This window comes from Passer domesticus, chromosome 6 (genome assembly GCF_036417665.1).
Source record: "Passer domesticus isolate bPasDom1 chromosome 6, bPasDom1.hap1, whole genome shotgun sequence".
Lineage (NCBI taxonomy): Eukaryota > Metazoa > Chordata > Aves > Passeriformes > Passeridae > Passer > Passer domesticus.
Genome location: NC_087479.1, coordinates 23920986 through 23993074, shown reverse-complemented (window position 1 = coordinate 23993074; position 72089 = coordinate 23920986). Strand labels below are relative to the sequence as shown.

Sequence of the window (72089 nt, the reverse complement as noted above, 5' to 3'; positions counted from 1 at the left end):
AACCTTACTTTATGGCAGCTGAGGGCTTAGTCTTTGAATTCAGGCTTTAGAAAATACACTTCCAAATGACTTCTATTTTCCAAGTATATTGTAATAGCTCAATTTTGCTTTCTCTGACATTCCATTAATTTTCATAGTCAAGCTTCCTTTTGTGACTCAGAGTAGTTAAAGGGAAGGATTGTCGCTGAACTCAGAGTAGCAGAAAATTGAGCCAGAAATGTCACACAGAGGCAGTACTGGAAGACAGGCTTCCATCAAAGCAACAAGCAACTCCTTTCTGCTTAAATGAACAACCTAACCTTTATATCAGTCTTTTAATGCCCGGTACAACAGTAGATCAGCCAGCATATCATCATTAACCTAAAAGCTGTGTCCCCTTAAAGAAGGAAGTGTTGTCAGAAAACACAAGAGAAAAAATTTCATAGCAAACCATATATGATCAATAAGTGTATTCTTTAGGCTAGCTCATGCACTCCCACTGATACACGCTTACCTAAACAGAAGGCAATGTACCAAAGACAGTACAATAGGAGTGTCAGTGAAGTTTGGGCAGACTTGCCAGTCTTTTATTGTCTCTTTTAAGAGGTAGTTAGACACCAGGTATAGAGCTATGACATGAGCAAATAATCATTCTTCCTTGAACCACAGAAATTCTAACATTGCTGGCCATCTCCAAGCAAGTATGAAACACTGAAAGACCAGCTGCAAAATAAATTGTTCTTGGAAGATGAATGTTTTCAGAGTTTATCAACTTTATTTCTCAGGTACTCTGTGAGCCTAATTTCTGCAAATTTATTATTTTTTAAAAGTGAGAGGGAAATGGTTAGCACTAGCAAATTCAACAGTACTTTAGCTGGTCTGTATATTCATGTCACAATGCAATGATGTTGACAGTTAATCTGCCAAAGTAGACCTCATTAACCATTTTCAGAAACCTGTCGACATAATTTCTAAACTGAAGTACTTAGTGCAGTTTTGCAATTACATGAAATGGAGAGATTGGATATTATCTACTTTGGTTTGTGTAAAGAAATAAAGAAAATTAATTGTTTTGTGCCACTTACTGTCGTAGCTTCAGCCAGGACCTTGGTGTCTATCAGCACCACCTCAGGGAGGTGGGAAAGGGACTGTCTCTGGCTTCTGATAAGAAGAGCCTGGCTTCTGGTTGAAAAAACTGAATGTCAAGATTGTCCACCTCTGCTCACCATCTTGGAGTCCTTAGTGAGCATTTCACATATAAATCACCTTCTCTTTTGTACACTTTTGTTATTAGTATTGTTGTGTATTTTCTTATCTCATTGCTGTTTCCAGTAAATTGTTCTTTTCTCAACCCTGAGGCCTTTTGTGTCTCCAATTCCTCTTTATAGCCACCCTCACAGGATGGGTAGAGGAGCAGAATGGAGGTGGAGAAAGGGGAGCAAGTAAGCAGAAGTGTGCTTTAGAGTCTTGGTGGGAGAACTAAATTGAGGCAGCAACATGTGAAATTTCACCTAGGTGAGCTTTTTATCTGCCTAAGTAAAATAAGGTCTCAGAGCCAATTGATCCTCAAGGATAAAGAATGAAGAAAGGCCACCATCCCCATCAGCAGAAGTTGCAGCCTTAGGGATAAAACAAGAAGCAGCCCATGTAGAGACAACAAAGAAAACCAGTGGAGATCAACACTCCATATGCTAATATTATAATTGGTCCAATTTCCCGTGAGGGGTGGGAAACTTAGTAAGGATATAGTTGCCCAGGGATCCCTCCTCAGAGTCATATGGCTCAAGCTGTTCCCAACATTGTATCACCCAAATAGATTATTTTATTGTACTTAAAGAGTGAGATTTTGCTACAGGATACTTAGGATAGAGAAGGATCATTAAGTGTTTGCTTTTTTTAAAGATGAGCAAGCCTAATGCAATCATAGCCTTGGCATATATGAAGAACAAAAGTGGCTTGAATTTAAACTGAAAAGTAATTTGGATAACACTAGTTATGTTTGTTCAAACAAATTCAGTCAATTCCTCTTCCATTTTGTTCTGTATCTCTTTTATAAGAGACATTAGAGACAGAAAATAATTTATGATGATGCCATATAAATACAAAGGGAGTATAAAAGCTGCTTGTTTAAGTTTTGAGTCAGTCTGGAAATCCTGAACAGTTAAATGCTATATATTTGAGCAAATTAAAAGTGTTGTCACAAGTCTACAGGATGACAGAGGAAAGAACAGAAAGCAATTGCACAGGAGAGTGTTGAGAAATAAAACTGCTAGTTCTTTTCATCTAGGTTATAGCTCTCTTCTTCTCTGCTTTTTCCTTCTTCCTTTACTCTTTCCATCCCTTCTCCTCCCTTTCTCACTCACTAGTGATTTCATGCTCTATTTGCAAGCTTATTCTGTTTCAGCCAACTACTTAGTATCCATCTGTGTCAAAAGGAGCAAATGAAAATGTGAACAGCCCGCTCCACATTCAGTGGCAGTACATCTTTGCTGCCAGTGGCCTGGAGAGTCTCAATCCAGTCTTGTATTGCCAGACCATCTATTAATTCACACTATTTAAGAGTTCCTTGTTTCTAGTACCACAACACAACAATCACTGCCTTCCCTATCCCCAGGCAGCAATTAGCCTCATGTTTTGACCACTAAAACAATCAAGGGAGCAAAACAAAGCTGTAGGGCTGGAGTGACCAATCTCACATATCTGTGAGAGCAGTGATACTGAACAGCAGATGCAGCCAATAAACACTGTTCACACTAACTGAAAATCATTCTTGTGATATAGCCAATCAATAATGAATAGCAAACAAATTAATGAGATCCAAGGTCTGTTTACAAAGCACAAACGAAAAGACTGAAACTGATCATATTAATTATTTGCAGCTAAGTGTTTCACTACATTCATGTAGTGAATGATTTAAAAAGAGCTTACTATAAATGCATAAATCTCTGTTGCCCAAGCCTGAAGGAAGTTCAACAAGTCCTGAACTACATCTTGAGCAGGTACCTGAACTGCTGACTCACCCAATATTCAGGGTTGTGTACCTCCAGTTAGTTTATGTTATGGGAGAAATGTCAGAAGTTTCAACTGAAAAAAAAGGAAAAATTAAATCACATAAAATAAGAACCTGTTTTCAATCAGGTAATCAAAGTAATTTTTAAATTACTTTTCATATTTTTTGTACAGTGCATTGAGATCTGTGGAAGAAATATCCTGAGTAAGAGTGAGGTATGATTATTGGTGCCTCCTGATGAAAGAAATGTCTTTTATTTGGATATTTTTATGGTGAGTGGAATGACTGGGCTCATATTCAGACATAAATAAAAAATAAAAATTCTGGGCATTTCAAGGTAAGAGTGCTAAATGAAAAAAAGTGTTAATATGAACATAGCATTCCTTCTCCAAGTCTTAATTTCCTACTACTTCCACATTCATTTACACCCAGGAATTTATTAAGAAAAGACTTAGTGATAACAAGAAGAGATTCCCAAGTAGAGGTGCAGTACCAGTGGCTCAGTTGTCATAAAACAAAAGGGTAGTGATTTTACTGGTATATGACGTGGTTAGAGTTACCTGTGGAGGACTAAATAAAGTACCCTTCCCTGTAGAAAACAGTGATTGCTGATACCAGGAACACCATTAAATAACATCTTGAGATAGCACTAATCATTTTTTTTCCTCCAAGGTACACATATAATACAAAGTGCTTACCTGTATCCTTCCTAATATTTTTCCATGCTAGCCCAGATGATGTAGACATAGCAGTAAATGTTGGATTTCTGAGCTGTTAGAAGTACTTTTTGCTGGTTCAGATCCAGAGATGATGTTTATTGACCAGAGATGAAACATCTTCACATGTCATATAATGTGCACATTCACCTCTCCCACCACTCTAACTCACTCTTAGCTCACTGAGGGAAAATAAGTAATACAGGTGCTTGAGTTGACTCATAGAAAAATCAGGGAGGGCATAACAAAACACCTTTAATTACAGGTGCGTTATGTCAATTTAGCACTCAAATTACTGGTAGCTGGGCTAGAAGAGATGAAACAATTATAGCATTGAAAAGTGAAAACAGAGCCTAAAAATCCACAGATCCTACAAGTTTTGTCATTGTTCCTTCACAATGCAGCTGTAGGACTCCTGGACCTAGATCAGCTCTCTCTAATGACTACTCAATGGACTCAGTACATGCTGGAAGAAGCTGTGTAGGGAGGTGGGATCTGCTTGAGCAATGGCAGCATTGTCCTCATGTGAAACCCAATGGCCCATCATACCAGGTCAGCACAATCTGAGGGATGGAAATTTCTAGACTAATGCCAACCCAAAACCAGCACTCAGGTGAAATAAATTATCTATCATCCCAATTCTATAGACATGAAGTACTATATAGCAAATTACACCTTGAGAAAACACCGTGTGCCTTTACTTGGAGCGGTAGAATATGGGGGAGATGGGAAATTCAGTATGAAAGTGAAGCTAAGCCTATACTTGAAACTATTAAGATGGTGACTGAAAAGTTGAGGCTTGTTGTAAGGTATCCAGAACTGGCTAACCTGTGGTCTGTCTGGCTCATTGGCCACGTCTTGTTTAATTGCATTACTGTACTTGAAGACTGGGAATTTTGCTGACTATGTGGGAAAGGTCCCAAGTGAATTTGTGAATCTAAATAAACTAAATAGAAGCTATGTTATTATTTCTTAGGAATAATAATAATAATAATAATAATAATAATAATAATAATAATAAATACAATATGTTCCATCAGCTATAGCTCCAGAAGTGTTCTTTGCTGCTTTCTTGATAAGCCTTAATATCCAAAATTTTATATTTACCAATAATTATTCTAGGGCTTATATTTAATATGGTACCTTTTCCCTGTCAGCTTAACATAAACCTATTAAAAGTATTTCAGAATAGCATCTGTCTGTGCAAGTGATAGACTGTCAACTTCTAGATTTAGGCGCACCATGAATCAAAAGCATACATAAAAGAAAAAAGATAAAGAAGAGCAAACACCATAGGCACAGTGGTAAATCTGCCTGGTTTTATGTGAGATAGAGATTAATTTCACTTCATGCACCAAGATGAATCAAATAGAGCTATAATTCATTACAGCATTGGGAAGCTTGGAATTTTTACACCAGCCAATTTCATGGAAGTGTGCTGCATGTTTTTTATGTATTTGCATTTAAGTTCCCTCAATCAATCAGACAAACTAAAGCGTTAAGTGAAACTCAGCCTCAAACAAGATCAAGTCTAGAGAAAATATTGCATTTTCAGTGAGCTTTGAATCCCAAATACAATTTAACTCAAATTCACCTGTCTTGACGCACTTTCTCTAGCTTGATCCACATGTTTATGCATCAAAACCACAATATATGACAGGAGGCTGGGAAATCTTGTCAGTGAGCTGGAAACCATTATAAAACAAATCCTGTGTGTGTAAGAGGACAATGAGGTTAAACTGGTTTGTTGTGCAAACAAAAATTGCTAACGATTTTGGCTGTCTTCACTATGGTTACATGATACCAATCGTTGGGTATCTCAATTACATACAGAGATCTAATCACGAGATTAGATGTGATACATAATCTAAACATGATTGTCTGAAAATCTGGCCTTTTCAAAGAATGTGAAGATAATATCTCAATTTTAAGATGCTTAAAGTCAACAGTCATCTTTGAAAACATTGCAATGTGTTTTATGTTACAGGGAAAACTTACTAAAATGAGAAGCTCATATTTAAATTATTTGCTTAGCAAGTGTATGATTCTAGATACCACAATAATCATTTATTTTCAGGTAGCATTAGCATGCTAACAAATCCTGTCCATCACTGTTTGTGAATCACTAATGCGTTCTTAAAATCTGATAAACCAGAACCTTAGGGTGCAAAGTTCTATTAACATGCTAATGCATCTTGTCCCTGCTCACTTTAGAATTAGAAAGAGTAGGGTTTAGCCAATGCAAGGCCATTTTTTATTTTGCTAAAGCCATTAGCACCGACAAAAGTGATAGAGATGCTGTCTACCAGTCAACATTTCTAACATTTCTCAACAACTAGGAGGTAAATATAACAAAAATACTGCCTGTAAAGCAGTATGGGGAAAAGTCAAACTACCATAGCACCAAACTCTCTTTAGAAGCCCCAAGAATTATTTGTATTCAGCATGTGCATCCGGAAATTTTGCAACTGGCTCTGTACTTTATGGCCCAAAAATCTCAATTATTCTGAGCATCTTAAAACTTCAGAATGATGAATTTAAAAAGGATTAATGATGTTTCTGTGTTCCAAACTCAGAACTTTCCTTAGCAAATGTTACTCCACCCACAGAATTTGCTTTGAATGCAATATCTTAGCTCTCCTCAAATTTTCTGGAAGATACAAAGGACTTTTTCTTTCCTCTCATTTGAAGGTGAGTTACTCCCTGAAATGAATGAAGCTGCATTTGTTTAAAAACAAGATCAGTTCTATTAAAATCAGACCAGTGATGAAGAATACAATTGCACAGACCGTATTTTCTAGTATTTTACAGAGGCAAAAAAGAGTGTCAACAACTTGCTCATAGCCATAAGTAGGAAGTCAAAGGAGGAGTAGAATAAAATGTCTGTACCAACTTAGGGATTCAGATTTGTGAAGGGAAATAGGACAACAGCAACACTTTTCATCAGCTGCCATGTTAATTAAGGGTCATGGCACCCTCTGAGTAGTCTTGATGAGCACAGAAAAGCTGTCTGATTGTAGCAGTGCATACAGCAAAGAGGTCAAAACTTATCAGGCTAGTGTGGCCCAATTTCTTCCTGACAAGAGAAAATTTCCTTTCATATACATTCCCTGGGCAAAGAGAGAGACTGGATACACAGCAAGGATTAGAGGAGGATCAGTCCCTTGTGCTGGAAATGCACAAAATAGCAAGGCTATTTACACAGCCTTGCTTATTCTATGAATCCATCCAAAGAACCAGCTGCAATCCTGTTTTGGAATTTGTAAGGAGTGCCTTGATGAAAATGTTTTGTATATTAAGTAATTATTATCATATTCTCTTCTCATGCAACATATTTCTCTTGTCCCAGTCTTTAACAGAAAACACTGGGGAATGTTTTGGTGGCTTGAGTTATGAATCAGCATAGAGCAAAAAGTAGAAAGACACTCTCAGTCAAACCTATATAAAAGAATTCCTTTTTATTTCTGTTTGTAGCCCTCCTGAGAACAGTTTCTCAAGAGCAGTTGAGTATTAACAATACTTTTCCCATTTGAATCTTCTTGGCTTCAAAACTAAAATCCAGAAATACTTGCCAAACAGATATTTTGCACTTTTTATTTGCAGAACTTTTTACCTTTCACAGAACTATTATGTTACCTAAGGCATCAGATAAACATACATACATTGTCTATCTTTGTTCACTTACAGTGTTCAAGAAATGACCAATAATTTTAAAATTCACAGATTGGATAAAATTAACAAACCAGTGAAAACTTTAATAGGCTAGAGGATAATTCATATACAGAAAAGGTGACATTGATATCAATTATTCATTGGAAATTATTTGCTTAACTGTACTGCAGTCAAATTTCTACTCAGCTTCAGAAAGAAACCATTATGCATTCATTCTTGTTTGCATCCTAATTAGTTTTTAAACCGAGCTTAGAGATGCAATATGCCACTACATCATTTAGCTTGGTGTACCTTAACAGGCACGTGAAAGACAATTGGATATGTTGGGATCATGACAGATATTGCAATATTATTATCTCAGTATATATTAAGATACCAGATAAAAAAAGAGAACTGGTAATTTACAGGATGTAAGAGGAAGAAATAACTGCCTCCTTTTAAACACAAAATAGATTCTAACATCTATGATCCAGTCACTGAACCTTATAAAATGTCTGGGCAGGGCAATATATATACTCAGTTCTGCACTTGCTTCCTTCACATATAAGCAAGGAGCACAGGCTCAAGCACACCTGAGCTGTGTTATTAGACTGACAATATCCTATTAAAGCTGGAGTGCAGGTGAAAATTTTCAAATTATTTTATCATAAGAAAACCTCAAAGCTTATAGATGCATGCTTTGCATATTCAAGTGACAGACACAAAATGGGAGAGTCAATAGCAACAAACACCGTGACCAAAATGAAACAGAGTCTATCTATTGTTTGTAAAGCAGCACATATTCCTAGCCATCTGTCATACTGCACACCTGATCTGCCATACACAGGTTTCCTACAGTTGCTCATTCTTACTGCCTTATCATAAGCTTCAGAGACCTGGTACTAGTTCAGAGAGTCTTAATCCCCAGAGACTTGTGATGATATGGGAGGCTCCAGTGAAAGAAAATACATATGTTTTGTAGTTGAAGAGCAAAGCTTGAAAACATACATGCTTTAAAAGCTCAAACAACAGTAAAATAATTTTTAAAAGCCCAGCATATTGTTTTTAAATATCTCATAAATATATTTTGAACCAAATGCTTGACTCACAATGGCTCAGATCCAGAAATGTCAGTAGGTTCTGAAGTGTAGCTCTGGGACTCTGAGACGAAGCTAGAGCCCTGTCTTCCACACATCCTACAGAGTTACACTTCCTAAGGGCTCCCAGACAGGAACAAGTTATGCATGGATACTGTGCCACATCATGTATATAAGTAAAATTATAGATAATTCTTTCAATGGATGACAGGAAAAACATAGTCCATTAGGCAATGCCAGAACAAGTCCTTCAGTCATCCAAATGAGGGACCCAGCCAAGGTGAGCAGGACCAGGCAAGGTCAGCAGTACATCTCCAGGCTCTGGCCTTGGATTTCTTTCCACAGAAACCAGGACAGAAGGAGGGAGTGATGCATACACATATCTCACCCCAGCTCAGAATCAAGGTGCAACAGAGGTATCTGCCTGGACAAGGGAAGTGGAGACTTATCCAGGAGCTCACAGTTTAGAAACATCTTACTGAACCAATAGAATCTTAAAGCTTAATGCAGTGTTGAAATCTGTGGTGAGGAATCTAAAGTTTGACCTTCCCTGTTTAATATCTGACTGCATTCATACATTGATTGCACATATCAATAGAGCGATACACGCATACAAAAATCTAAAACGAAGATAACTTTTTCTTGTGTTCTTCATATCCTACTCTATCTCTGTATTTCATATGAGTCCTACACCAAATAAGTATTCTTTCCAGTGAAATGATAGTACATTATCATTATCATAAATTATTGCTGATTTTCTATGCTTATTCCTTTTTAGTGTTAAACATCTCTCATTTAGATGGAATTTTGTAATTTTCTGGTTAGTCTGGTTCTTAGTATGCAAATTTTTTTCACTAACAATTAAGTTGCAGAACATTTTGTATTTGCAATGAAAATTTAAGCCATTACTCTATTTTTTATCAAAATAATAATTTCAAATAAATTAAGGTACTTTGTTCATTGATTCATTATGCAATTAATTTCTTTTCATATTCTGCACACATCCTGATGAAAGATTAACAAGCATGTACCATGCATACACTAGGGTGGAAGGAGAACATTTCTCCTTCAAATTAGTATACTGAAATATTAATATAAACAAAGCAGGAATGGTTGTAAGACATTTTCAGTAAGGTATTATAATGCCTGAGTGACAAGGGGTGATTTTACAATGCATGCAGAGTATAAGACATTCAAAGGCTAGAGAAATGGACTGGAAGTCTTTTTTACATCAATGATACAGTTACTTACCTTTTAACTCCAATTTTGTGACATAGTTTCATTCAATTATCCAGTATTATTACATTGTTTTTGAAAAAAGATTAAAATCTTTGCATTTTCAAATACTCTTTTTTCAAAATGCATTCAATCACTGCAGACAGTGTTTCTGTTTTATTCCTTCATTATTCTTTTTATTATTTTACTATTTTATTCTGATTTATTCTTTAATATTCCTTTAGTATTCACTACCATAAGATACGATAGCCTAAACTTGAATATTTCCTAACCTTTCAGTAACCACAGTAAGGAAGTTGTTTTGATACAGGACACATGAAGTAGAAGTTTTTTATCAATTCACTTGTTTCAGATCCAGTCTTTGAAAAGAAAACTCATAAAAGCTGGGGTGGAGAAGTCAAACCAGAAATTAAATGCCTTTTCATCTCCCAAGAATTGAAACAATAAGAAAACAGTGGTTGGGTTTTAGCAGTCATATTCAAAGAATACAACCTAGGCAAGCTTTGTAGATAAGATCTTTGTAGATAATTGGTCTTCTACCAGATCAATTGAATTTCTAAAGAGCTGATCCTGTCAAGTGTTAGGAATGTTAGGAAAAAAAAGAACTAAAATATAAGATTGCTGGAAATGTTTAATTTTTCTAATGGTTATAGATTTTGACAATTGTGTAGTTTATATATCATAAAATAATGTAACTGTGGATTCCTACTGAGACTTTGATCCAATTCCCAGATGCTTTTGAGGTTTTGATCTGCAATTCTATTCTATACTTTCAAAAAATGTCATTTTCAGGAAAGGATCTAATTTAAGCACCATGATTCAGGCTAAAACAATTCAGGTTTTGTAAAAGAAACCTAAACATCCTGTGTTTTAGACAGCTTAACTTTCATTATGGTATAACACATCCCCTCTGAAGTTTAGTTCTTTAAACTCAGGATTTTATAAAGAAACACTAGACACATTTTCACTTTCATCTGCTAAAGGCTTTCGTTTTCTCTCCTGTTCTAATACCCAGCTAGAGTGAAGTTCATTCCTAATTCAAGTACTGCAGTGTTTGTTTCCATCACTGTTAACAGCACCATAAGAACAAAGCTATGCAGCACAATGACTTTAGAGGGTGCAGGGGATATTCTTTCCATAACAGCCAAAAGGAGAGCATTTACAGCTATGAATGTCTCTGAAGCAGATCATAACTTTACAACAGAGAGGGAAGACATTTTCAACATGTCCAAAACGAAACTTTTCATGGGTTTCAGTGTATAATAAACTAGGGCAAGATATCTCACATACTCTCAGAACTAAATAATCCCTTTTATTCTTAGCTTCTCAGGCTCAAAATCCTTCCAATGAAAAGCCTAATAATTGTTTTCTCTTTTGGGTCTAGAAAGAAAGAGCGAGTCACACCCTGAACCTGTGTAAATTCCAGTGTAATTTCTTGTCAAACTTTATTTTCTACCATTTCTACCAGTGGTAGGCACCAGACTGATATGATCAGAGAGAAGAGAGAAGATATTTCATACAAACTACTGTAATAACTGAAAATTAAGATAACCAGGAATTGCACTGTTTCGAAGTCCTGAGCAATGTTCTTCATTCCTATGGCTGTGGCTAGCATGGAGGGACAAAATGCTTTCAGAGCCGAAGACAGGGAGCTAAGAAAAGCAAAAATTGACATGACTGACAAAAAAAATCAGGATAAAAATAGACAACTACTAAAGAGAAACATGTTCTTGCTTTTTCAGACTATTTTAAAACCTCAAGAAATGACACACCTGTTCACTGCAGGACCATAACAACAGTCTGTGTGTGAATTACAAATTTTTTATCATAAAAGTTACCTTTTATAACTAATTTTTACACTACCCAAAAAAAATTGTCTTCTTCTATAAACTACTACAAAAACAATGAGAGAATTCTTTATAATAAAGTACATCTTAATTTTTTTCCTGCTAAAGTGGAGTATTTTCCAAAAAAATATTTTAATGAACTGTAGTGCCTTTTCAATCTTATCAAACACAGTAACTCAGTAGAAGTAACCATGCAGCTCAACATAGATCATTCATGCATCAATTATGTTATTTGTTCCTTTAATAGGGAACGTTTTTACCTAAAAAAACAAACAAAAATGAGGAACTGATTTTTCAAAGTAATTTCTTTTCACTTATTTCTACAGTATTTTTCTCTATACAAAACAAGAAATGAGCCAATATTATCAGGTGAACAGATGTGGTAGCATGTGAAAGGACCAGCCAACTGCCAATTAAATTGGGGAAATAATGTTGAAGCAAGCAATATATGAAAATGTGTTTCTTTGTATTATATATCTCACTTTGAGGCACGGAGAGGAAGGAGAGAATAGGAAATTTCTTAGATTATTTCCTCTTTTTTAGCTCTCAATGCAATTTTCCCTTCTATAAAAGGACAACTGTACAAGGCTATAGATAACCTACACCCTGACTTTAAGGGGATTTTTGACATGGTTTTGCATGATATAAGGTAGCAAGGTATTAATGGAATTACTAGGAGACACATGCAAAGCAAAAGTTATCAACTCTCAAACCAGAAAGACTCAAGGGCATTTGTCTTTTCTGAGTTTAGAAAAAGTCAAGTAATTGTTGGATGAAGCTAAGTGTACATTTAAAAGCCGTTCTATGCATCTGGAAAAGTCAAGGGCTGCAGTTAAGAACAACTGTAAAAAACTGAAGAAATGTAGGGAAAAGCAACACACAATTCAGTATTCTGCAGAACAAGGTCTGGGTTATGACTTCATGTTGGGATGCACAAACAGTATTCTGTCACTATGCTGCAAAAAAATAAATTTTCCAGTCTTCAGGCTCCAGAAAGATAATTTTGTTTGCTACCACTGCCCCCAAGAAAGATGCAAAAGACTAGACAGATCCTGGAAGGGTTCAAGGAGACAATGATCAGATTAGGAGACTTAAACTGTTAGGAAAGAAATTAAAGTACAACTTTTTAGTTTAGAAAAGGAAAAGCTAAAAGACAGTGTAACATGTCCAGGTATGTAAAACAGATGCAGATAACTTTTCAAATTAAGGAAGAGAAACCTATTTGTATGCTCTAAATTAGCAATAAGGAAAAATGTTTCAGCAAATTTAATCATTAGGATAATCTTTATAGAGGTGAGAATAGAAAAAAATTGCTAGAATAGGTTGCATAGGGGAAACTGTGCAATCACTATTGTTAAAGCCTTTTTAGTCTTTAGACCACCTTTAGCTATATGCTTGTACAAAGTCTTACAAAAACCAGCCTCATTTGCAGAAAAAAATTGCAGCTGCTCCATCAGGAAAGGTAAATACTGATGGATGTCAAGGGGGAAAGAGAGCACAGGACCAGGAAGGGTGTGTGAGCTGAACAGCCATCTCCTGACAGGTCAGTTTAATGATAAGTGGTTTCACACCACTGGGAGATATAAAACCATGTATGGTTCTCTGATAGTTCATGGATTAAATGGATTGTGTGCTTTCCAACTACTAAGGATTACAAGAAGAAAAGGTCATTGTGAGGAATTCAGCAACAAACATTAGTGAGAGGAAGTAAGATTTCTGGTTTTTTCCTGAGGTGTCACTTATGTATAAGTTTAACAGGTTTGAATTCATAGTTTGATCTCAATAAGGAGATACTTCTAGAGAAGCAAGTTTTTTCTGAAGTCCATCCACGATAACCTTTTTAAGCCAGAAGTAAAATGGCAGGCAAATGGATAGTCCATTAATTGGCTTGCTAGATCTCAAAAATTTGAGCTGTTCTCTGTCCAACCTCTTCTTCCTTCTTCCTCAAAAACAAAACAAAACAAAACAAAACAAAAGGAAAAAAAAAAACCACCCTAACTTTGGGATCTCTGACATTCAATTCGTTCTCTATTTCCTCATTTGTTCCTCCAACTCCACAATGCATTGAATCACATAAATTATGGGAGGCTACCTGCACAGCATGAAATTCAGGTTGTAACTTGATTCACTGGGTTAAGCCACAAAAACCAAGGCAGGCTCCAGAAGTCAAGTGAGAGGACTGTGAATTGAATGCTGGAATTATTAGCAGAAATAATCTGCTTCACAGAAACAGTCAGATCAATTAATTGTAAAAGTCCCTCCTGGTTTATCCCTGCTAATTTTTTTGAGCAGCTGTTGCACTCACAACCCCAGCTGTTATATCCCAGAAGCAAAATCAGAACCAGTCAGAACTATTTTTCTGCTTTATTTTTTTTGCACAACACATTGTCTTCACTATCATTGATTTTTTTATGGAATATGCTTAATGGTTTTCTGGGCCATTGCCTTCCCATTGATAGGTCAGAGTGACATGGTGGTAGTTTAATACCTCATGCAAATCTCCTGTTCCATTTTTTCTTCTACTGACCATCACACTACAATGCTGTGAAACATCAAAAGGGTCCTCCTCTAGTTTGGAAAGCAGCATGGCAGAAGCAACATGGTAGAAAGCAGTAAAAATTGCAAACTACAAACCAAAAAGTAATCCAGCTCTACCTCTATATATACAGAAATAATTTACTTGATTCTTACATCTGTAGTGTAGAATCATAGAAAGGTTTGAGTTGCAAAGGACCTTTAAAGCCATCTAGTCCAAACCCCTGCCATTACCAGGGACATGTTCAGCTAGATCAGGCTCAGACCCCATCCAACCTCACCTTGATTGTTTCAGGGAATGGGACATCCACCACCTCTCTGGGCAACCTGTGCCAGTGTTTGATGATCTTCATTGTAAAAAATTTCTTTCTTCCATCTAGTCTGAATCTGTAAACCCTGATGAGTGAGTTTCATTGTAAAAAAAATGCAACTGTGAAAATTTGGCTAATTAAATGAAAATTGCATCTTTAATAGAAAAGATTGTGGTATCAATAAGGGGATTTGAGAAATCAAGGTCAATATTTAGTTGCTAGAAATGCAGCTCATCTATTTATTATGCAGTTTACTATGAATAAGCAATGGTAATAGACTTTCCATTTCCTGAAAAATTTTCTAGACTTTGAAAATCATTATTATAGCAGAAATTTTGTTTTGCAGGAACAAATCATAGACAGTGAAAGCTACAAGATGATAACAGTTTCATTGTAGATTATGTTTCACAACTACCTCTATTCCCCCAAAAGAGCATCTATCTGCAGGTATTTTAAAATCCTGAAAGAAATCTTCTAAGTGATCCTTGATTCTATAATCCTATGACTCTTATGCTGCCTTCTGAAAGTAAAGCATGTGAAATGCAGGAACTTCTGAGAAAAAAAAATAAGCATAAAAAAGGAGAGACGATATCCTCCAAATAGAACACCCAAAATCAATACAAGAGTAGTTCACAAGCCAAGAACATGTAGAAGCACCATCACTAAGAGATATTAATGCAAAAGGAATTTTAAAATGAGGAATTTAGATGTAGTCAAATATTACAGTAGAGGTAGGCAGGATTACAAACCTAGATTTCCAAACAGACTTAGAGCTTAAAGTTATCCATCAAAAGCAGTAGCAGACAAGGGTCATTTGAGAGTAACTTTCCTAAGGAGAATTTGAGATATGTTTCTCTGAGATAGGTGATAATTTAAAAAGCATTGTGGATTTTGTAACTATATACAAAAACTAATCTAATGGTCATCAGTCTTGGACTGTAGCAACGGAGCAAAAATAGAATATCTGTGACTCATTGTCAGGAATTGAAGTACATTTTTCTGGAGTAACAACTTGCAGAAACAAACATGAATAACTCATAAAACAGATAAAGTAGCAAGGCCAAAATAACAGCATGCACATCTCACTACAAACAGTAAACATGGATAGACAATACAACAATTGAGAAGGCTTAAATAGACACTCCAGTCTGAAAAGGCCAGAGCTTATCTTTAGGAATATTTCTAGAGGGCAGAATCTGAGCTCAGATCTTAAAATCCAAATGGACTCATCCTTAAGGGCACAGCTGAGGGAGGAGACATTTTCAAACCTGAGTTTTAACAGTTGTATGGTCTTCACTAGCTCTCTTTTCAACTATTAAGATGAAACAGAAACCAGCAAGTGAATGTGTCATAGCAGTTCTGCAACTGTTGATGGGTAAAGACAGAACACACCTTTCTTCCTCTGGCCTTATGCCTTTCTACAGGAGATTTTACTATTAAAGGCTAAAGACTTGGTCTAGCCAGAGTTTATTAAACAGCTGAAAGTCCAATTTAAAGAAAAGGAAACACGAACCTCCACAAAGTCACTAATCTTCCTGTAAAAACACCTTAGCATGGCAGGAAAAGGACATTTAAACAATGTAAATTATATTTCAGTGGTTGAATGAAGTAAATAGTATTGCTTGTTTTCCTTTCTTTAAACAAAATTGACTATGGGGCTATTGAAAGCATTTGTATTGTACATATGAATACAACAGGAGTTTCATGCTTAAAATATTTTTCCTTTTTTATGGTAACTGCTCTTAGACCAAGAACTAAGACAGTGATTTAGCACTAAATAGTAAAATTGATATTTAATATTATTTAATTGTTGATAAAGAGATTGTTGAGAGGAAAACAAATGGATCCTAGTACACACAGTTCTGATGACCTTTATAGTATACTTTTGAGATTCTGGAAAAATAGCATAAGATATTTTATATAATGTGACTGGTTTTCATTCATCTGATTGGCTTTAGTTATTGTTGTTTCAGGGCTCTTTACTAGAGGCAGTTTTTTTGTTAATGGTGGAAATATGTTCATAATTATTAGCAGTATCGATCCAGTAGGTCAAAGTGTTTCTGCTTCCATGTACTTGAAAGAATGATAAAGAGCTATATAAGCTCAGACAAGCTGTTACTCTCATGACTGCTCTTCAAAGTAAGTGTATCCCATAGAGGCTGCAGACTTTGCTACACACATAAATTTTAATGAACCCTCTCATACTCATACTTGTCAGTGTTTGGTAATAAAAATCCATATACAGCAGGGACTGTTCACAAGGGGAAAGTGAGGTTTAAGGAAGGAGTTATATACCCTTATGTTAACCCTGCACAGGCAAATCAAATTTCAGGAGAAAGCTGTTAGAAAAAAGGAGGCTTTCCTGCCTTTCATCAAAGGATAGACATCAGCCAAGCTAAAGACAGATCTACCAAGCCTCTTCCAGGTTCATGAAACAAAGGCATGCTAGTAAACGAGACCTACCATGGCAGCCCTGGTTGTGGCCCCATTCCAGGGTATTCACAAGTGGGATTACCTGAAGTATTATTTTTTATAGATAGAGAAGTTGTATTATATCGGAGAGGACAGGGAAAAACACATTTCCTGTAAGAAATTTTAAGAATTTGCTAATAAACACTTCAGAGTAGTCATAAAGGAAAATACCACCACATCTGACTTTATTTTTGTGCTGAGAGACATCTTGTTTGTAACAACTGAAACCAGCCTCTTCTGTTTAATTCATGAAATAGCTTTAACAGCATCTGCCATCTGGATCACAATTAGATCCCTATGGAAATGGCCTATTATAATCTTAAATCACTATTTCTGTCCTATTTAAGAATGTTGCCATACTACTTGCCTGTAGTAACTTTACTGAAATATTTAGAGTAGGTACAAAGACAATTTTAAAGTTTCTAAAGCATAATCCCTATATAAGCAAGGCAAAATATGACCAGAACACCGTCTTCTTTTATGTCAGCAAAGTTTTAAAGCATAGAATGTCATTTAGAGTCAAAGAAATCAAATTATGTTCTCACCAGCTGCAAAGTTTTAGCTGCAGAAATTTCCATTGTTATCTGAAGTCCCAAAATCAAAGAAGATTGTATTTCAGATGACTGCTCACTGTTTTTTTCTTTTTTTCACTCTAATTTTGACTTTGCAGTAGAGCTGTTGTAAGCTAGTATCAGACACTGGCTTCTTTGTCTCACTGAGGTCTATATTCTCCATTCAGCATTCATTTTCTTACGGTAAAATAACTCAGATTAAGCCAGTGTTTCAAACTAGAGTCCATGACCTGCCCTTGAGGACTATCTCAACTTACAGGACTTACTAATAAATGTTTGTACAAAGGATCTTACATCTGTATTGCCAGAGAGAAACAAAAAATTATGGCTGTATATAAACACAGGTGTAAATGAAGCATCAAAATAATCCATCCTTGCTTCTACATTCAAATGGATTGTACTTTACACATGCTGTATTTATTGATGCATTATTTTAAATATCCTTATTACATGCCTCTAGCTATTGTTTCCTTTGTTAGAAAAGAGAAATATTAAAAATCCAATGAGTTTTGGAATTAACTAGTCAGAGAAAGAAAGAGAAGAAATTTATAAATGGTTATTCATTCCACTTACACTCAATTCAGCAAAAGCCGTGTTGAGAACAGCTTCCTCCCCTTTCTGTGCACTGCCAGTTTCACTGGGTGGTGCATGAAAGGAGCAGAACCCAAGGTAAACACACCTCATCCTCTCCAGGCACAACTAACATAGCGAGGAGAGGTGGTTTAGTGGGAACATAGTAAAGATTGTGTTATTAATATTAGTAATCAATATTACCCATATCATTTATTGTTACAGCAGTGTGAAAACTAATCTTTACCATAGGAAATAAGATTTTTAGCCTAGGATAGTGCAGGCATATCTAAAATGTCTCCCAAAGTGCCTCGGGAAAAAGATTAGGTATTTAAAGGATTTAATAACAGCGATCATGTGGAAAGTTTGAAAATCCTTGACAGTCTTTTCTATAGAAGATGAAAATGTCTGGAACAAATACAAAGGACAAATCAGAGAATCTGACAGGAGAAACTTGGTGGATCAAGTTGCAGAGAGCTGCAAAAAGGGCTGAAAGCATCCTTTTGTCAAACTGCAACTGAATAAGGAAAATGTACTAGACTTACTAAAGAGAATTTGAAAAGGGACTGGGCCTGGGTAGACAGAAATACCTTGTTTATGCACCAGCTCATAAAAGATAGCCTAGGAATAATTCAGCTACAAGTGGGGTTTTGACCTTGCAGTGGAGTTCTGAAGACATCAGAGAGGATTGGATGGCTGGTGTAGGAGTGCTGCAGCAGAGAGGAAGGAACGAATGACTGGATGTAAAATAATATAAAGCACTTCTTTTCATCCATGCCTTGTTTCATGGCACAGTGACTCACTTCCCAAACTCCAAGACAGTTCATTCTCTGGACTAAGCACTGCCTTATTCTTTCTCTTAAAATCATGCCTGCTATTCATAAGGATTTAGGTTATATGATACTTTTCCACCACCTTTTCAGTCCTCAATGGAGTTTTCTCCATTTTGACAGACTAAAACATTATGGAAATATGTATTTAGGCTAAAATGAAAAGAGCCACTTTCTATCCTAACAGCCTGCTTACTAAGATTCTTTTAGACAATGCAGTGTCCTGTCTCTTTCCTACAGAAACTGGACATCAAATGACAAGAAAAAAAATTAATTTCATATTTAAATTTGATCATTTTAATGCAGCAAAAAATACGTGACTATGAAAAAAGCCACACTGCACTGTGTAACACCAGGGGAAAAAATCATATCAGGATTTGAGATTTTCCCCTTTGCTGACCATATATAGAAAGGATTGCTGTGGAGCTATGTTCAGCCTCTGGGTCTTCAGCAAGGCTCTTCATCCAAGGCCTTAAAATAGAAAGTATTTTGACTTGCTGTGGGATATAAACATTGAATTCTCTGTATGACATACTTAATTTCAGTATAATGCCTAATACTTAGATATTTTTCACATTAGATTTTCTACCCCTGGAAGAAATTGCTATTTTGGGATCAGGTGAAACTTCAATGAAGGTACAGGTAAGACAGATACTTTTCACTTAGCACAGATATCAGCAACATTGAAACTTCTTTTTGGAGGTTAGTAGGAACAACAGACTACAAGAGAAACACCACGGAGGTTGTGTGGAAGCACAGGTACCTGTGGTGCAGGTTACAAAGGCTGGTACACGGGTGTTTGTGTCTGTGGCAAGAGAATCACTGATGGTGTGACCCAAGAAAACCATCTGAGGTTTTTGGCCATTCTGTTGAAAGACAAAAGGCTTAGAGGTGGAAGTAAACGAGCTAACTAGAGGCGTGTTCATGCTTGACTATGGAAATCACAGACATAATGAGGGCAATTACTTCAGAGTAGGAGAACCTGCTGATGACTAATTATGTCTATGTAAAACAAAACACAGAAAAACCACTCAAGATGCCATATGGCTGCTGATTTCTCTTAGGTGTAAGGATACATAGAAGCAAGGAATATGAAGCAAGGAAGTGCAAAAAGATTATGAACATCCAGCACCTGCAAGCAAAGCAATGATGGAAAATAAAAGCAGGTACAAAAGAGAATCAAAGAGCAAAATAAAGAGGAAACCTTTCTGCTTTCCACACCCCGCAGTTTTTCCATTCCTTACCCCTTTGCAATCACATATTTCCTCCACTTTATGCAGGAAGCTACTTTAGTTATTAAAATACAGCTTTGGAAAGTGAGATTCAAAATAAGAGCCATCTGTGTCAAATGCAGAGCATGCAGAAAGTCCCTCTCCCAGAAAATAAAGACGTTTACTTTCTCACAAATATAGTGTGCTTTAATTTAATAACTGGGAATGTTGCAAAAAGTGTTGTGGAAGTCACTTTCCAACTACAGCAAGGCATAAAGGAAAAAAGTGTACATGTAAATTAAATTTTGTATACATAAATTGTGTAATATGTTTAATATGCAATCCTCATTTTGGTGGGTAAAAAATACTTTGTTTTTAATCTTCTTATCACAAAAGTACATTATTAGCAGGTATCAGCTAAAAATAGATACTCCAGAAATAATATAAACTACATCTCATTGTTGGTAATAATTTAGAATGTTTTCGAATTCTCATTCATTTTTTAAACAATTTTTTACCTCATACATCAGCTTAATCAGCTGTTGCCATATTTGTACTAATCTGTTATGTTTCTTTAACACTTGTAAAGTTTTCTAAATCAATAAGTTAAAAGCAGATCTATGCTAACAGCTAATTGAACCTTTTTAAGAATTTTAGCAAACCTGAATTTGTTAGCCTTAGTATTCTATATCATTTATTTAGTAGATCAGAAAATAAAAGGCATTAAGGTTCCACCTTGAATGTCAATAATTTTAAAACACAGCTGCCTTATTGTCACTGAATAGTCTGAGATCTGCATACTGAAGATATCTTCTTCGAAGTGAGATGAAGGGATATTAAATCTTTCATAACATATTTTAACATATTTTTGTACACTCTCTTTTTCAATAATTTTGGCCAAATTACAAAATAAGCAATCCTATCCAATGCACTTTAACAAGCTTCCATCTAAAATTTTCCATTCTAAAAAAAACAACCACAATCTTCATTCTATTTCAACTCATACTGGAATTATTAATGCATTCCTTTTCTCTGGCTGTTTCCAGAATCATCCTTGAAAACCAGAGTATTGGAGACCTACATTTCTTTTCATTTGTAAGTGAACTTTATGGTAATTTTTGTTCCCTGAATTCATGACTCTACATCTCTGCATGTCATTGTGTTTAATTGTATTAATTATCAACAGAAAGATTGAAGGAAATTTCTACTTCTCAGGGTTTTTTCTCCAGAAACCAATAAAGAATTCAAGGACCTTTTTTAGGACTGCAGAAATCTTTGGGAAAGCACTTTTTAAAGCTATAATATTTTTAAGATAAAGGCAGAAAGGGAAAATCAATTTCTAAAATGGTAATATTTCCCTCATGGAAAGAATCCAAAATTAGTAAGCTGGTGTAGCTTCAGAAAGTAGGTTAAAAATACTTTCACGCTTTTTACTCCTTGCGTTTATTAATCCCTATGAAGTTAATGCATTTGTACCGAGACTTCTACAGAACCTGAAGTGTTTGATTTACATTGAATAAATGTATTTTATTTGTTGAAAATGGATCCATTAAAAAATTCTCCTTTTATGGCTTAAGGAATTTTTTTCTCCCCCATTTTAAAACACCCATGACAAAAATAAAAAAATCATGAATATGCTGCCAGTGACAGCAGGTACAGAAACAAAAGAACTGACATTGAGTATTTGCTCATTCTGCCACCAGGCCTGCTAATGACAGTGGTGTATGGATATCAGTGGATTAACCATGAAGGGATGAATAAGATGGAGTTGCATATGTTTGGTTAGCAAAGTTCTCATCTGTGCCATCATTTGAAATTCTGTTGTTAAAGTCAGTCCACCAAACAATTCCAACACTAGTCCAATCCTCCTTTTTTTTTCCTTAATACAGTTCTTAATATAGAATGACTCCCTGCTTTGGAGAATCTCATATTTCGCTCCAGTAACACCATTTATACAGTATATATATTTATGCCTCATTTTTTTTAATACTAACCAACTTAAGATGAGGTTGAAACCCTTTATGGAAACTCCAGGAATGACACTTGACTGGTCATAGATTATATATGTAACAAAACTGACAAAATTACAAGGGAAAAAAATGTCCATTTGTATTAAAACAAAGCAAATACATCTTTTAGATGTATTTTGCTCCCAAATATATTGCTTCTCATCATATTGGTACATGGACTTTGATTTCATCTCATAGCCCAGGCTTGGATTAAGCCAATTTGTGTGACAAATTGAAGTTAACTACAGAAAAAACTCTTGTTCTATAACTAGAGTTTGTAGAGCTTATGTTTTAATTATAGTTCTTTTAGAATTTCTAGTGGCTACAGTGGCAGATTTAATTAATTCAAATTCACCTAAAAGTAGCACAGTGCCAGATTGTGTCTGAAGAAATCTGGATGATCAATCAGAAATTAAACTGTCAGTTGTCTTAGCTCTGATCAGTCAAAGAGATGACAGAAATAACACCACCACATTAATGCCACCAGAGAGAGCACTCAACAGCTAAGAGGGGGAAAAGGAAGCCTTTCCCCCCCCTCCAAAAAAAAAAATCTTTGTCACTTTGAAGGGTTTAGTTGTAGGGGAGATGCACAGAAAAATACTGGTACACTGTATACTCTCTGACCTCTGTGCAGAATGGACAGTAATTCAGATTGCATATTTCAGTATTGCTGGCATAATACTTATAACAAATATCACTGCAATAAAGACAATATAATTTCTTGAATAGACTTTTCAAAAGAGACTCAATTAATCTTCTTTTAGGAGGTATTTGGTATACTCCAAACTTGGGGTATAGTAAGGTCATTCCAGCATTTAGATAGGATTTTCTGTCACTTCCATTTTGTTGTAATATTTGTGGTTATCAGTGCCAAACAGGGGGGGGAAAAGGCATCAATTACCCAGGAAATTATTCCAAAAAGCAGACAAAGCTGAATAGAAATCATCATTATTCTCAATAATATTCCTTAAATGTTTGGCAACAAAGACAAGTTCTCTTCAGAAGAAAAATGTGGACAGTAATACCTTTCATAAGGAATGTCATAAACTTCCCTGAAACCTCAAGAGACAGAACTAACCTAATATTCACCTTCTGCAATGAGTTTGGAAGTGACAACCCTATTAGCAAACTAATTAGCAATCGATTTTACATGGCTAAATTAATTTTCATGGCTTAATTATAAACCCTTTATGAACCTAAAACTTTCAGATAGTCCATTTTTAATAAGAAATGTTACCTTAAAACTCATCATCATTATGAACTACTAATTTAAATTTATACAGTGAGTGATGCATAAAAATATATTAATTATTATATTACCATACTCTTTTTAAATAATAAAATACCAACCACATGCATTCATCATTGCTTTTATATTACAGTGCAAATACAACTGTATTTTAATACAAGTATGCAATTAAATTTTTGCAAGTACACATTGCTCTGGAATCTGCTTGTAATAAGATATGACTGGATTGTCAGGATATTACTTTCAACAGTGCCAGCACTGTTCATTCAGCACAGTCTCATGAGGGATACATCCAACTAGAAACTAATGCAGACAAGTCAGAGGAGACCTGTAAAGCCAAAGAGTTGGTGATAAGGATTTAACGTCCGCATGATACTTATGCCAGCAGTAGTGGGGTTTGCTTTTTAAACTTCGGGATAATTCTAGCTTGGCCTGACTGAATGACAATTTGCATCTGAAGCTGCACCTTGACCACATCTTCCAGATTAGTTTCATCAAAAAGAAAGCCAAAAAGGATACTGGAAAGATTGACTAGAACTGCTTCAAACTGCAAACCAAAGAAGAAATCAGGAATGAGCGGATTCACCTCAAAACAAGCTCTTTATCCTGACATATATTGGACACACCTTGAGATCATCAAATTGACCTTTTTATCCAGAGATCTTTTGTTGATATCTGATAATAAAATGCAAATTTCACACTTTTTACTGCTGAAACCAAAATCTCTGAAGTCTCTGAGTACACCTACTGCTCTGTAGAATCAAATAAATCATTCTTATTCACAACCTTTGATCTGGAAAAGAAAAGATTTGACTTCAAATGAAGGGGAAAAATACCAACAGACAGACCTCTTATAGGTTCCCTAATGAATGAGCAGTAATAAACTCCCTCTCAAGACAGAAATTCCAATAGTATGGAAGTACAAAATGTCCAGTGAAATTGCATCTTGCATATCACTGTCCTCTTCTGAAGAGAAGTTATCTCTGTGGCGGTCTTTCCTAATTCACTCTAAAAGAACAAAGAACTTCATGACCGGCAATGGAGAATTTAGATTTTCCTTCTTTTCTAAGCTGAAAAATGGCCACTTGTTTGCAAGTACACAGAGCAAAGCTTGCTTACAAATTTCAGTTGACTTTCCATGAAATCAGCAAAAGACTTTGAAGATTTCAAAATCTGCTGCCTGTGAACTACACATAAGAAAAATCTGATTTTTTAATTTTAATCCCCAAAAGTTGTGTTTTGGAAAAACAAGCAATACAATACAAGTTTTCTTTCACACTGGAAAAAGTTTACTTTTCCTTCTCTCAGTCAGTTTCCTCAGTTAGAAATCTGTTAAATATGAAATTGCACATATGAATGTTCCAATATTAATGTTACTCTTGTGGTTTGTCATCTCCTAATTTATAACAGAGAAAGTTAAAATTTTGTATAATATTTTGCAGTCAACTTATGAATTGCTTAACAGGTCAATGTTTCAATCAACAGTCTTGCATTTTTCAGCAGCCAAGTTTAATATCCCTGAAAGGTAGCTCTGATATTTCAGAATGCAGTGTAGAATTCTGCATTTTAGTAAACTATAATTACAATTATCCACACAGACTTAAAATCTTGACCTTTTCTGATGGAGTGACCTCTAGATTTCTCTCTAACTGGGTTAAGACAAGTGACAGAGGTCACTGACATGCAAGTGCATCTTGATGAGCCTAAAAGGCAAAGTTAAGAACTGAATTTAAACTCTGTCCTAACCAAGGTTTCCTCCTTTGTTGTGAAGAACATGAAAACAGTTTTAATAGAGACCATTAAAAAAGCAGAAACGTTGACTGTAAAATTAACTTCGATGTAAGTTTGTAGCCCTGTTATTTTCCATCATGTTGTCGAAATATAAAACTGAAAAACTGATCTGAGAGCCTTAAAGCTGCTATGGATACATGGTTGTAGCAATGATGTGCTTCTTTCCTGATGAACTAGCAATATAAATATATCTGTTATTTACAAGTATGTTGCTTCATCTATCAAGGCTGCACAGAACAGACTGCACTAAGTAGGTAAGTGAAGCATGGCAGAGAGTGATAAAAATGAAAAATTACTCCCACTTGAGTTATGCTAATTCTGAGCCGTGTTTACAATGTTTACAACCCCTTTTAAGGTAATGCCTCCAAGAATAGAGCTTTAATGAAAATTGCATCAGAATATTCAAATTAAAATATTCCGTTTCAGCTTATTTCAGTCAAAAAAGAGAATTCAAAACCCCAGCTTAAAAACAAAATCAGAAAAAAAAATAAAAGCTCAAAGGATTTTATGTGCCCAACTCAACAATATAAAGTACTAATTTATGTGGGAGGAAAAGGTCTGCATGATTACAAAGCCCTATTTCTGTGACACCAGTTGTACAATGAGAATGGTCTTTGAAGTCAGACTACCAGTGAAAATCATTTGATAATTACCCAACAATGGGAGGCAGTAAGTTGCAATATTTCCTTGCATTAAGCTCCTTCAGATCTCTGTATAGAACTGGAGGGCAATTTAAAGCAGGAGGCTGATTGAAATGCTTTTAAAAATTGCCTGGAGAAGCTTAGGCAGGTTCTTTTACAATAAGAACAATAATCCAGCATCTTTCATGCCAGAGTTTGGCAGCATGGATAATCCCAGACTTCCCCTAGTTGTACTTGTGGGTTAGTTTTTGATAGGTGGAAGCAGCTGCCATCTTAAAAATCCTTGATCTAACTAAGGAAGGAGAGACCAAGATTTGTGCCAAAAGCAAACTTTCCAGGGCAGTAGAATATGAAGAATAGTAGAATATGTAGAACAAGATGTTCTGTCCTCACAGTTTATGATGCCATAGGGGGATACTAAAATGTGTTCAAAACCAGGGTTCACAGCAAGGCTTTGTTGCAAGCACTGCTCCAATCGTTGCAACGGCTAGATGCTTACAAAACAGATTGCTTCTTGGTCTTTAGTGGACTCTCCCTTCACCAAGAAGATTTGTGTCTGCCTCCACCCTCCTGGGATTAATTAATGGTATCAGCTTCATGCAGGGTGGAAGAACAGATCTAGAGAGGCACCATGCTCCCCTTCTGCCAAAGGCCAGGGCAAAATCAGAGCTGGAGGGACTCTGTACTTCTGCTACGATGTGACTCAGAAATTGAACCGTTCCTTCACATGGAAATTCAGTATCTACCCTATTTTCCCATGGCTGTAATGACAAATATTTGCCCCTTTTTGTGAGACTGAGATAAAACCTCCTTCAGACCAGGTGACAGGCAAACACTGAGGAACAATATCTGCTCCTACCCCTTGGTCCCAGAGAGAAGGACATGAAGCTGAGGGAGTGTTTTCTGTGGGGTTTCTCTGAGAAAGGACTGGGTGGATTTCTGACAAAACTATTGAAAAAGGAGCTGCTGTATTTGTTACCTACAGGTACCCACTCTGCTCCTGCCATTTTCTCTAACTTTATGATTCTTTGCTATTTGTGTTCACAAAATATTTCATTACTATAATTTAGTAAAAATGTTCTGACTTGTAAGGAAATACTTGTGAGCTTCACCAGCTTTCCCACACTTACCAGAAGGGGCTCAAGGTTATTACATTACTTTCTTGTGCAATCCAGAGCTCTTGAATTCAGGAAGGTTTTCCAAAACCAGCAGATGGGTGACATTTTGGGGAAGAAAATGTGGATTCAATGTAGCAGATATAAAGTGGGGGAGGAGAAGGAAAAGGAGGATATATTACATCCCTTTTAGTATTTGTTTTATTCATCCATGTTTTTAAGATACAATATACTTTTTATTGTTTGCTTTAAATCTCGGGAGGAAGCAGACTTTACAGACAGCAAAGCTCTGTGGAATAATCCAAATTCCACTTCAATTTGGCATGTGACATGTAGCACATCTTTCAAAGCTACTGACATTTTTACTTTTCTCCACAAGCTCACTCACGTAGGAATTAGGCTTCATGCTTTTACTGTTCCTGGGTTCTCTTCTTAAATTGGTCCCTAGGATTCAGTGCACACTTGTATTTTCGATCCAGAGCAGAAAAAGTGATAGTCAAAAAAAATTTTATTGTTACCTAAGAAGCTATTTTTATTATTTTTATTATTTTCATATTAATTTAAAAGCAATTAAATGAGAAAAAAAATTGTAACAAAATCTGTGCATATGGCTCTCTTTTCTAAGGTTGCTACTACAAATGAAGTTTATGTAAGTAACTCCAGAGAAATTCTTATCTTGGCCAGGTTTCAGCTGAAAAGTGGCCTTTTCTTTAAGCCTATCACCGTTCTTTTTCTATTTTTGGCTTTGGTTTTTCTGTTTAAACCAGATCTGTGGAGGAGATCTAGACAAAATCAGCAGTGTTTGTTATCCTTACATTGATGATTTCTCTGGACAATAGTTCAGAGGACAAATGTACTCAAGGTTGTTGCCTATTCTTAGGTATCAATAAACATTTCATAAAGTCTTGAATATCTCCTTCACCATGCAAGTATTTTAATTCAATCTAATATTCACTTTATATTAAGCAGAGGACCCCAGTGACAAATAATAACAATTCCATAGGGGAAAAAAAGGACCAAAAGCAGGCACTTTTGAAGCAGAATTGCAGAAGAAGCAGAATTGATTACTTGTTTTGAGGGTATTTTATATAGAGGATATATTTCATACTAATGCTATCTATAATTATTTGCAAGATCTATTAAGTTTAGTAAATTTAGTGGATTCTTTATTACAAAAAACTTTCCTTTCAGAATTTCCCATCTGAACCAATAAAACTTATTAGAAATGGGAAACCCACTCTGCCTACATAACTTTTAGACTCTGTCATTACAAATTTTTCTTCAATTACATAAAAAACTAAGATTTAATTATAGCTTATTTCATGGTTTACTTTTTACATAATTAAGACGTGAAGCATATTACAGTGGTTGGGGTCATGAAAGCATTGAAGAATGGGAATGTTTGACAGCACACCAGAGACATCCCATGCTTCAATAAACCCACCTGCACAGACAAAGCCTTACAAACTGTTGTCCATGCACAATGCCAGCACCATCTCTCGGTGAGTTGGCAGTAATCTCTCGTCACCCTCACTTCTCTTGGCTTCACAGGCTGACAACAGCAGTTGAGTTGGACCTGGGATGAAGCAATAGGTAGAGGTCACAAACAATGAACATGACACACATCAGTGTCCAAGTGAATGTAAAAGCTTCAAACATGCATCTGGTTGCTATGGTAACCATGCACAAATTAACAAATCCTTTTAATGTACTTTTAACATAATGTCTCCTATGATATTTACATGGTTTTCCCCTTTGTGACGCCCTTCAAGAACAGTTATACATAGTTGCTTTCAAACAATTTTAATTGAGGACAATAAAACATAAAAATCATATTTTCAAAACAAAATAAAAAACCTTTTAGGCATAATTAAAAATTATGTTCAGTTTGTTTCATCAAAATATGACAAGGATTCATGGCATAAAACCCAAGTTTCTTCAGCCTGTGTTTTTATAGCAAAACTATTTTGCATTACTAATTTAAGCATATTCCATTATTGAATTCAAAATCTGAAACTGTTTTAGCTAAATAATACAGATGATAATTTTCTAATGCAAATTGCATTTCACCAGTGATGATGCAAAAACAGAATCATAATACATAAAGAATAATTGCTGGACAAAAATTTATGGATATCTAAGAATCAATAACTACAACATGACCTAAATTTCTTAAAAGACGACAAATCTCCATTCCAATGCTAACTATATTCTTCAGTAGAGCTAATTTTCTAAATCTGAAGATCATTATTTTGAAGGAGAATAATCAAGCAAAGATATGACTATGTGTAAGTAGCTGCTAAAGAAAGATATTCAAAGAAGTTAGGGTATTAAAAATATTTTAAATTTTATATATATATTGATATATCAAATGAAAAAAAGGCTAAAATGTTTAGGGAAGTTAATCTCTGGGAAAACTCATAAGTAGTAAAAGTAAAGCAAATAAGAATGAAAGCTTTTAAAGCATACTTAGAGCAAAATATAATAGTGGTAATAGTGGTAATAGTGGTATAGTCTCACCATTGGATTTTGATATTCACTATAAAGTTGAAAAGTATTTCTTAGCTTTATGATATGTACCTAAAAAGAACACAGAATTAGGTATTCCAAAGAAGATCCTGGATGTACATACAGGCAGGGGAATGAGATACTGGAAAGCAGTGCTGTGGAGAGGGAGCTGTGTGTCCTGGTCACTGGCAAGCTGAACCTGAGCCAGCAGTGCCCTGGCAGCCAGCAGGGCCAGCCCTGCCCTGGGGTGCATCAGGCACAGCATGGCCAGCCAGGCAAGGGAGGGGATTGTCCTGCTCTGCTCTGCACTGGGGCAGCCTCACCTCCAGTGCTGGGGGCAGTTTCAGTCACTGCAATGTAAAAAGGATATTAAGTTGTTAGAGAGTGTCAAAGGGGGCAATGAAAAAGGGCCTAGAGGGGAAGCTGTATGAGGGGTGGCTGGGGTCATTGGTCTGTTCAGCCTGGAGAAGAGTGAGGAGAGGCCTCATTGCAGTCTACAACTGCCTTGGGAAGGAAGGCACTGATCTCTTCTCTATGCTCACCAGCAACACAACCCAAGGTTTAAGTTGGATATTGGGAAGAGATTCTTCACCCAAAGGGTGGTTGGACACTGGAAAGGCTCCCCAGGGAAGTGGTCCACAGCACTTGACAGAATTAAAGAAATATTCGGACAACACTCTCAGGCACATAGTGTGACTTTTGGTGTGTCCTGTGCAGGGCCAACAGTTGGACTTCAAAGATCCTTGTAGGTCCCTTTCAGCTCAGAATGTTCTGTCTTTCTGTGAAGTGATTTAAAGTTGACTTACAGTGCACTAGTAATAAGAAACTTCAAACAGTCCTGTGAAGTTTAGTCATTTTTAAAATTGAGCCCTTGGTAATTTACACCTCAAAACTTCTGGATGAGCATATTGCTGGTTTCAGAATTGCAGTAACATTCAAGAAGCCTGAAAGGATGCCGGTGCTCTGCTGATACTCAACAAGAGTAATGGTGGGTAATTATAGGCTTGGTAGCCTGCCAAAAACCTAGGGGAAAAAGCAGAAATGTTGATATGAAATTCAATTAATAAATACAGAATAATAATTTATGACAGCCAAAATAATTTTACAGAATATAGGTCTCATCAAACAAATTAATAAATTTTTTATGAGACTACAAGAATGAAAAAGATAACTGGATAGATACAGTAGTCTGAAAGATATTTGAACCTCCATTAACTATCACTGATCTTGTTAAGAATTAGCACTACAAAAAAATAGTCTGTTCTACAGGACAGAAGCTGAGAACTGTTCAATAGTTATATATCAGAAAGCAGCTGCTTTTGTCCTCTGTCTTATAATTCAATATGTTAGTAGCATTCTTCAGGGTTTGTTTTCAGGATTGATGTGATTCAAAAGAATAATTAAGATTCAAATGTAGATATACAACTACTTATAATGAAAGGGTGGCTGCCCCCCACTAAATAACAATAGCATCAATGTCTTCAAGCTTGCTTCCAATTAGAGCACTCACAAAACAAATGCACTCACAAGTATAGGGAACATTTATGTCAGAGTCTCACAAAGAATAGTGGTCAGTAAAGTTCCTTAGAAATAAGAAAATGAGACAGAAATAAAAGAAAATGAGACAGAAATAAAAGAAAATGAGACAGAAATAAATTGTCAGTTTTTTTTCATTAGTCATAAATGAAATTTCACAGGGATCTTCACTGAGCCCATTTCCTCTCTTACATATACATAAAAAAACTGGAAAAGAAGATGAAGCTGCATGTGAGGCAGTTTGCTGATGAAATGTATAATCCAGCCTATAAAAGGGAGGGCTGGCTGCCAAGACCTTACAGTAATAAACATGAGGCTTAATGAAATGTAATGTATATATACATGAGGCAAGGTACCAAAGCAGTTAAACCAAAAAACATCAAATCAAACAGACAACAGGCACTTTCAACATCACAAATACTATTTTTAATTCTGCCACCTTATTTGTTTTTCCATGCAGAAAGCTTTGAATCCAATATTTTCAAAATTCAAGCTGAGACAAGAAAAAAATCTTGAATACTTTCAATCAGAAGGCATATTCTGAGCTAGAAATACAAACAACTGAAAATGGGGAGTGTATCGGGAAGTGCTGAATAATATGAAAAGAAGTTTTCTGGTATTACCTCTGCTCTGTTAAATGTTAGTAGTATCTTGCCCATCATCTCAGTATTTCCTGGAGTTTTTTTCATCTAATGGCTCAAAGTGCCCAAACAATTTAACAATGTGAGGTGAGCTCTAATTTTTCCAACAACCTCATTCCCTTTACTGCATCTTTTAACAGCTGTATAAAGAATGTTCATTCAAACATTTTAGAAATTTTCTATTATTCCCTTTCACATTCAGACTTGTTACTCTGAAGAAGGATTATCTTTTCTTTCTTTTAAAACATAGCATAATAATTTGAAGTAACAAACATCACCATTTTGAACTGCATTTACTATATCCTGAATCTCCTAGTCAAAAAATCTTAATTAAATTATCTTCATAAAAGATACATACAGAAGGATTGACAAAAAAATTAAGTAGTAAACTGAGGCTGAGTATTTAACCTGAACTGGTGGGAGGTACCCATGGTTCTAGAAAAACTTATAATTTACTAATGTTGATTAAAAAAATGAACTCATGGGTTAGAATGTAAGTCACAACACCGGGTCTAGTAAAAGGAAAGAATAACTGCAAATGCTTTGGATACTAAAATGAGAAAGACAATTTGCAATATAACATGAGTCACCTTGGACAGAATATTAGAACACCTGCAAAAGCTACAGCGTGAAGCAAAGCTATCGAATGGCTGTCACCTGAAAAATAATGTTTGGCAAGAGCTACCGTGAACAGCATATTAAACCTGAGCTGGCATTGTAAAATGGCAAAACAAAAGACAAGCACAGTTGCATAGGAAACATGGAGAAGGCAAACAATTTATTCTTTCAATATGGGCACATGAATATTAGAAAAATGGTCAACACATTAAACCCACAGACCAATTTCTTACCACCCTACCACAGAGGCTGGGCCATAAAAACCTCTGTCACACAAGCAAGTTAAAGGTGCTGGTGCACAGATATTAACAAGATTTCTGATCAGAAATCTGTGCAAAGACTGCAGCTGACAAGACAATGAAGTCATCAGCACAGGCCCAAAGAGTAGAGACAACTCCAGACAAATATCTCAGTGTGCTAGACTTATGGAAGTGAAACAGCCACAGCAGAAACAAGTGAGAGGAAGTTAATGCTGAAATCTAAACTCTGATATGAATAGTCATGTACCCACAAAATAAATTTGGTTAAGACTAATCTGGATTTCTCTACTTCACTTTGCCCTGCTTTGCATGAGCTCAACCTTCTGAAGTTGTTGGTCAGATGAAAAAATATTTCAAGGATGCATGGAAGAACAGATGCAAATGGAAGGAAACACTCTTTTCCCCTATTGAGCAAGGAACCCCAACTTAATTCCACCTTCCCAGCCTTTCACTTCCTGCTAAATCAAAATGAAAGTCTTGAGGAAAAGCAACAAAGATGACTGCACCAGCAATTTATAAGGCTGAAGCCCTTTCTCCATAGCAAACCAGAATCACTACAATTGTTCTACAGAAGCTAAGAAAGAGTTAGTATTGGTTTAATCCTCATGTGCTTAGGGAAGAAGAATGGCTCTGCAGGTTTTCTCCCTATAGATATCCACAGCAGAGCATGAGAGTCAGGTGACAGCAGGAAGAGGAGACCTGTCTCAAGATTCTTGGTTCTTGGAAAAAAAAATGAGACAGATGAAAGAAGAATTAAAGAATTAAAGTTTAGGTTACCTCCTGACTGTAATACTGTAAATACTGAAGCATTGAAAACTGAGAAGGTTCATAAAATCAGATTCTTACTCCACTTCTTTTCCCCACTTACCACAGTTGGCTGCACCTGTTTTCCCAGTAAAAATGAATTCTGATTAACATCCCACAGTGCAACTCAATAAAGAGATGAGAGGGAGAAGAAATTATTGAACAGAGCTAGTATTGGCACACATATCTAAGCACACTTCTACAGCTCTGTAGTTCTCTTTTCATGTACCTCTCTATGCAGGCACCTCTCTGTTCAGGTAGCTCTTGCTAATTTAATTTTTATCTCCAAAAAGGTTATGTGGGATACATGAAATGCAACCTGGCTTTGGCTCTGTGTTTCAAAATGAAAACATCAATTATAAGATACATAATTCTTCCAAAAAAAAAGTGTCATAGCATCTTTTGTGTGGAGATCAAGAATACTAGGTGTCAATGCAGCCTGTTTGGTAAGGAATTGTGTTCAAAGGCTCCAGACAATTTCAGATCTCCCTGTCTTCAATGGTGTAAGAGACCTCAGCATGTACAAGGACAGAGTGAGAACATTTGGAGATAGTTTGCTTTCTAATATTTTAGGTCTGACTCATTCAGACTTGACATTTACAGCCTTATAAAAATATGAACATCTTCAAGAGTAATTAAAAGAGAACCAGTCTAAAAGAGCTATTTATATCAAAGAGAAAAGAAATAACTTTGTGTTGACTGTCTAAAAAGGCGTGACAAAGCCTAATTGCCTTTATTCAAAATCTAGCCCAAATAAAATGTCAAGATGATGGCTCTCTTTCAAATTCAGAGCTGCATAAGAAACATACTGGAAAACAGACTGTAATAGATATAAACAAATCCAAGTCTATATTAGATTAAAAGCTGTTACCAAAAAAAAAGCAAACCATTTTTTATAAAAGTAACATCATGACAAATCAGAGGAAAATAAACATCATCTTCTTGCCTTTAAGAGGACACTAATTCAGTGTCACTGACTAAAGAGGAGTACAGGGACATGAGGAGTGAGGGATGAGGCAGTGGGGAGAATTTCTTAGAAATTATTAACCTTCTTAAACAGCATGGGTTTGAATTGCAGCAGAAGAACATTAATCTACGTTCTTAGTCAAATTCAGCTGCTCAGGTTCACTTTCAAGATCCCCTGCAGAACCAAGCTCAAGCTGTTAACTGAAGCAAAAAGCCAAATTGCTGTCTCTTCCCTGAAGTAAAGATATATTGCCCAAATGATTTCCACTACTGGAGCAAAGGAAAACAAGGGCAAATGAATGAAAAGAGCACATCTGAAAGGGTTCAGAAAAGAAATCCTGCGTGAAGAAAGAGTGATAGCTATAGAAAAAAAAGAATAAATTAAGAACTCCTTAACTGGTTCTCAAGTCTCTCTTACATATACCTTCTCCTTGCTTACCCTCCTACCAGCTAATTTCATCATTGAATCAATTGCTGCCTGTCCTTATTTTTCTCTCCCCTCCCTTCTCCATTGGCAACTGGGTTTAATTTCACAGTTCATAACACTGGCAGTCTCCAAATTCTTTGTGATTTGCCCTCTAGAGCATTTCAACCATTTTATGTACCACAAATGAACACAGTCCCTCCTCAGGGATTAATCCTACTATCTCTTAGCTGAGAACTCTCCCCATGCAAGAAGTCATATTGCCTGTTTATCCAGAGAAAGATTACAAAGCCAACAAAAATTACTCCAGTGTCATCATTAAGACATGCTGTAATTAGGACTGAAAGAAGTAAATCAAAAGTCATTACTATAAAGCTGCTTCTTTCTCCATACTCTATATGACTCATCAAAAACATACAAGCATGTTGAATACCAGTATTCAGATAGCATCTCTGCAACATCACATACTACAGGGAAGTTTTATTAAAACAAGGAACTTGAGATCTCTGTCCAATTCTAATTACAAGCTCACACTTAGTTCTGTAACTGCCAGATGTCAAGTCAGAGCTGCCAAAGTGAAGCAGAACAGATGGCATAGACCCATTTAAGGCTCTGAGTTTTGGGAATGGGTTTGGGGGATTGCATAGAGGGATTTTTCTTGTGCCAAATAAAGTACTAGGGGATTTTTCAGCATCTATAGGAAAAAATAATTTCAGGACAAATAAAAGACAATCCAAAGTCTTGAGCAAAATTAGAAGATACTTAAACTCCAATAATTTTTTTTCTCTAGTGGGAATTTTTATAATAAATCCTCCTTTCTGAATAATTTATTGGTTTTAGTATAAAAAAATTTGTAAAACCTCAAGTCATTCCATAAAGTCTTTTCATTCCTACAAAAAGAAAAACCATAATGAGGTGCTTTAATATTGTAAATGAATCTTGGCTCTGAGTACAATAAAGAAATGTTAGACTGAAAATTAAAGAAGTTAAATAAACAAAAATAATTTTCTTTTCCCAGTGCCTGTGGTAGTAGTCACACAGAAATCTTACACCCTGTCTTCCACTAGAAGCTTAAAGGACTTTCATCATAGGCAAAGTGGCAAAATAGAACTGTTTACCACTGACTCAAGTCCAAAGGAGAAGTTTTAGATATTTGCCCTCTGAAATCACCAAACTCTTCTTTGCTTAGAAGCAGAAAATCCAGAGTGATATGAGGGTTTGCTTCTTTGGTTCTAGTGGGAGCTGCAGATGACCAACATGATCTAAGGCTGTGTTGTACATAACTGTTGAAGAGCTCTTTCTACTCTAATGCAGAAGTGAGAACTGTTAAGGATGGCTTTTGACATGTGAACAACCTCAGTCCAAGAAACTGCTGTACCAGATTTGCATGGCAAGGTTCTGGAAGGGGGTGGGAAGGCGACAAGTGGCTTCCATGAGAAGCTGCTGGAAGCTTCCTCCATGCCCAACAGAGCCAATTCCAGCTGGCTCCAAAACAGAACCGTCACTGGCCAAGGCCAAGGCAAATCAACAAAGGTAGTAGACCCTCTGTGATAACTTATTTATGAAGGAAAAAATGTTATTGTGCAGAAGTAATTGTGGCCAGAGAAGAGAATTTGTGAGAGAAACAACCCTGCAGACACCAAAGTCAGTGAAGATGGAGCACATGGAGCTGGAGCAGAGATTCCCCTGCAGACTGTGGTGAAGACCACGGGAGGGAAGCTGCCAGGCTGTCCCCCCTCAAGGTCAGCCCTTGGAGACCTGTGAGGTGCAGAGATCCACCTGCAGTCTGTGGAAGAGACCCATGCTGAAGCAGGTGGATGTCCACAAGAAGGCTGTGACCCTGTGGGAAGCCCACACTGGAGGAGGCTCCTGGAAGTCTTTGGACTCATGGAGAAAGGAGGCCACGCTGGAACAGGTTCGGTGGTAGGGCTTGTAATCCTGTTGGGCCCCGTGTTGAAGCAGTTTGTGAAGAACTGTAGCCCTTGGGAAGGACTCACGTTAGAGAAGTTTGTGGAGGACTGTGTCTCATGAGATTGACCCCATTTTTGAGCAGGGGAAGGACTCCTTTCCCTGAGGAAAAAGAAGCAGAACAAACCTGACCGCAGCCCCCATTCTCATCCCCCTGTGCCACTGAAAGAGAAGAGGAGGAAACAAACAGAGAATCAGAGAAAAAGTTAAGCCAGGAAGGAGGGAGAAATGAGAGAAAAGTGCGTTTAAGATTAGTTTTACTTCTCCTTATTCTACTCTGATTTTGACTGGTAACAAATTCAATTAATTTCCTCAAGCTCAGCATGATCTGCTCATGATAATTTGTGATCTTTTCCTGCCCTTATCTCAATTCATGAGCCTTTCATTATATTTTCTCTTCTCTATCCAGTTGAACAGGGAAGAGAGAGAGCGGCATTGCTGGGTGCCTGGCACTCAGCTGGGATCAGCCTACCTCCAGTGGGAGAGTAGGAGGCCAATTCTGTGCCTCTCTAGTGCTGGTCTAGACTGTCTGCTCAAAGTATGGCAGCCAACAACATCATATCATTTTCCTTAAACAAGCTGAGTTCCTTCTGTTGGAAACTTGCTTCCCTTGAGACCCTTTTTTATCTCCTCATAGCTGTATCATTGCTATGCTTCAGTAGTTAACCCCTCAGCCATCTTCCCAGAGCAATGTTTGAAAATGGCTGTTGTCCCTAATGAGTCTGTGCAACATCAAGTGCTCAATGTTGCAAACTGCACAGCAAGGCAGGGGAAGATGACAGCAAACATACTCCTAAGTGTATTGAAGGCTAGGTCAGTAAGCTCATATAACATGCTGGGAAAGAATTTAGAGGAAGAATGCACTAATGTACTGAAAATATAACCCTAGGCCTAGTTTTCTTCTGCTCAGCTTTCAGTGTTTTACTTGGAAACCTGGCTGCCTTATAGACTATTACTATATTTTGCAACCATTAAATCCCTCTGTATAATCCAGTACAATTCAAGAACAAGAAGCCATTGAAAGGAAATCCCTCTTCTCAAGAGGCATTTTAATCCCTTCTTGCAAAGAAGGTATCTATGCACCACTCACATTCCAGGCAAATTTTTCACTCTTGTACTTACATTCACTCATTCTTTAACAGAACAATTAAAAAGCTTCAAACATCCCTTCCATTTTTATTCCCCAACCTCAGTCTAATTGTGAGAGAGGGGAACAAGCTCTAGACTGGCTCAAAGCACAAAATAATGTGTAGGATTAAAAGAAAGAAGTGAATAATTATGCAATAGAAATACAAACAGAGAAATTATTATTATTATCATTATTATAGCCTTTAACAGGGAAATAAGGCAGTGAGCCAGGCTGAGGAGTTTCTCAAGCAATCAGCCTCCACTCATGGTTCGCTGCTGTAATTGGTCAAACAGATTTAGGACCAAAAACTTAGCCAAAAACTTAGGTTTACCAATTTATATGCTCTTCATTATTATTTTAGACCTTATAGAACTTAGCCCTAAAATGGAAAAATTTTCCTTTAAAAATGGGGATAGGGAAATCAGGGAGGGTGATTAATGATGATAAATCAAAGTTCTGAAACACAGAGATTAAAAAATGAAAATACAATCTCTGGGAAAAAAAGATGAAGGTAGAAGAAGAGGGGAAAAAATGAGCTAAATTAGCAAGCTCTAAACTGAGATCTTTCTGCAAAGTAGTTAACTTCTCTGGCATTTTATTTACCAAACTATCAGGCTACACAGGCTATCACACACTTATCAGCCATGTACATCTCAATAACACTATCCTTTCTTGCCGAGATTTTCAAACAACCCTTTAAATGTTCCTTTCTTCTTCAAAGTCTGAAAGAGATTATTTTTAAATGAGTGAAGCAGCTCAAAAATATACTTATCTCTGCAAAAATACTGTTTATGAAAATGTGGAGGTATCAGAGGCGTTACCAGTAAAATACCTTAGACCTGAAACTCAACATCAATTTTCAACCTGTGCATAATGAAGGAATCAAATACACCAGCCAGCCACCTAGAGGGAAAAAAATAAGGAGAGTTGCATAGAAATGCAGGGGGACAGTAAGTATACTTCATTAAGAGCTGAAAATAGTTCTTCCCCCTTTTTTTTTTCCTGTCCTACCAATAAATGGAGTTCCAGGAGAAGGAAAAAGTTATTTGCCTCATGTCACACCATAAGGCATTTTTTTCTCAGTAGGTGCTCAACTTCTTCCATCCTGTGGACCAGATTTGCCACATTTCTGTGCTTTAGAGAGCCAGCTGCACCTATACCACATCAGCATAAAAAGAAGTAAGTCAGTTAAGTTCTTCAGCCTAGTATGCACTAAGCCCATGAGCTATTTCTCCTGCTTCTGGTATGATCCATTTACTCCATGTCTTTTGCCATTGGCATAACCTAACTGTACCTCACTACCTCATTTTCTTATCTTCTCTCCAAGTCTCATTTACAAATCTACTTTGCTCTTTGCCTTCCCCTTCTGCAGTTTCTCACTTGAATCTTTCAAACACCTGAATCTGCAGAGCATTCTATAATGGACTGGAGTTATTGAAGGCAGGGTGAGCAGTATCCAGCAGACTGTTCCCTTAGAGCTCGTAGGATCCATTGATAACTCTTGTTTGTAATCTGATTTATTCTCAAAGTGGTGCATTTACACACTGTTCTCATTCTCAGAGCATATGTCTAAGGTCTCACCCTAGTCTTAGACTGAATGTCACAACAGTCAGCTTGAACATCTCAACTGCCTTAACCATTACAATGTTACCAGTAAATAACCAAAAAAATCTATTTCATTCTTAAAACCTCTCAGATCCATAGGAAACATGGATATAATTAGCAGCCAAAGGAAAAAAATGTGTCTCGAGTCAATTAATGTAATTTTGTAATAACCATTCAGCATGAAGTTTCTGTTTGCAGATTTTTTTTTTCTTAAATAAAATATATTATGAAGTCACTGGTAATTTTCTTCCAGTTTTTGTGCTGATTAGCTGTCTTGAAGATACTGAAGATATTCCTGATCCAGAAATATTAATTCCTGCACATGAATAATTTCATCCAAGGTAACAATTCTCTATTTCTAAAGTAACTTTTACATTCAAGTGTTTATAAAATCATAACCAAAAACCAGAAACAACTAGATCCATAAATTGGAAAAGCCGTAAATAACTTAAGATTTTACACATTCTAAAGTAGTCAAAGTTTCTCCAAAACAAATGTTCACTGAAGGCCAGGATGAATACAGCAAGATGACGCAAGGTCATTTAACAAAATCTGTCATTTTTTTCCTGGTCTCTCACCCAGTTGATGCTTCTGCTGCCAGAATAGTGAAACTGTGGAAAGTCCTATTTAGCACAAAAAAATCCAGTTTGCATCCAGAAAAATATTATATATGGGTTTGTCACGTCATATGTCTCCAGTAACTGAAATTCATAGTGTTTTTTCTGTCAAATTACATTTTTTCATGACAGCAATAGTCAATTATTCTAATTTTGTCAAAAATATGGTAGGAATGATTCAAAGACAGAAAAAAAATCATAGAGAAATGAAAATATTTTAAAAATGTATAAAAATTCTTGAAGAGTAATCATTAAGAAATAGGCACTTTGATTTTCTAATCTCTAATGAACTTGAAATTAACATTTTCCTTTGAAACTCTGTGTAACATATACATGTCTTCCTGCATGAAGCTAGAGGTTGTTGTTCACTTTAAATTATGACACAGAGGCACTTTCTGCTGAAAACAAAATGTGACCTTTTTCAGTTTTACTGATTGCCTTTGAAGAGAAATAAAATGTCACTGCGTCTCATGAAATTTGCTGGTAACTCATGTGAATCAGAAAGATATTTCTTTTTCTCAGTGGGAGACTGAGGTCTATGCAACCTGCGGTAAAAAGAAAAATAATCCTTTGTTTTAGTTATAAAACAAACTTGTTTGGTTTCTGGGTGAATAAAAAGAAGTCAAGAACTGCTTTTCAGTGCCTTTCAAAAACACCAAAAAAAGCAATGCCTCTCAAAACCCCCAACAAAAACCCCAGAAAACAACTTTACATATTTCAATTAGCTTCTATAAATTACAGACTTCTTAGTGCAGGGATATGTTCTACCCCATATCTGCCCAAGATTTAGCTTGTTATTCCAGCATCTCCTGTTGAAGACTAAGTTTGACTCCTGCTTGTTAAAACCTAGCATGGAGCAGACAGGAGCACAGTAGAAACAAGCATCTCAAAACTAGTTTTAAGCATGAAACTTAAATAGATTCATATATTTTAAAGTACATTTCATAAACAAATTTTTTGTTGGGTTTGCAATTAAAACTTCTGACACCACCGTATTCTTAATGTAGATTTTACTCTTAAAAGATTCACACAAAACAAATAACAAATGTCAGTAGTCACCATCAAGTGACTCTTCCTGGATCTTATTGCTTCATTATTTCCACTAGGTATTCCAAGAAACAAAAGGTCAAGGTATCAGTAGCCTCCTGCAACACCAAGATGGAATCAAAGGAAAAAAGCAGAACCATGATCTTGAAGGCATGATCCACAAAGGTTGATACTGATAAAAAAACACATTTGTCTCTCTTTCTTTCCTCCAAGGAATTTTTTTTATTTAACTATCCTATCAAATTACAGGGAAATTGTAAAGCTACAGCATTCAGTTTACTTAAAGTTTTCATCCCAATTCAATTTTTCAAAGCTGAAAATTTTCTATTTCCAGGTTGTATGGTGTTTTTTCAGCAAAAAGTGAAGTGTAGCATTCCATTCTGTTTGGTAGAGTGTATTCCACAGTTCCATTCTACTACACTGACATTATGATCAAAGTTGAAAATTTTTATAGTTAAAAAATAAGAGAAAGAAAAGATGAAATATGAGGATTCTGGATTTTTTTTCTATTCAATTTAGTGAGGAAGAAGAAAAAAATCAGAATTCATTTAAAATTACATTAAAAGCCTTTTTGTTCCCCTCACAAGGAGTTTCAGAGAGGAAGACACAAGCTCTGTTCAGAACATACAATCAGATCTGAACAGAAGGTTTAGATCCCCTCTTGGAGTATGGTGAACAAATATTTCTCTCTATCACCTATGATCCAACAGACACAGTTTTCCTTGGTGATGTTTCTATTTTAAATTTTCCAGCTAGAGGATGCCCAAAGAGATAGATTTCAACTAGGTTGATAGGTTTTCAACTTTTACTCTTCAGCAATCTTTTTTTTTCCTCTGCTGTTCTGCATCAACACAGTACCCCATGAAAAACACTGGAGAAATCCAGCCTTGCCCTAAAACAGCCCATGAGCCTAATGGCAGAGCACAGATCATGCAGAGATGGTCACAAGAGTCCAATTGCACCAGCATTCCCTTTTGCAGCACGCCACATTTGGTTACAAGCTTCTCTTGTTCAGCTTGAAAACACAGTGTCCCCATGTGCAGAAACATGATGCTGTCCCTAAGGCTTTAGTGTGAAGTCCCTGTTACTCCATGTGGATTTTGGGATGGGAAAAGTATAGCAGCCATGGTGAGGCCATATCTGAAATCTAATTCCTTGCACCTCACTTTGTATAAGCTCCACTGACTGTTTGACATGATAAATGTGATGTGTTAAATGTTTCTTAAAGGTTTGTAGGACCAAGGACACTGAGCTACAACTGGCTGACTACAATCCCCTGACACAGCCTCTCTTGTATGAGGGTTTATTTAAAACTTTCACTGTTGCAGAGAAAAATGGAAGGGTTTTGCCAATCATTTATTTCTGATTTTTTTCAGAGCTTTGTATTAAATCACAAGTGCGGTTGCTACCATAAAAACATAAAAACCACACTCATTGTATTATAAGTAAAAGTAATATTTTCCAATGTAAACTCCATGTGTTCTAGAAGGCAGGCAATGGGCACACCAGCAAATTATTCTTGACAGATTATGATCCAGAGCAGTCCTAACCACAACCTACACATACAGATTTGTGAGCCTTTCTGGAGACTGAGCAATAAAATAACTAGCATAAATCTTAAACTAATGGTTTACCTACATTGCACACTAGCAGGTAGCTCAAGATCTCCAAACAAGCTCCAAATGAGCTAGTTTGGTCAGTATCAGATACAGCCTAAGTATCTTGAAGTAGAGTAAACAAACTAACCCCCAGGAGCTTTGTGCTTCCACTTAGCATAGGCTTTAGTACATAGACTTACCTCTAGTATAACACCTGTGTTACAGTTTGTGCCTGTGTTGTTGGGTTTTTTCTAAGGATAATAAATTTTAGGTGTAGGTTTTGTCTTTCTTTAAGATCATAGCCAAAATAGCAAATAAAAGAGGTTTTAAACCCATCAGACATTTCACCACTGCTGAAGGTCACATTACCAATGACTAAGAGACAGGAAAAAAGATTGTAAAATTATGTGTGGTCACGTTACTCTTCTATTGACTTTGATTTGTTTGCAGGAATGATTTATGAAACTGTTAGAAACTGCATACATTAACCAAACTATCCCATTATAGCTTTCATAGTGCTAACTAGTTATCAATAGTGGACAACACAGTTAATGATCATGATTAGGTATCAGTATGTCACCAGACAATATTAATTCAATCCAATCACTTGTTCTGTTTTTTTTCAGAAGCAACTGATAATTGGAAATACATTGGCTGATGTCATTGTGTTCACCCTATTCTTCAGATAAGTATCTGTGCAAATATTCTATTTTTCCTGTTAGTCTATCAAATCATTCAGTATCAAAAGCTTTTATCATCCTATAAATTATATTTATTATGATAAAATTTGCTTTTATAGTGAAATTGCTTTTCTTCTTTGTAATTTAGAAGACCCATCCCTAAACATCTGCAATGAGAAGGATAATGCAACTAAATTAGCAGCAGCTGTAACCTTTAGCATAGCAAAGATTATCTTAGCCTATCTGTCAGTATTTCAACCCCTTTTTATCTAATTGTTTGTTCATCTTGCACTAGTCCCTTCAGCATAACAATTAAATACTGTATTCTCCTAGGCAGTCTGCTCAACAGTTGATTGTGTTCAATGCTTTAGTTGGGAAAGAAAGGAGGGGATAAACCTTGAGAAGTGTGTTTGTTTCAGTTATTCACAGAGGATAACACTAGGATATAGTATGGATCACTTGTCTTCAATAACAATGCCCTTTTAAACAGTGGTATGAATCACTGCTTGAAGATCGGAAATTATCATCCTCCAGCTGCACCCCACCTTTCTCTTTTTTATTTTCTAAACTGCAACTAATTATTTGGGATCACATCATCCCTTGGTTTAAGGCAGTATCTTGAATTACAGATACATTCCTGTAATATTATGAATGTAACCTACCATCTTAACACTTCCTCAAACACATTCCTGGCTGCAATTTTAATATGTGTCATGATCCACTGTTTAGCTTACACACATACCCACTGCATACATTTCTAAAATAAATGGAAGTTCTACTGGAAAAGTAATTTTCTACAACACTGTGTGGTAAGAGCAGCAGACTCACAGACTAAAGTCTTCTCAGAACCTGACCTGCAAATAAAAGAGGCCCTTTTTACTCTTACAGCTAGTGGATATTGTCTTAGCTTGTAAGATCTTAAATCAAAAGAACCCACAATTCTTGCTTCAGAATTATCAGTTTATCTGCTTAATACTGCCTGAGCCTTCACTGACTGCAGTCAGTCTTCATCAAAAAGAAAGCAGAGGCTGTAGGACTCACACTACAAACCAGAACTTAATATTTATAGCCTTTGCTTAAGGTCCCTGTGCACTATGGAGTGGAATTGCACTTTAATAAATGCTTTATCTGCTACTCTGTCTCCTTTCCAACAAAAGCAGTTAAATTAGTAAGTACACAAGCCAAAGAAATGGAAAAAATAGATTAATTCTACCCCCAGCATTTAAAATCACCAGATTAGGTCCATACTACCTTTCATTTAGAAGGTGTAAAGAGAAAAAGAAATGCAGCACATATTTGAAACTATCTGTTGTAAGTTGTGCTTTACAGGCACATCTGTAACAGCTGTATAATTCTACTGTCTGTAAAATTGAGTTCCTTCATGGCATAGTTCCCTAACCAGCAATTTTGCATCAACATTTGTTGAATTAGTATATGCTGGATCCATACACAGTCTCAGAATCAGGTATTGTGCTTCCACGAGCAAGCAGCAGCAAGCAATTCCCTGGAACACTTACCAGCTACAGGCAGTAGTCTCCAGACATTCACCATGCTTTAGACTCAAAGCAAAGACCTCTGTTTATATCCCCTTCAGCATTTTCCCTGGCCCCAGATTTCACAAGCACCAGTCAGGGAGTGGGTGTGCTCAGTCCTGAGCTAGAAGTCTGGATCCCCTCAGCTGTACAGCCTGGCCCACATGAGACTTTGCTACTCGAGCTCTTTGCTGATTCTCACCTTCTGCCCTGCACTAGCCAGCATAGTGGGAGCAAGATTATCACACACCTGTCTCTGCTGTTTAGCACCTTCATCTTGGCTTAGCACCTATTTAAGTATGGAAAATGTGAGACAAAACCAGCAAGATCCTATTTAACTTTGACATCAAACAGAAAATACTTCTACAAAAACAAACATATAGGATTTAAAATTTGAGTTGAACCAATTGAGAATGAAACAACCCCAAAACAAAGATACAGCAAAGTAGGAAACAAATGAGAAAAACAGAAACACAAATACATATATATATATAAGCATGTGTGCATGTGAATGTGTGCATTATATGTATATTATACATATTATATGTGAGTGTATATATAAATATATATGTGTGTGTGTATGTATGCATATACAGAAATACAGGAGGGAAATCCTCGCTCTAGACGCATCAGGGGCAGCATCACTTGTTGGTCAAAGGAAGAGATTCTTGTACAGTTTGACAGTACACTTCAGGTGGATGCTGTGGAAGAGCACTGGGGTGTGTTTATGCTTTTCACATCTGTCATCAAAGAGAAATTGTACTGAATCAAGTACTTAGAATCAAACACCAAAAGATTTAGCTTCATTTAGTCTTCAAGTGAACTAATACAGATACAATGAGTCTTTATTATTTTTGAATGGCAACACCTGCACAGGAATTAAAGGTGATTTTAAGTAACTTACTTTGAATTAACTTATTTATTTACTCCAATTTAATTTCTATAAATGCTCTGTTGCATACAAGCCTTTAGACACGTGTTTGATGCAGACTGATTTCATCTGGACTATAGTTGCTTTGTGAAACTGTCCTAATCACTGACATATTTATCATTGGCAAAGAGCAAGGGAAGGGAACACAGATTCTCAAGCATACCAGAGGCATATGAGAAAAGGATGTAACAAAAGTAAGAGCAGCTTACCTTGTAAGAGATTACAGGCTACAACTTATATCATGACAAAGGGGTCTCCCTACACCAAAAGTTTTGTGCATTCATGGCTTGGCTTACCCATGCCCTCCACAGCATTGCCATCCTCTTCCCTGAAAGGCACAGAGCCATCAAAATAACAAGACCCACTCATCCCTAATCATTAACATATTTGACATGTTTCATATGTTTCATTAGAGAAATCAGACTGAATGGATTTTCCTGAGGGTTTTTGCTTAAGTAAAACCAGGAGACCAGAACTAGACCGTCCTCTTTTTCAGAGACCACATCAGGAAGAATTGAACCACAAATAACGTATGAACATCTCTTCTTCCCTGAGTAAAGTAGAGAATAAAGCCACAAACTCATTTTGTTTGACTTGCGCTGAGCAAACGAGTTTTTGGTTTAGATTTTTGGCGTAGGTTTGAATTGCATGTTTTATTTAGTACCATGTACATTCTAACAGATAGAAAAATAAGCACAACGTTCCCTCCCAAAACCCCAAAAGTTCATGACAGGATATGCCTCACTATAGCTGGAGTCCCTGTCAACTATTTTGTTTCACAAAGAAATCAGATGGGATACTCTATATTCATGGGGCTTGTGACATCACTGCATGGATGTGCCTGTTGGATCCCAGTTGTGTTATACTACTTTTGCCTCCTGTGACAAAAGAGTCAGCAGCATTATTCTTCGTTATTTCAAAACAGTCTTAGCATGTCAAAAGTCATGTCTCAAGTAGGACAGCCTTGAAATAGCTGGGCAAAAAGGACAATAGAAAGGTCAAAAGTCTTTTACAAAACAGTAAACGTCAATCATTTTTGGACACAAAGTCGATTGCCCTTGGGCAATGCAAAGGAAACCTAGAAAGACTGCTTGGTTTGTTATTCCTCTTCATTGAGCTCTGCTAATGCAGGACTGCAGAGTCACATCCAAAAGGAAATAAAATGTAATAAAAAAGCCCCAACAACAGTACAACAAAACCACTCACTTCTTATTGACAGCAATTTTCAATTATATTTAAAGCTAAAACAAGACAGAAGGAGGCAGGTAAAAAAAACCCTCCCGCTACAAAACATAACACTGATAGATTATTTTATTTTCATAGAATCACAGAACCATTTAGGTTGCAAAACACCTTTAAAATCATTGAATACTCCTGATAATGTAACACTGACGAGTCCACCATTAAACCATGTCCCCAGGGGCCACATCTACATGTCTTTTAAATACCACAAGGACTGGTGACTCAACCACTTCCCTGGGCAGCAGTTCCAATGCTTGACAACATTTCTGTGAAGAATTTTTTTCCTAATATCCAATCTAAATCTCCCCTGGTGCAACTTGAGGCTGTTTCCTCTCTAGCTCTCTTTCCTAATTATTTTCACCTAGTTTGTATTCTCAGCATCATAAATCATAACTCAGATAACTAATATTGACACCAGTAACTTTGTTTGAAAACAGCGCAAAAAATTGTCATATCAAGGTTTCTTAAAGAAATTCAGAAACTTCTTATTTTTCCCAAACCTTGAGTCAGATGCAGTAATGTAATTGATGTCAATATTTGTTTCAGTATTACACAGAGATAAATATCTGTGCTGAAGGGCATTTTGACATGCCCTTCAGACTTTTCATTCAAACTAGGCAACCAGAAAGATGTAATTATGGTAGGTTATTTTGTCTTTAAAAAACCGAGCTAACTTTTATAAGTAGGAGTGTCATGGAGCAGGTTGAAGATCATTAGAAACATGATCCTATTAGAACAGCAATACAGGTCTATCTAACTCTTACAAGTGGAAGGTGAAAATGTGATAACCAGAACATGTGTATTAGTTGTGTTTGAGTATTTGCAGTTACTGCAACTTCCAGAACTAATATCTTTTAAAAAATTGGGTTGTCTTTCAGCTTCCCCTTTTTTTTAACAAATCTTTAGCTAGAATCGGAAAAAAAAATCATTAAAGAAGAGCTTTCAATAGGTTTCATATCCTGTCCTTTGATCACTCTCTGCTGCTCTTCAAGTCTGTTTGTATGATCCTTGGGCGCACTGTGTGTGATATATATCAGTCTTGAAAATTCAATCCTTCTCATCAAAGCAAGTAATAACAGCCTAATTGACCTATTATTCCCCCCAGCTTCTTTGTTCACTGAATCTGTGTAATATTCTGCCTTGTGTAAACTTAACACTGAATTTTTTTTATTGCAGTTTGTTGTCTAAATTGATGAAAACAAAATTAATTTCTCAGTCAGTAAAAATCTTGCAAAATTAGAAAAAAAACTTCTCTGTGATTTGTTATTATGACTTATTTAATAACTGTGGAGTAGCTACGAAATCTAGGATTTAAACTTTGTTTACAATCTTTATCTCTTATCTAATGTGAGTCAGGACTGATTAAACATTAACCCATTCATTAAATGACATCTTTACTATAAAATGACTTTTTTCTCCCAGAAAAACAAGCAAAACCAAAACAAAACAAAACAACCTGTCTAGATCTTGCTGTGATTAGCCAGACATTAATATACAATATGGAAATGGTTGAATAGTGTTTTCCTCTATGTAGTTTAAACAGAAACCCTCCAACTCACCAGAGAGGAGGATGTCGTAAATACCAGGCTTCAGTTCAGAGCATACAAGACAGAGCTCACTTTGCTCACACGTGAGCAACCAAACACATCTATAGAAGGAATCCAAGATCTTAGAATTCCCCCTCCCAGAAAGCCATCTCCATCTTTTAGTCAGTTAGGCTTGGCTTTGCACACAGGGAGATAAAGGTGCAACCAATTTTTATTGATCCATACACTTACAATACAACACTGCTAGCAGCTTGTGACTTACCACATCTCTTGAGTAACAGCTCAAAGTCCCAGATGTGTAGATACAACAGAAGTCATGAAAAATAACTCTCCTGCAAAAGTCGGTGCAGGAAGAGTTCTGGTATTTCTGTGCCATCCAAGCATCCTTTCAGCACCAAGGCTACCCAGGGGGTCAGACTGACACTTCACCTGACAGTGCTCTCTTAGTGCATCATAGAGAGCAGTCAGTAAGACAAAGACACAAGTCTTGGAAGGCCTGGTGTCCATTGTACCACATCCCAGACAGTGTCATTCATCTGCAGCTATAGGTGCCAAAAAGTCTTCATCAAAGCATGAAGCTAAAGGTTTTGCCAGAAATTTAATTGAGACAGGACAGTTTTCTGTACACTGGTGATGGTGATAACTTTGTACAGGAGAGCTATATGACGGGCTGGGCAGTGACTTGTCTCAAGGAAAAATGTACCCAAAAAAAAGAAAAAAAATCAACATTCTGGCTATGGGGCACTGAGGCTCAGAATGGGACATTCTCCCAAGCCTGTGTCCCAACAAAACTTCACTTTCATTCACTGGAAGAGCAGCTTCCACAGAGTATGTGTTGTAGAAACAGGATCTGCCTGTTCATCCCCACTATCTGCTACCTACTCTCTCTGGCAGTTTGCCTGTCACTGAGAGTTTTTTCTTTTCTCCCTGTTGACAGAAAAAAAATCTTCCCTATTACTTCATCTGTCTCAGCAGGCTGCTGGTGTTTGCTTTCTCTCAGCCTTGGAAAACGGTATCATACCTTCAGCTATGTAGCATTTGAGAGGTTGATAGATCATTTCTCATCTTGATTATCAGAATATTGTATTTTATCTAACCAAACTGGACAATTTCTTTGAACACCAGAGCTTGCCAGCATCTGCAATAAGAAGAACTTTCTGGTTTACACACTCAAACAGCCAGATGGGGTAACTGTCATGCTGAGCTCAGGCCATGTTGGATGGCTACTCTCTTAAACTCCATTTCACATTAATGTCTGTAGCCACAGCTTTGTGTGTAGCCAAAGCTTTAAGGAATACATGGCCAAGACAAGTGTTTATGGTGCTATCAGGAATGACACAGATGGTGAAGACAGGAAAACAAATAATTAATTGCATGCAGATAGATTAATACTAGAGGACATACCCCTGACCTGTGTCTTCAGTCAGTAAAGTTAAGAAAGTGCCTACCCACAAAATCCAACTGAATGAATGCAACAGACTGGGCATTTGTGACAGGCTAAGACCAGGAATAGCAAGGAAAAAAAATTGTACATGAGACTCCCAAGTAAATAAGCACAACTGAGGTCAGCTGCTATGAGTCACTGAAATGTTCCTCCCCTGACATTCTGGAGAAGATAGACAGCTTCCATGATGGGAAAGCAAAAGCACCTTGGTCTTCAATAGCTAGGGCCAACTCAATTACTTTATGAGTCTAAGAATCTGTTTCTTTTACATACTCAGAGGCCCCCATTCAATAAATGCTGCTTTGCAGTGAGTGCACAGCACACTAAATGCTAACAGTGTTAGTATCTTGTTGAGGAAGATGGGCAATTTTCCTATCTGAAGTTTCCTTATTGTTGGAGCATACAATATTAAAAAGGAGAGGGTAGGTGGACTTGTTCTGATGAATTGAATTAATTTCCAGTTTAATTAAAATACATTTTGTACTACATATTTTATTGCAGAGCTACAGAGTGACATGCCCTCAACAAACACATTTCTATTATAGGATTTCCTTCAATTAGTGCCAGCACAGAGAGCTTCTGAACGCAGTGTACGGCCAGACAGGAGTTGCTGGAGGAAGAGAGGGAGAAAGCCAGCATGAAAGGCACTGTGCCTGTCACACTATGGGTGATCCAGTGTGCCTCTGGCTTCAGGAAGAAAATGAAACAATGGGTGGTTGTTCACTGTAGGACTGACTTACAGCAGAAGCCAGTACCATGCTGCTTACTGGTCCCTCTGCCAGCCTGCTGGCAGCCTTGTGGGGAACATGGATAAGACATTAGGGGGCTGGCTGCCTCCTGACTACCAGATAATCTGAACCTAAAATCATGACCTGACCCATGGGCCTTGCCTGTATTTTGAGTACCAGTAATGCCAAGGTGAAATAGTCACTACAGACTTGTGCTAAAATTGTACTAATTCCTCATCATCAGATTTTGAACCCTTCCCTGTCCCACCTCCCCCAAAAAGGCAGACATCCAGTTTTACTGCAAGGTGGTTTCACATTTATGATTTCTGACATAGCACACAAGTGCTGAATTCATGGCTCTGTTCTAGCATCCACATTAGCAACATGAACATCCTCACCACTTTATGGTGTCTGAATTTAGAGAACTGCTTCCCTCTGCCAACTCTCTGTCCTCTGGGAATCATTTTTAATTGTTTTTGAACTGGTTGGATGAAGACAAGAAAACAAGACTTGAAAAGAAAACCATGGTGACTGTACAGATCACTAGCACTTGAAAATAGGAAGGAAGTGAACATCATTGCTCTCCAGCATTCAAACATGGGAACAAATGCTCTATCTGTAACTGCAGAGCAGTTACAGGCACACAGGTAACAGGCCAGGTGGTCTGAGCAGCGTGGGAGGGCAAATGGAGACCTGCCAAAGCACCATGCCATGTAAGCATGCAATAATAAATCACAAGGTGGAGTTTGCTGCTACTTCCAAGCAACACAGTATGGCATCACTAATGAGTGAATTTCCCAGAAGTTAAGAGCTTTTATATTAAAAAAAAAAAAAATCAGCAGAGGATAAGTTCTACTGTGTAGCAAAGCCCTTAAACTAGAGGGAGCATGCCAAAGCGAAAGAATTCTGAATCTCACCCAGAAATTTTTAGTGGAGAGACTCTACAATTTTTTGACATTGAACATATATTCTTTTCTAAATTTAGAGATGTTAAAGAAGTATCTTCTATATACCATCACATGACAGCTGTGCAGGTGGAAGATGAGTCACAGAAAAATTATTTCAAAATTTTGGATTCTCATGTAAGTACTACAAGCTTGACCAAGTATGCCTCACATACTGTAATCATGTAGACAGGTTTTCAGCTGAAATGCTACCCAATTCTACTGGATACTTTCTTCCCACAGAGGTGAAAATTATTATATAAGCAGAAGACAGGGAAGAATCAGTACTCTGTATACTTGAGTGCCTGGTTGGGGAACACAGAACGGTTTTTGCTTTCACAAAATATTTGGGATTTTATTTCCTTTCAAGAAGCATTCTGTGATATTTCAAAATCTGAGTGTAGTTACCGATGTGATCCAGCCTGAAATTTAAGAACAATAAAATTTGGAAGAGTTGATGCCAGTCTTCCTATCACCTAAGCTGTTAAAGAAGCAGTAATTAACACCATGTTGGCACATCTAAATCACAAAAGCACATCCTGTAAGAGCAAAACTTTTACTTCCTGCCCTTAAGTCAGCCCTTGCAGTGTTTATCATTTAAAGGCAGACTGCCCAGAACAGAGGACCAACAGAGTAACTGCTGAGACAACAGGAACAGATGTAAGAACAGTATGCAAATTTGCACAAGGACCCCTTCTTCAGTAGTGGGACAAGTTCAATTCAGCTGTTGATTATGTAGCTGAGCAGATCATATTGGATACTTGTTATTGCATAATGGAAGGCACAGGAGAAAATAACTCTGAGACACTGAAAGCCTCAGTTCTGAATGGTAATCCAGAAGGTGGGTGGGTTGCAAACCAGAGCTCTGCACTAGCAGCAGAATATAACATTTCTCTGCTCTTTTTTCTCTTATTTTTCAACTTCCATATCCTTAACTGTTTATTTCAGCTTGCATTTCTGATCTAACCCTTAAGCTTGCAAAAAGTAAACTGGCAGGTAGGCGAAAAAGGACAGTCAGATTTAGCTAAACATTTCCCTTCTGAAGCTAGATCACCTAAAGTTCTGCTTTACATTATGTCTTTCATACACAGAGCAGCTATTCCATGTAGACTCCCATCAGAGAGAGAACAGCTGTCTTCTGTAAAACCAGAGAAGCTTCCTCCAGTGTCTATCATTGCCAGCTACCCCACGACTGCTGCTCTTTGACTGTCACTCAAAACTCTACCTTTCTAGTATTCAGTTTTGGTTCTATTTTAATTCAAAGGGCCATAGCTACCCTGTAGACTACCATATGGTGTAGGGATCTGAGAAAGCTTGAAATGAGAAAGCCTGAGTATGAGTCTGCCCAGACATGAACACATGATGCTCAGCAGAGGATAATTTATCTCACTTCCAAGAAAAGAAAATTACTAATGGCAAGCCTTGAGTTGCTGCAGTAAGATTTCTACCAGTACCCAAGTTACCTCATTTAAAGCTAGGGAGGGAATCTATAAACAATCCTGAAAATTGCACAGTCTCAAACTCAAGATGCATTTCCTTTATATATCAACAGCATCTGCTGCCACAGAGAAACAGAAAGGCAGAAGGAAGATTCCATCATTAAGTATGCAAATCCTTAACAATTCTTTGGCATATTCAAGCTGGGTCACTCCAAGAACTCATACAATGAATTGCAATTTTGCTGTTGAGATGTTAAATACAAAGTAGCTGTTAAACGCCAAAACCACAAGCAGGTTTCACCACTGCTGTCTTCTTGGGGAAGAAAAGTATTGAGAGCACTTAATGAATTTCTTTTTTTTTGAAGATTGAAGTCTCCTTCTAAAGTCTGCCCACCTCAATGTGATATTTAAACAGTAAAGAACTCTCACTGAACACTTTTAATCATGCAGCCTTACAATGCTACATTCAGTGACTGAGAGAGATAATTTCATGCAGCTACACACATACACATGCACATATATCTCTCTATCACATACACAAACATACATATTTATGAAATGAGAGACACTCTAGTTGTATCCAGAAAGTTGTGTCCATTTGCTACAGAAGTCAGTGACAAATGCTGCAAACGGTACAAAACCAACTGTACTGCTCACTGACGTGAACAACTATCTTTATATGGATGCTAGGGTTCAAGAATTCCTTTCTGTAAAGGTGGTTTCTGTTTCATTTTGGATTTTTAAAGACAAAATCTTATCTTTTCAGTTTGCTAAAATCTTGAAAGTTCTACTATGCATTAGAAAAGACGTGTTCTCAAACACTAGTCACCCACATTGCCAAATGCAAGATATTTTTCAGAGCAAGATAGTGTCATCCTCACTGAAGAAAATACCAGTGACTGCAAAGTTCTGGGGACATTAATAACATAAGGTATTATGCAAGGTACTATAATATTATTTGGAAGTTCTTCAGAAACTAGGATTTTTAGAAGTGGTTACAGTTTGCTCAAATCTGCTCTCTCCAAATGAAAATAATTATACCACTCACTTTATTCATAAAATAAGTAAAGGATAAGACCTCTTGAAAAATACTTTAGAGCTTTTCCTGAATAGAGAAAGTACAATCATTTTGACATTTGTTACTGTAAGTGTAGACTGTTAGAATACCCCCAGCCATTTAATTACATCATTGCTAGAAATACTTTGAAAAACAGATTCCTGGTTTTGATATTGTGGTATGGTAAGACAAATATAGGCCTAACAAATGTTTCATCTCCACTGTTTTGATCATTTCAATAATCAGGTAAGAGTTAACCAAGGAGTTGCATCAGCTTGAGTGGTTTTTGGAGAACTAGAACCAAAGGCCACTGGTGTTTGTAATCATGTAGCAAATTAAAGCTATGTGTCCTTTGATGCTTTTCTACAGCTTCTTCTTCAAGAAGATTAAAAGCATGAAGAAAAGCTGTTTTTCTGAACAGGAAATCTTCAGCAGAAAATGTAAACAGAACTTGGAAACAGTTGAAAAACCACAGTATAGAAAAAAGAGATTCTGCAGAGAAGCAGATTGTAACTGGACAGCAAGGACCTGCCTAAGCTTGCAAAGAATAGCCAGATTTAGATAAGGCTGTGTGCATCTAAGCATTGTTGTTTTAATCTTTTTGCTTGCAAAACTCCTATGGGAAGACAAATCCCATGTTGCTCTGTGCAAGCAGTTCCCTGTGACTGTACATGGTGGTTTGTGATAGCCCTGGATTTAGAGCTATTGTTCTGACCAGCCAAAAGCAGATCAAGCACTCAGGAAAATAAGGAGTCAGCCATAGGAACCCATCAGGCATAAGCGACATACTGAGGCCTGATGCTAAGAGGCCATTCTCAGAGAAAAGATTGTTTCACCTGATCTGCTTTACTGCTTTACTAAAAGACATTCCCATCAACACCATGGGAAACTTTGTGGTAGTAAAGGTTAATTAAATTCCTTTTTCCTTTCAGACCATTCCTTATGAGAGTTCCCTCCCACAAAGTGAATCCTTCTTTTGCCCTTAAAAGAAATATCCTATTTGCAGTCAACCAGGAGAGCAGGTTTTCTTGCTGTCTGTTCTTCTCCTAGGCAGTGGCCTGCAGGAAGAAAAAGCTCCAACAGCATCATTCTTTGCCCCTGTTTTGAAGATACCAATATCCAGATCAAGAGTAAACACACAGGACCAGAAATAAAGGCAATCATTGCACAAGTGGTGCTTCTTTTGTGGAAGCTTCCATCACATAACACCAAGAACTCCTTCCTTTGTACATAGCCTGCTGCTACAGGTTAAACACAAAATTGTGTAGGATTGGAGAGCTATGGTCTCTTATTCTTCTTAAATTTGAAGTATCTTTCATCACTACTTGGAACTAAATAGTAATGATGTGCAAGGCAACAAAGAGCACTGAACCATTTCCACTCTTGTCTCTCTTTCTGTCAATCTCAAGTTTGGATTAATAACTTGACAATTACAAGTATCTTGTTGCAGGCAAGAGCTGTGGGTGCTCATCGTTGCTAGGAATGAGGTGACTTTTAATATCAGTTCAAGAACATAACCTCTGGAAAATTTGAGAAAGGAATTCAGTCCAGAATTGTAACACAGCTAATGCAATGCAGGCAAATCTAAGGGATGTGGTGTCTTACTGCTATTCCCATGCAGCTGATTTACCAGAACTTGGGAAGAGCTAACACATAGCTAGTAATGACACCAACAAGAAAGATGTCTGTAGTCCAAAATACTAATTAAAGTCTTGTCTGGTTAATAAGAGAATTACATGATTATAGGCAGTATACAAATAAAACACTTAAAGATCAGATATATATTCATAGCATGAATGCTTCTAGTGCATAATACTACATACAAAAGGCTAAATATCATTGTAGGCTACAAGAAAACATCTTGGATTCATGTTGCTGCAGACTGTTGCTGCTATGTGGCCACCACTAAATCAGTTGTGACTTTTACTCTCTCCCATACTCCCTTGAGAGGAGGACAACTAGCAACTGGAATCTGTGCAGTGCTGGTCACTGGAACATAACAGTCAGCAAGAGAAAATCCCAGCAGGAGCCACCTGCAAAAAGGAGCATTTCATGCTGGGGTGAGGTCAGCATTACTCACAAGCTGCCTCTCCTGCCAGCTGCTGAGCACTAGTTGGTTGGAGACAATAAAAACAGACCAGCAGCCTAAAGAATCCTTCAGTGGGGAGACAGGAGGGAATACTCTGCTCAAAGTATTTTTCAAATATTTTCAAACGCAGGTCTGTTCCTATAATGGCAGCTGGATTGCAACAAAGAGGTCTCTGCCAGTGCACAACAACATATATCTTTTTCATTCTCTGCAAATCCTTTGGGGTTTCTTAAACTAGTCCAACATCAACCTGGATATTTCTTCATATAGAAATATGGAAAACTTAAATGAGGGGATGATCAGAATGAAGCTATTTAAATGAACATATACATAAGAAAAAACCCCAATGGTATTGCCTGAGATCCTTTTTCTTAGATTAGAAAAAAATATGTAAACCCATATAAAAACAGTTTAATCTTAGCCTGGAAGGATAGTGCCCTCTGGTGATAAAAATGCCCTAATATTTGAAAGTATGACCCTTCTAATCAGCTGCAGTAGACTACTCACTTGCCAAAACTTTGATTTTGAAATACCTTTAATTAAAAATCTTTCATCTGTAGCAAATATATCTCATTCTGTGTGATTGAAAAAATTAAATTAACATTTTCTTACCTAATACAAATAGCTGCTGACTGATTCTGCTGCTCTGCAAATCTCAGTATCCATTAAGGTTCACAAAAACTTTATAAACACAAGAGATGTGTACTTACTGGTTGTGCCTCTTAAGAAGAAACAGTGGTTTAACACTCAGTCATTGAACTACTCCAGTTTCCTGTAAGTTCATCTAGTCAACTACAGGAAAGAAAATAAGGGTGTATTCATATTTTTTCCTATTTACAAAAAATATTCTACATCCATAATAGGTTCCACTAAATATCTCACTCATTCATTCAGGTAAAAGTAAATATGTAAATTTGAGCAGGGAAAAATAGCAAATATTCATGAATTGAGAATTCTTGTATATTTCTGACCAAAGTCAATTGATGCAGCATTCTACTCACCCATAACAAAGGAGTTCACTGCCAAAAGGAAGAGAACATTAGGGACCACTGTTTCTCCTTGTAGGGATTCCTGCAGTTACCTGCCATTCCTTATATGGCTACACCTTATTTTCAAATTATAGCAATATTACAAATGGGTTTGCTAAATTAGATATATCTAATATCTTTGCTAGGTTGCAGGATTGAAGTTTAGAAGAGTCCTGCTTAATCCTGATTCCCTATTATCCTTTTCTACCAAGATGAGAAGACTTTTGTAGCCAGGTTTGTTTTACTAGCCAGCATTATGCTTACAAATATTGGTAAACTTTATGTAACCTTCTCATAAGGCTGAAGACTAAAACATTAGAAAAAGAAAGAACACACACAAGGGGAAAGAAACTAATGAAATTCTTCTGAGTTGGTATCTTCAGCCTATAAAGATATTGGAAGGGGAGACTAATTCATCATATTGAGGCTCCCAGATCCTAGTGCCATGGGAGCATCTGCTAGGAAGGCCAGCAAGAAAAACACCATTTGAAGTCTTTAGTCTTTATGCTTAGAAGCAGCAGCAGTAAAGACAAAATTATATGAATGCTGATATGAACCTGCCTGTGTTCACAAAGAGGGAAGCTGACTGATAGAGAAATCCCATAGTCTCTGCCAGATATATTTCTAATCACTAGCCGTGCCTCATACTGAGTATTTCCAGGCATTCAGGCTGAAATTCCTTAGAGATTATTTTTTAATGTTTTTCCATAGCTGTGTGCCCAGAACAAGAACCCTCCTTGAGGAAGAGATTAAAGTAAGCTAATTCTGCCTTGGAAAAGGGTGGAAGCGTGACAGTGAATAACAGGAAGGCCCTGGAGAGCTGAACCATGCTGCCATGGCAATTGAAGGAAGCATTATCCACCTTCCCACACACTGCACCAACAGCAGCAGTTGCCCTTAAACTGCTCAAGGACTACACACTGCCTGCACCAGAAATTTTTGCTCTACCACACGATCAAGTGATCCAGGCAATTCCTTGTGTCTAAACTGTATCACTGTTGCCAGTTCTGTAGCAGCATGTGCCAATGGAACAATGCAATTACTTGTGAAGAACGTCCCTGAAGCCAGAATACTTTTGAGGTTTTAAGCAGCTCCCCTCACAACAACATCTGAGAAATAAAAGCTAACAGCAAATGACCACTGACATGAAAGAATGTTCAGTCTCATTTCCCTTTTCAATACAAGTCTATCCAAATATTTGAGCAGATGTATCTGTCCTATTGCCTTTTAAGAACTCTATATTTTATCACTAGTTTCGTTTTGAGAATATGAAGATAGGAATAGTAAGAAAGCCAATTTGATCTAAATCTATGGTAGGGAACAAGTTTAAAGTAGCATGCATGTTCTACTTACAGTTTATACAAAATTAAATCCTCATTATTTAGTTATATGACTTTCTGTACATTGCCTTTCAAAATTTAAGCAGGGATTATGTGTGGAAGTGCATATGGAATGCAGCTTAGAAGTTAAAAATAAGTTGCCAAAATAAATTTTTATATTATCCCCTGAGCAGAAAATTATTTAAGTGAAATCTGCTTCAATTTAATCAGTACTTCTCAAAAGTGATCTTTGTGAAGCAAGACCCAGTTCCACAAATTAGTCTGCAGAACTATCTTACATGTTTGCACTTTTTTCTGACAAAAATAATTTAGTAAGTTGCTTATGACATTGAACCATCAGGATCATAGTGTTAAAAGCTTTAACTAGGCATTTAAATTTTCCATGAGCATTTGGAATTACCAAAATTTGTCAGCGTTAAAAAAATCGAGTATTATTTACTGAATTTCGCATTGAAATAATAGCCAATACAGGAAAGAAAAGTATTTGAAGTTAAAATCAAATCAGCAAGATCGTATACTAAGCACCAGAGCTACCATAAAGATTTTGTGTTGTCTATCAGTCATTTTGCTCTCAAGAGAGTTGCTACATACATGGCACTTCTGAAGATTAGGCATTTGCTTGCATATACAAGTGGTCTTCATTTTAGGGTAGTTTGGGTATATGGAACAGCCATTGCCAGAATCAAGCTAGCTACTCCTAGGAAAAATAACCATCTTCCCTTCCTCCCCCACTTGCAGCATCAGAAAAAAAAGCAAGTTCTGTGTAGTTCATATCTTTGCTCCTCTCCCCATACCACGAGTATAGGTTAGATAAGGCTTTAGCCTTCAGCTTTGATACACAGTGCTATAAAATCTTCTACTGCCCTTGTTACTCCTACTGTCCAACTTCACTTTCCAGTTTCCAGTTAGTCATTGGCCCTAGTATATTCTAAACTATTAATAGTGAAAAGCTTTCAACTTAAAAAGAAGAGCAATTCCCCAAAACTAAGACTCGAGAGTGCAAAAGAGAGCAAGGTTCATAGAGCTTGATCTCACAATGTAGACAACCTATAAAACCAAGATTTATTAATATTTTAAGTAGCTTCATTTTATTAAGAAATTCTTTGAAATTCAGCTTTTAAAGGGAGGAAGAGTGCTATCAGTAAAAATAAGATGAGGGTACCAATAAAGAGCGCTTATAGAGACAAGTTTCCTTCCATGGTATCTAAGCATCAGCAAGATAGGAAGAGAGAGCAGAAAAGTACCATACTTGAAGCAGTCCAAGTTTGCTCTGAAAGTGATACATCACTGGCAGGGTTGTTTAAAGTTATTGGTTTGGGGTTTTTTATATCATTATCATCATTATTTGTGGTGGAATCACCATCCCTGGAAGTGTTTAAAAAAGCTTGTGAATGGGACACTTGCAGACATGGTTTAGTGGTGAACGTGGTAGCTCTGGGTTAATGGCTGGGCACAATGATCCCAGAGTTTCTTTCCAAACCTAGCAATTCTATGGTTATTATTCCAATCAATATAACATTTGAATACATTCCAATTCTTTGGTAATCCAAATACACGGAAATAATGGGGAGAGTTTTCTGTGATTTCAACCGTCAAAAGAAAAATCAGATACTGTAAGATTTGCTAAAGTACTAAGCTTCCAACTGACAAAGCAGAATAAAATGAAAAGGAGCTTCATCTAAACGGGTTGATTGTCAGGTAAAATATGCAACTTTAAAATAGAGGGAAAAAATATAATAGCAGGTTAAAATGCTTAGAAGACTGCATTACATGCTCTGTTCTTAAATATGTTATTATCTATCACTGTTCCTACAAAATATATGGATGAAGGACATACTGATTTTTTTTTTCCTCGCATTAAAATCCACTTACAGAGCAGTGCCATAATTTTTCATATTTGGTACCCTTATTAATATTCTTAATTTAACCCCTATGATTTACCCTTTCTCAGCATATTGAAGATTTCAACAAATAGGGCACATTCATTTGGATATGAATGAGATTCCTGCAAAAACTGAAGGCTAGAAATGATCACAGAAATACAGTCTGCCTGATGCATTAGTTTAAAAATTGCTATGAACTGCCACAGAGCATAACTCAATAGCAAAGGAGATCAAGGAAGAACTTCATTCTTTAAAAGTTTTGTTGATTTGGAGGTGGAGGATGGGGAGGGAACTGCAGTCAGACTGCAGACTACTCTGGTGTAGTCTCCAAGGGTGTCATAAGATGCTAATAATAATTCTGGAAGTTCAAGGAGTTTTGAAATGTTTATAAGCTCTACTTTTGAAAGCTTAGCTGTTGTCTCAGATTTTAGCACCTGTCAACTCAAGCACATTGGAGCAGAAGGTGGCACTGGTGTAATAGCAGTGGGGAGTGTGAGCCTCTGGAATATCACAGAGGAGAACCAAGTGAAGAAGGTTTCTTTCCCAAATAAGAACTGAACATGTGAAGAGGACACCTAGACACACTGAAATAAAAATAGTGAATAAGTTATGTCTCCACATGAAGGAAACATAACAGAGTGTGACTAATTTTTAGGTGGTCTCTGAATATTTTGCTAATTTGTGTGGTTTGTTTGAATTTAAAACTTTTGTTTGTTTTGGTCTTTAAGGAGAACAAGCATTGCAGGAAGCAGCACTGCAAAGTCTCTAGACTGGTCCAAGAGGAAGACAATAGGCTGCTGGCCCAGAAGGAAAACATGACACAGATGGAGGATAGAAATACATGAATTATAGTAAATGAAATTGTCAGTATGATCAACAGCTCAGGACAGAAATGGACATCACGATGTGGGAGCAGCAGAAGAGGGATGAAAAAGGAGAAAGGAATGGAAAAAAAATTTTTTAATTATAACTAATTACTAATGCAACCAGAATTTTTCTCCAAAAATGGAAATTTTTGGAGAATTCTTCAGCATCTCTTGGATGAAACTGCTTCTTTGGGACTGCAAGACTGGTTCTCTCTTTTAAGTGTCTGGCATAAAACTCAGTTTAGCCCTCTGAATCAATTTTCAAATATGTATAATTCATCACAATAATTGTTAAAAGACTTTAAGATAGCAAGTATTAATTCAGTATGTTTCACCTGCACATTACCACCAACAGTCTGACTACTGTCTTAGTACCTTACCCTGCACCCAGAAAAATATATTTTATCTGGATCAGAGCTACTATACATCATCATCATTCTAGTGTGAAGGTTTTTCATGCCATGATTAAGTAACCATACTTGAGGTTAAGGATGCAATTATTTGTTGAGTTTTTATTAAATTTCACTTTGTTTTGTTTACCTGACATCAACATTAAGTTGCTTATATTTGTGTTGGTTTTTAAATACTACTGGAAATCACCAGATCATTATACTGGATAATTTTACTTAGTTTAGCTGGACTGCTGTACATTTTGCATGTACTGCTATAGCCATTGCTACAACTGTAGTCAATATTTATTTTAATTCTACTGTTTAAGGGATATCACATAAGCAAAACTAACATTTCTTTTACAGTAATATGTGAACCTTATCTCAAATAAAGCAAAAAACATTAAACACTTTTAAAGGGTAAATCTGCTCCAAGAAATTCTGCACAAACTATTATTATTAATAATTTAAATTAAAAAATAGTATTTAATTATTTCTGACAGTGAAACAGCAAGAAACTTATGCCAGCCTGGTTTTCTTCCCCAAGAATGCTTCATAATAGACTACTAATATTTACAAATTCTCTTGTCATAAAAAGAGCATATGAGCACTGATTTAATTGCTGAGAGACAGTATGTTCACATATGCTCTGGACCAAAACTGAGCTGTTTTTCAACAAGAGACTATCACCATCAGTTTCCCGTAGCATACACACACACAAAATGCTAAAATCTACTCTTCTTCATATGAGGCCAGTGGAAAGTTTTAAGATTATTTGTACTTTGCGCTGCAAATTTCACTAATCAAATGAAATCATAAGTATGTTTTTTTAGGCACTTACTTCTCTTTACGGCACTAATTGAGAGTATATGTATAGAACCAGCATAGAAAAGCAGATTACTTTTATTTTAAAAGCATGTTATGTTTTTACAAATATCAAAATTCTCCCTGCGTAAATGAATCTCAGAAAATCTATGCAAAAAGACAGATTGCCAAGCAAACTTCAGAAAGGGTCAGTCTGCATGGAGATGTGCAAAGTCATTGCTCATCTCCTGCATCCAGAGCTGCTCAGCAGATGCCTAGCAGGAGGCATTAGGCTGCTATTCTTCAGCTGTAGGAAGCACATACAGAGAGGACCTGCAACTGATAAAAAGCCAAAAAGCACATTTTAGACCTAGGCACACTAGCTCTTCCTAGTGACATGTATCTGCTCATTTCAAACTTGTACCTTCCTCTTGTTATCCTTTGTGCAGTTTCCTTCCTTATGTCTTGCATCCCCCCCTTTCTCCATTGCCCCTCAGCCCTTGGCACAGCAGATCACCAACACACCTTGTGAGCAACCTCGGGGTTTATTGTGTCTTTTAAGTGAGCAAATACTCTCCCTCCACATTCAAGAAATTAATTTGATATGACAGGTTTATGTCACAGCTTTTGTCTTGCTCTGTCATATCAGGATGCTCTGACCTCAGCAGCAGTATCTGGCTATGTCCAGGATCCAGGAGAACCAAAGAAGTAACGTACATTGTCCAGTCTCAGCAGCAACTATTCCTTGCCTCAGTGCAGCAAAGGTACCTGCTGCCAAGTCCTGATTCAAAAATCCAGACTGCTGAAGCTCTCAGAAGTATTAGAGAGCAGGTAAATACTCTTTCCTCCCTCCTGATCCCAAAAGCCATTTCCACCCCTTCCCAACTGATCTATAAAAAGAGTAAGCAGTAGAATCCAGTGGTTTGGGTACCCTTTCTTCTGGCAAGAGGTGTTTCCCCATCTGTTCTCTAAAGAAAGGAGAGACCAGAGGGGTAGCCCAAGCCGTCTGCACTGCAGGTCTGGGTGCAACAGTTCCAAGCTGAAGGAGGCTCAAAGTTCTTCTCTCTCACCCATATACTTTCCTGAAATGCAAATTTCCCCATTTTGGATTTGGGCTCAGAGCACAGGGTCCTCATGTAAATCTGGGGCTCTAAGCACAAAAGGTAAAAATTTGCTGGCATACAGCTGAACTTTTCAGGAATTTGAATTCATTTGAATGATGCACACAGAAAGGTACATGCAGATATAGGCTTTACATGCATTCTAAGGAATTTCTGCTCTTTCCTTATGGGATAAAGCACACAAGAATGTAGAGAGTTAGGAAATAAACTACCTGGCTATAACATCCACACACTCTGTTTGCCTTAACCTGGAAGACACAATTGTATCTGGACAGCAGTGTTTAGAAAAAATTTCCTTCTATCACTGGATCTATGAACTAGGACAGGGTGGAGTTTCAGGGCTATTTTTAACAGTTTCCTTCATTTTCTTTCACTTCTATTCATAAAGTGGAGACTTATTGAACCACGAAAAGTCATCCCTTGGTCCTAGGAGCAAGGGTCTGTAAGAATATAGTAAGTTTAGCGATATGATTTTGGTTCTCAAGCCAGACACTTTAGCATTGTATTTAATAGAATTTGAGAAATCTTTCTAATGTTGATTTTCACAATTGCTCATCTCTCTTAATTTCTGGAGTCCTGTGGAAAATCTTGATAAGATTTTCAAAACTATGCAAAAATTCTGCATTTCTGTTGTTTAGTAAAATCTTCTGTTGGATAGCCCTTATACTCAACAGTGGATGATTATTGTATTTATCTGAGTTTTTTATCCCTTCTGTGTCTATCTTCTCTCTCTTCAACACAGAAGACCTCCATACTGTTTAAATTTTCTCATGAGAAGAGGGGACTCAAATCATAAGATGGAACAGACACAATTTTAGAAAAAGACATAAGGGTTACCTCAGATTTTCTGTTTGCTTCTTTCCTACTATTCCCTCGTACTTCATAGTACAAAAGCCAGTGATGATAAGATCTTTAGTGGGCAGTAATAAATACCTGAAAACTCCTGACCCATACACAGTAAGTGATGATAACACAAAAGCTGAGACTTTTGACACTCACCTTTCATCTGACTGCTTTGAAAATCTAGTGTCATTGCTAAGTTTTGCCACATGATTACTCAGCTCCCAGAATCATATATGAGTAGAATGAAATTTTTAGTTACATGCACAGATCTTTCCTACACACTACTTCCATTCTCCTCTACCTTGTTAAAAATGTCTCTGTCTCTCCCTTTTCCTCCTTCTTTGTTAATTTTGTTCTTCAAAGCTCTGAGATAATCTAAAGACACCATAAGACAAAAAGGAAATTTTTCTCACAGATCAAGAGTTGACTAAAAAACAGGCACAGAAGAACTGGAATAAATGGATAGAGCTTTTTGGTACAAGTAGTTGAATATCCTCTGAATAGTGAGCTTTCAAAACTTTGCTTGCTTGGTTCTAGCCCTTGCCTCAAAAGAATAACCACACACTTTAAGTCAACAAAATCTTATGCTGTGATTCCTTTTTTTTTTTTCTGCAAACCCTCTTTAACAGCCTCTTCTGTTAATTATTCTGATTTTTGTACCCCTTGCTGATGAGCTGATGGTATTTTCCTAGTTCCTTTTCTTCCCCCACCTCCCCACCCTCAATCCAAAAATGCAGAGAACTTATTTCCTTTATGTTTCCATTACTAATGACAATGGAATAATCATCAAGACTAAATTATCTCTGTTGTCCTGCCTGATGAGTACACACTTGAACCATTGCTAGTCAGAGGAAGTGTATTCATAGTACAGCAATTTTCATAGCAACAACTATATGAAAACAACAACATTCAGAGGAGTAGAATTTCCTTTTACTTTAGCATTTTTTAAATTTTTTTACTTCTACTTTTACTTCTATTATATCATTTTCTATCATTGATTTTCTGGGAATCACTGAAGTATAATAAGTAATTTGGAGTATCTGTTCAACTCACAACTGAAAATCCTGAAACAGACACTGAAAGATAGTTGTCTTCTGTGGCACACCAGCATTGAATTTCTGCTTCAAAGCCAAGAGGAGTATAACAAAAGGATTACTTGTAGCAGTCAACGATATTAAAACAGAACATATCAAGACATATAAAGGTCTCAGAAAGCCTTGAAGCTGTTTGTTAATAATACAATTTCCACAGTTTGAAACAGAATAACTACATTTACTGGCAATATTATTAGATTTGCAATTCATGGGACTCTAAACACCTTAAGTGACACCACACAATTCTATTCTTGTGTGTTTTTTGCCATCTGGGTATTGCAGGATGGAAAGTTCTGGAAAAACTTGCCTCAGGGTTTCTAACTGAAGGTCTTATTTTCAATGCCGATAAGCTTCCTGAATTCTATGAGCCTGGACTAAAATTTCCTGTGCCAAAAGTGTGCCTTGGAACACAAGGAAGAACTTTACTGTACGAAGGAGTGCACACTGGAACAGATTGCTCAAAGAGGTTGTGAATCTTCCTCACTGAAGATATTCAAGAACTGTTTGGAATACACAGCCCTGTGCCATCTGCTCTGGGAATGACCCTGCTTGAGCAGGGAGGTGGAACCAGATGACCCCCTGTGCTCCCTTCCAGCCTTACCCAGCCTGTGATTCTGTGGTTTAGTTCTGTGATTTTCCATTATATGACTAGCCTTTTGGGAAAGTAAAAATTTAAAAAATAAAAAAAAAGAAAGAAAAAATAAAGAACACTACAGGGTAACCGGTGTTTCACAATTAAGTTTTCATTAATGCCATTACTGCTGTGCTCTTCAAGTTACACAGTGCTGTCTTTGCTTAATCTGACTAATACCACAACAATAAACTGGTTTTAACAAACACATCCACGTGCTTTCTCTCCCACATGATAAAATAGCACTGTCAGTTGCTATGATAAAAAGTCTTTTTCCTTGTTATATTAACTTTTTTCATGTGTGCCTCATTATTTCTTCATGTTGATTACTCAGTGGAAGAGTTGAATTCTATTTAAGGCTATGGAAAAGGTCACGGACAAAAGGGAACTCGAGTCTCTGTTTGCCATTTAAAAAGAAAACTACCACACTTGTGTTAATATTTGCTTTCACTTACAGCAGGTATACTTAGGCTATCTGAATAGCAAATCATGGTGGGCAGTGTGAATGAAAAAGTACTGAAGTTATTGATCTCAGGAGAAAGATGTAGACATGTAACAACTGATTCTTTTCCAACAGAAATCTCTGAAAATACTTGGGATTTTCCTGTTATGGTTAAAAGCTGTTCAGCTACTCAAACTTATCAGCTAATCACAGCAGAGAAGAGAAATGGCATTATTTGTATCTGATATCCAGAGAAGTAAAATAAGTAATCAGAACAAGCAAGTTAAAAGTCTATTAAAAATGAAACTGAATGCAAAGTAAAAGTTGCTACAAAAAATTATTTCAATAAAAATAAAGTTACATGAGCATAGGACGTGAATGACTTCTGGGTTTGGTCAGCTGGTTGATTACTTTTGGTGGGGGGAGTGAAAACATTGTGAGAAGAATTTTGGTGGTAAATCCAGTCTTAATTCACCAGACAGACAGTCATTTTTAAATGCAAATATTACCACTGCTTTCAAGGAATGGTGTAAAACCAGAATTCTAAGAGATAACAAAGGTCAGGATTTGAGATTTGCTGCCTGGATCCATCAATAACATTCCAAAGAACAGTATATTTTCTATTGTGAAAAATTATTTATTGAGAGGCAATATTTCATAACTTGCAGAAGTGTTTGACTGCTACTTGTGAGAGTTTGCACAGACTGTAAAAAGGCTTCAGTAAGGTCAGGATCTTCCAAAATAGGCCCTGACAGATACAAGCAATACTTACCTTGCCTGCTCTGCCTTGATATCTGCCTTGGTTGTCGGAAGTAACCAATGCAATATATCCCTTCCAGCATGATATTATCTCTTTCCTCAGTATCATTCATTCTTTTGCCATCTTGCCCATCCTGTAAGTGGGAATGAACAGAGAAATTAAGCACGAGAAGATCAAGCCTGTCCCTGCTTCCAATTAGGAGAAAGGCTGTAAGCAAAATAGAAAGTGCACTGAAGGAATATGCAAAAGACTGTACTAAAAATGTAATTATGGTCCAGGTAGAAGAAAAAAGGCAGGAAACTGCATCTTGGAAAAGGTGATACAGAATGGTATTTCCTCCCACACAGCTTTGGTAACAATATGCTAATGTTGTATATTTGACAGTAGTCTGCTCCAGCCTCTGCATCTGTGACAGCCAAGGCATGAAACAGCATTTAAAATAGCATTTGCTTATTATTTTAAAGTATTATCGAAATTCATAGTTGCTACGGTATTAAAATATGACTCAGATAATGACTAGTCACTGTTCAATCCAAAATTGCAGTTAAAGTGGAGTTACTTACATGAAAATGGAATCCTAACACATATTAAATTCTGCCTTTAGATGTGATGTCTAAACAGACATCCTGGAAACAATACTTCATACATGTCAACACATCAGGAATGCTAAGAAGGCTTGCTATGTATGAAGATTGTGAGGCATGGTCTCTTGATGGGATTAATGTAGGTGTTATTTTGCCTTTTTAACCTAGATTAACTTATTTTTTGCTTTTATAAGCTTTTAAATATCTATAGATGACAGCTTGGTTCAGCTATTCACTGCAGATTGACTTTTTCATTCTAATTACTTCTTTTCTTATGGTATATGAAAGCATTACACATAAGTTCCATTTTACTGGATGACTGATTTAAAAATATACCTGCATCTCCAGTCCATTTTACACACTGAATGAACAGATAAACAACATCATTCATTTTCACCAGGGTATTTTCTTTAAGAAAATTATACAGTTCAGTCCACAGAATTAAAAAATTAAGTTGTACTAAGTGATTAAAAAGCACATACATGGTTTTGAACTCTGCAGAGATTGAGAACATAGAAGGCCGTTAACAAAAATTTCAGACCAGAACTACCAACCAGAGAACAACATGACCTGGGGTGCTAGGGGAAAATTAAGAGTTCAGAATTGTGTCAGAGGCTGCTTCTAGTGACTCATTTGGCAAGAAGAGAATAGTTTCTTTGTATTAATCCTCAGCGCCTCACCTAGAACAGGGAATGTTTTCTGTAACCTGCCCAGAATGCTCTCTATTTCCTTTCCCATGGCTTCTCATCATCAAAATGTACCCTACCCATTCAGCAGAGTATCCTGGGGAGCAGGGCATGAATGAGGAGAAAGTACCCACACCCACAGAGAGCAAATAAAGTGACAGTCACCGTGTCCTCTCCAGGAGGAACTCAGAAAAAAAACAAGTCTTTGTATTGCCTCTTACTTTCTCTGTTCCCAATAACTTTTTAATTGGCTGCTTTCACAAGGCATACTTTTCACTATACTCATATCCACATAGGCAAAATGTGCAGACCAAAACCACAAAGAGGGAGAAGGGGCACAAAGGGAGAAACGTCTTTATATATTTGTCAGTACCTTTTCTTAGTTGACCAATATAACAGTGAAAGAGTTTCTATTGAACATCAGTGGTTTGAAATATTTCAAGATTATTAGTAGGTCAGGGATAAAAATAATTTTTTTCCAAGATTCACAGCACAATAGTTTATATAATTCTGCTTCTTTTAATACCTCACAGCTTTTATCATCTGACATTTTTCTTCTTTCCAAAACAAATTTCAGCTTCCTTAGTGCATTGCTGCTTATTTTATTGTTTTCATTTCCATTTTCTCCCTTGCACTAAGATTCCACCACAGAGATTACACAGCCATTCATATGTTCAGCAGGGCTAAACACTTACTGGACAAATCCCAAACCATCTTACTGCCTGGGGGCCAAGAAAAGGAGTTTCACAAATCTACAAAACCATTCTTGGACTGGAATTACTGACCCTGAGAAAGTTCATATCATCATCTTTTCCTGCTTGCTAATTGCACTGCTCATTTCCAATCAGCATGTTCCATCTTGAAATAATTGTACTCAAGAGATTACTTCTACAGTCATGTGTTCAATCTCAGAAACTTCAATTACTTGCACTCATCACAAACAACTTTGGCTCATTCTTTATGTAACTGAAAAAAATCCTAGAATTTCACTCTCCTTTCAGAAGGAAAACATGGAAAAACAGAAAAAACAATCTTGTCATACAAAGCACTGTCACTGTACCACCCTAGAAAGGGAATACTGTGACAAGTGTATAATAAGCTATTTAAGCTTCTTTCTTCTTCACACTAAAATGATTGCTTCCCTCACATATTTAAAAAACAAAGTATATAAGTTGCAGTTAGGACTGTGATGTTCCAAGCACAAATCCTAAAGTTGGACAGAATCCAAGTTTCATATTACACTTGTGTGTTCCAGGTTGCAGGAAGCTCAGATTTACAGCCCTGGGACCACTGCTATTTGTGAAGTTTAAAACCAGCTCTTCCCACCCTCAGCCCTGAGTCTGCCCTCTAAGAACAGTGTATTCCTAGATGGGTTCCTGCTCCTAGAAGCAGGAACAGTTTCAATCATGAACACTGCCTGACTCAATAATTTTGAACATCTGCAGTGTTACCAAACACCATTTCATTTCTCAACCAAGTATTTTCATAGAATCATGGAATAATTTAGGTTGACAAAGACCTTTAAGACCATCAAACCCAACCCTTAACCTGGCACTGCCAAGTCCACCACTGAACCATGTCCCTAAGTGCCACAACTACAGGAGATGGTGACTCTACCACTTACCTGGACAACCTGTTCCAAAGGCTGAAAAATCTTTCTGTGAAGAAATTTTTCCTAATATCCATCCTAAACTTCCCTTGGTTCAGATATGGAAGGGAGAATGGTAATGTGACACAACTAGTAATGGTAGATTTACGAAGATGTAAAAAGCCTAAACATATTAAAAACAAACTTAAAGAAGAACTGAGTGGATATTTTGACTATCTGATGATGGGCAGACATAGGAAAAAATACAGCACCTTTTAAAACTGAATTTTCACCTCTAGATTTATTAACAATTTCTTCTAAAAGCATCCTACAGAGTATATTATTTATAAGCTAGCATCAATATAAGGAAGAGATTGTTTAGGAGATGTAAAAGTAAAGTTACTATTCAGTGTAAAAGTAGTAACCAGGGATCATCACATTCTTTCAAAGACTGCTGAAAGTCCTGAACACGAAGAAAATCTTTTAACAACCCTTGTAAAATAGCCATAGAATTCCCAAAATTATTCTTTTGACAGAGATAGAACATTGTATCTGCACAAGCCCATGGATGCCTGAGGACAGAACCATTCAGCCTGGTACCTGCATTGCAAGTCCAACTTCCAACCCTTTCTATGGCCTTCAACTTTCACTACAGTCAATACTCTTAAACATTCCATCTGCTGTTGCAGTGTAATTTTTATGTGTTGACTTTCTTGTTCTCTGTGACATTTGCTTTTCCCTTCCTTTATATATTCTTCCTCTGTCAGCCTCCTTCACAGAGGTACCTCTTTCACTATGCCATTAAACCACTTTTTCCTGTGATTCATTGATTTTAATTCTTTCTATCTAATAACTGCATATTTCTATTTTATATGAGCAACTGTCCACAAAACGGATTCCTGATTATATTTTCTGCTGAAAAACAAAGCAGATTCTCCTCTGTTCCAATCCATTTTTTCTCTTAATATAGCTGCAAATTGGGTCCTATATTCATATTTTCCCCTGATATAATACATTTACATCAATATTTCATTATATAGTTGACTTGAATTTTGGGGATTCTTCATTTAGGTTGGCCACAGTAGATACCAGTGTTCATAATGTGTTCTGAGACTGCAGTGACTACTAGAAGTCACAATGGCTTCTCTCAATGTCTTCCAGAACAACAAGGGGTCACTGAAATAGCAGGACAAATGCAAGAAAAGAGCTTTCCTGAGGAAATATCCACAATTAATGTAACTTACCTGATCCAAGCAGACCAAAGTAACAAAGATATATGGGTTGATTTTACTGAAGATAAGACATAATGAAGTCTGGTATCTTTGTTTAGAAGGAACATACAAAATCCTGTTTCTTCAGAGTGCCAGAGAACTCAAAAGGGAAAAAAAAAAAAGTCTTTTCTGAAATCTTCAGCTTTTTTCCATTGGTCAGTACCTAAGCCTCAACACTGAAATCCAGCATTTCTTTCAGAGGTTCTGTGTTCTGTAGGTATATTTTCAATTTTCTACTTTCCTTTGTCATTCCCCACTTTTTACATCTACATAGCAAGATTCCTCTGCCTATATATACGGTCCTACTTTCTGAAGGGTCTGACTATACCACAACTAAGCAGTGACACATGCAGTTTTAGATGAAACTTGCTTCTATTTAAAGAAAAATAGGTTTTCCCTATCATAATTGGCAAAAGATAGCATTTGCACATGCTGACTTTAACATCTTTTGCCCAAAACAAAAAATTCCAATAACTACTTGGAATTTCTATGTTAGATTTATAAGTGAGGACAACAAAGCTTTTTAGACTTAGTATGAAACAGTGCAAGTAGGGGAAGATAAA

General features: G+C 36.7%; 1 long non-coding RNA gene across 3 annotated transcripts; it reads right to left on the bottom strand.

The window, feature by feature from the left end:
* Window positions 1-27062: 27062 nt before the first annotated feature.
* On the bottom strand, window positions 27063-67917 carry LOC135302899 (uncharacterized). Of its 3 annotated transcripts, none has more exons than XR_010364453.1 (5): window positions 67410-67917; window positions 30157-30373; window positions 29363-29422; window positions 28287-28418; window positions 27063-27303 (listed from the first exon to the last, which is right to left on the bottom strand). It is a non-coding gene; the product is annotated as an uncharacterized LOC135302899 (long non-coding RNA). The 3 variants fall into 3 exon arrangements; XR_010364451.1 differs by lacking the exon at window positions 67410-67917 and adding an exon at window positions 37040-37267; XR_010364452.1 differs by lacking the exons at window positions 29363-29422; window positions 67410-67917 and adding an exon at window positions 37040-37267.
* Window positions 67918-72089: the final 4172 nt, after the last annotated feature.